General features: G+C 43.6%; 1 long non-coding RNA gene across 1 annotated transcript in view; it reads right to left on the reverse strand.

Moving 5' to 3' along the window:
* Nucleotides 1–71,815: 71,815 nt before the first annotated feature.
* The window catches only part of LOC129060273 (uncharacterized), a 15,867-nt gene continuing 15,593 nt past the window's right edge, over nucleotides 71,816–72,089 (reverse strand). The window contains exon 3 of the long non-coding RNA XR_008526853.2: nucleotides 71,816–71,902. This is a non-coding gene — a long non-coding RNA (uncharacterized LOC129060273). The remainder of the gene's footprint in view (nucleotides 71,903–72,089) is intronic.

Raw genomic sequence — 72,089 nt, forward strand, 5'->3', positions numbered from 1 at the left:
CAGTTATGCCCTCCCTGCTTTGGAAGGACAAGTGCTCGTTATCTCTTGCAAATAAGGGGAAAACCTTCCACCTCCACTTTCTCCTGCTTCCTTCTCCATCCTGTCAGATTCTCCCATGGATTTTCCTCTTGAACCCAAGATTTTGTTTTTATTTTTTAATACAAATGGAAAAAATCACTTCCCTCAAGTGAATAGCCTCCACAATCCTTAGAAATACTGATAAATTCCCTGCATGGTTTTAAAACAACTCAGGACACTGCTTCTGTGGAAGGCTTCTTGGGTTCAGGAAGGTGGGATGGATGTGCTAGAGGTGGTTTGGGAGTGAGGAGAAGAGTGGGAGAGTCAGGTGAGGAGTTGGAGGAGGACTTATGAAAAGTAGAGAGTTGGGGTCATTGCATGAGGTGTGGGATTTGCGGGAGGGAGAGGAGTAAAGAGAATGGTTGGGGAGCCCTGCTTGCTCTTAATTGTAGAATGCAATCTCTTCACCTCCTTACGGCACATTCAGACAAGACATTTATTCCAAAGCTTTCTGTGGGAGAAACTGCTTCTTTTGAATACAGCCATACACTAGACATACCTTAAATAAAATAGCCCAGCTAAATTCAGGTGCTGGGAATAGTCATTATTCGTTTAATACACTGGACACTGGTGGAACACTTCACTTTCATTTGCTCACTTAAACTTTGCAACAGTCTTACATTTCTCTCCATTTCAGAGAGGAAGAAAGCAAGGCTTAGCAGGGGCTTGGTAATGTGTAAAATCCCTGGCTGTGCAGTGGTGAAGCCAGTGGTGGGTAAAAGCCCGGGTCTGCCTGGCTCCAGAGTCCAGGCTGTTGCTCATCTTCCTAAAACCCTCTTCCTCCTTTGTTACGGAGCATGCTGTGTATTTGGACAGCAGCTGTCCTCACTGCTATGCCACCAACTCTGTGTTCTGGCTTTGGGAGTCTCCCTAGCATCTCCCAAGCACCGAGCTTTCACATAGTGGGTGCTTGGTAATGTTTGTAGAGCAAGTGAGTTCCCTGAGTAGCACACATCACATTAAGCCACACAATGCACCTGTGCTAAGCGCAGGCTTTTAAATTCAGGAGGCTGCATAAGAGCATGCTCCTGTGTTCACAGTTACTCTCTCAAGTGAACAATTCATGGATTAATTATTTCTCAGGAGACTTTCACTGCCTCGGAGAAGTGCCCATTCCCTCAAAACTTGGCAAGATGAGCATGAGCAAAGAAAATCAGCAAATCTGAGACATGGTCAAGTGCGGAAACAGATGCATAATTTTTATTCAGGGGCAGCAGTAAAAGGATATCGGGTTCTTAGATTTAATATATACCCTGAGGTATGCTTCGGATATCTTTCTGATGGATTTACAAGAAGTCCACCTCACCCCATCAATAAAATCAGGACAAAGAGAACACAGAGTGGGAAGGATGGGTGCGGTCCATCAGGACACAACTTCTCTCATACTCCTGAAATCAGAGGGCAGAGTTGGGGAGAGATGAATCGTAGAAACTCAGCACTGGAAGGAGTTTTGAAAAGTCATCTAATCTGTCCCCCTAAATCATCTGAGGCAGGTTCATTTTTATTTTGAAAAGCCCCCAGAGAAAGACACTCAGCAACCTTTTTTGGTAGATCCATTGCAGGGTTAACAACTCTCACACGTCAGAAGGTGAATCCCCCTAATTCATCACCTGCCACAGCAAACACAAGCTGATGGAGTCTATCTATTTACTGAGGATTTATGTCTTCCATCCACTTTAAAGTGTATCCACTGAGGATACACTACCTGCTTCCAGAATGGTTGTGAGGCAATCTGCTGTTGGAGTGGGCTCAGAGTTTAGAGAAAAGAGAATGTAAAAAAGAAAAAAAAATCAACAAAAACAAAAAACTGAGTGGTGTGAAATATGCTGCCCTAAAGAAAGATAAAGGATGGCCTCAGGTTGTGAAACTCTGGGCTGCACTGGGTATAATTGGAATGAGGTAAGTAGCAGAGAGTAGAGAGACTGAGAGGTTGTGGCTGGCGCAGAATAAATGAACCACTGTGAGCTTGCTTTGCAACAGTCTAGACATAGAGAAAAAAACTGGTGATAGGTGAATTCTGACACAATAGAACATTTGAAGAAGGACTGGTAGTGCCTTATGTTGTAATCTGTGCCACAGAGAGTCACTAAGGAATATGTGAATCTATGTGGGGATGCTCTCGTGAAATCTACCATCATTACCAAGCTCGATGAATAAATGATATAGATGCGGCAGATGGTAGCAAGAGAAGGGACCTACCCAGGAAAGGAGAACTTATGTTTCTAGTGGTGGCAGAGGTTAGACAGGAAGTCAGCCACGAGCAAGGATGCTGGGTGAGCCAGGGTGGGGCGTGTGCTGCAAGAAAAAAAGGGCTCACTCTGAAGGATAGCACAACAGATTTGTCTTTTGAGAAAATAGTCTCATCAGTCTTTGTGACGGTACTACACTGACCTTTAAGGCATCACTACATAAGAGTTTTTCATGCTGACAGGCTGAAAGAAAATGCAAATATTGAAAGAAACTGAGTTAACTGGGGGAAAGTCATCTTAAATGGGTTAGAGGTGATCTAGACTGCGGAAACACAGTGCGGGTAATTTGGAAGGCTAGAAATATTCCTTCTCTTCATTAAAAGGGAGATTGTTTCAATCATAGTGTTACTATTATTGCTATTATTACGACTACTAACTCAACATAATTAAACTGGGATGTGAGGTGCTTTACCAAGACCAAATACCAGAATGCATATTCTTATACATACCTGAAACACATCCTGCACAATTTCTTCAGAGCCAGAAAACAAAAACCAGTAGAGAAGGGAAAGGAAAAGGAAACATGGAAGGAAAGAAGACTGAGGGCTCCTCCTTGTGCATTCTTGTGTGTCCTGAACCTTAGTGGGAAGTCTGGGACACGGATGGATGGATGGATGGATGGATGGATGGGAGGATGGGTGGATAGATGAATGGGTAGATGGATGGATGGGTGGATGGATGGGTGAGTAGATAGGTGGATGTTTATAGTAAAACATCTACCTAGAATAGTTATAAAACATGAAGGAGTTGGAAGGAAAATAGAAACAGTGTCATCATTAGCTATGTCTAATTGACACCTTCTGGGACAGTGACCAATGCACACGTCTACATGCAAGCCTTGGGTCAGTGTTGGTTTAAGCAGCTAAATCTCTCAGTGGCTTTGCCCAGCTGCCTACTCCATCTCTGTACTTGCTATGAGACAGCCTGCTTGCCCATTTTCCTTATCCCTCTCCAGCTAGTCTCTCTCAGAGTTCATGGTTGATTTTCCTCTACCTCAGCAATCAATGTGGGAGTCTCCAGCTCAATCCTAGTCTCTGTTCCCATTTCACTCTACACTTCTCCCATGATTTAAAAAAGACTCTATTTATCTTGATGGCCCTCAACTGTATCATTCTCAGCCAGATCGTGCTAGTTTTTTTTTTTTTTTTTTTTTTGAGACAGAGTCTGTCTGTATCATTCAGACTGGAGTGCAGTGACACAACCTCGGCTCACTATAACCTCCACTGCCCAGGTTGAAGTGATTCTCCTGCCTCAGCCTCCTGAGTAGCTGGGATTACAGGCACCTGCCACCACACTTGGCTAATTTTTGTTTTTTCAGTACAGACGGGGTGTTGGTCAGGCTGGTCTCAAACTCCTGACATCAGGTGATCCACCCACCTTGGCCTCCCAAAGTGCTGGGATTACAGGCGTGAGCCACCGCGCCCGGCCTGGAGTGCTAGATTCTTATATACAATTATCTGGTCTTCTATACTACTTTGATGTCTCAGAGGCAGCTGAAGCCTAATGCGTCCTGCTCCATCTACATCCGCTCCAGGGTTTCTCATCTCAGTGCTGTCACCTGCATCCACGCAGTTGCTCAGGGCCGAAACCTGGGGAACTGTGAACCTCAGATGACCATGGATTGGCCACTGCCATGACCTGTAGCTCTGGACTAAGAAGCCAGCATAGTTTCTTCTCTGTACTCCTGAAGTGGGCTCAGAACTGGTCTCCCTGCCTCCATGGTTGTTTCCCAGTTATATTGGTTCACACTGTAGACAGAATGATCCTTTAAAACAAATAAAATGATGCACCTGCTTAAAACCCTTTCATGGCTTCCCATGGCACTTTCAACAAAATCCCAAACCCTTAACCTGGCCTACGAGACCCAACATCTCTGGCCCTGGAGAACCTCTCCAGCTCATCCCAGTTCACCTTCTGCTCCATTTACCACACTCTGGCCACACGGGCATGTAATGTTATTAAGTAAGCTCAGCTCTTCCCCACCCCAGGGCTTTGGTCCTGTGGATCCCTGGCCCAGATTGTTATTTTTCCTTCTCATTGAACGGCTAATTCCTATTTTTTTTTTTTACATTTGGCTTAAATGTCACACTGCAATTCCTGGCACCCCCAATCTACATAATCACATCCCTGACGTCCACCATCACACCATCATTCTGTGGTTCTGTCCTGTAGCTGTCTGTACTTTTGCATACTACCTCCTCTTACATTGTGCTTTATCTATGTATGTGCCTATTTCTGGTGGTGTGTTTTTCTCTCTACTAAATTATTCCATGAAGACAGAAGGTGTATTGTTTTTCTTTTACACTGTTGGTGGGACTGTAAACTAGTTCAACCATTGTGGAAGTCAGTGTGACAATTCCTCAGGGATCTAGAACTAGAAATACCATTTGACCCAGCCATCCCATTACTGGGTATATACCCAAAGGATTATAAATCATGCTGCTATAAAGACACATGCACACGTATGTTTATTGCAGCCCTATTCACAATAGCAAAGACTTGGAACCAACCCAAATGTCCAACAATGATAGACTGGATTAAGAAAATGTGGCACATATACACCATGGAATACTACGCAGTCATCAAAAATGATGAGTTCGTGTCCTTTGTAGGGACATGGATGAAGCTGGAAACCATCATTCTCAGCAACCTATCGCAAGGACAAAAAACCAAACACCGCATGTTCTCACTCATAGGTGGGAATTGAACAATGAGAACACATGGACACAGGAAGGGGAACATCACACTCTGGGGCCTGTTGTGGGGTGGAGGGAGGGGGGAGGGATAGCATTAGGAGATATACCTAATGTTAATGAAGAGTTAATGGGTGCAGCACACCAACATGGCACATGTATACATATGTAACAAACCTGCACGTTGTGCACATGTACCCTAGAACTTAAAGTATAGTTAAAAAAAAAAATTCACTCCCCCCCAAAAAAAAGATGTGTTGTTTTTGTATACAAGCTTCTGTCTTCTAGGAATCTGGGATTGAGAATCAGAATGAATCAGCCTCAGCTCATCACAGTGCCATTGAAGACAAGTCCACGTGGAGCTGTGGGAATGAGTTTCCTGCATGACAGGAAGACATGGAGAAAGCAAGCTGAGAAACCCACACGGAGAGAGACACAGATCCAGAGATGGAGAGACAGAGCGAGAGGCACACACCTAGATGGAAACTCAGAGAGAGGCAGACATTCTCCTGCCTGCTCTGGGATTCTTCCTTATGAGGTCTCAGGATGCTCACACAAATCCCCTTTTAGCTCGGGCTAGGCTGAGGGCATTTCCATTACCTGAAATGGAAATCTGTCATTGGCCTGGTTGGAGATGGAGATAGACAATGGGAAGAAAGGCGCTCTAGCAATTCAGCAAAGAATATACACTTTGAATCAATGCTTGCAACTGACCCAGTGGCAAATTTCAGGAGCTGGGCCATGAATCTTCCCCATGACTTCATTTGCCTGTTAGCTGTATTTGGCTTTGGAAAGCACTTCCCTGGTCTAAGGTCTCTTGAACCATCTTCATCTTGGATTGTGGCTGTGGGTCAGAGCAAGGCCAAGGCTCCGACTGGCTCAGACACCTGTCATTTAACGGCAGAGTTAAATATAAGCCCTGGAACATGCTTTCTGTCTTTGCAGCTGCAGCACATGCAGAAACTGTCCAGGGCAATGATGAATTTCAAGTTTCTTCCTTTGAAGGACAGGGCCCGGCTAACGTGACACATCCTTCCTGAAAATGATGCGTTTCTAGGTTTCTGGCTTAAGTGTATATGATTTCTGAAGGGTAAACACGGCCTTAAAGGGGGAAAATTTGTTCCGCTTAACTATGCAGAAAATTCCCAGTAGTTTCTTTAATTTGGTTTTCTGAATAGGGCACATTTGCATTCACTGATTTGTGGCTTTTTAGACTAGCAAATGCATCTCTCTCTTCTCTGTGTTTTATTAAATGATTAGGTGGTCTCCAAGCTACACTAACATTAGTCAGTACCCTTGAGATTTGGAGGCAAGTCCATCTAGCCAGTTTGTTTCTTTTTCTTTATAGTTTCCCTCCCACATCTTTTTTCATTTTAAATCCTTTCTGTCAAGTAAGGACTGGGGCTCACAAATGTGTGTGTGCACGTGTGTGTGCATACAACATGCAATGCAACAGGGTGGGAATAGGAGAGGAGAAAGGGAAAAGTATATTAAATCTTGCTTAGGATAAAAAGATTGCCTTGGTCTCCAGCTGAAATTAGGAAAAGGGAAGGAGGTGAACATTTTTGTTATTTTACAACTAAATTTTTTATTCTTAGCACATCACATAATATCTGGTGTTAGTGACACATGTGACCAAATGGCTGCTCCCCCATCAGTGAGGAGAGGCAGTTCTGAGCAGGGAGTCTGGGCCCCATGGACCCCGCTCCTGGAAGAGTGAGGCTGAGACGGGTGCTGCTGGGGAATTCGCACTCAGACTGCTCAAGTGAGTGAACACAGGACAGGGAAATTCTCCATACTCCAGCAGCAAGCCGGGATATTTAGGTTCACCTAAAACACCCTCTGCGGTTGAACATTTTGTTTGTTTCAATAATTTCCAACTATAAGTACGGCAGGCCAGGAATCGTTGGTTGGGAATGAGTTATAAGTAAAGGGTTGAAGCTGCCTCCAAAGAACTCTGAAATTTGACAGAATTTCCCAAAAATGCAATAAAGGTTACAAAATAACCTCACAATGGGCTAAAATTACGAATGGGCAAGACAATAATTTTCAATCAAATGATGTTTGCATCCACATTGTCCTTTGGATCCATTTAGGTCAGTTTCTTAGAGGTAGAAATCCTGGCTTTGAAACAATTTTCCCACCCAGCTTGGGCAAGTTGCAACATTTCTAAGCCTCCCTTTTCTGAAATATCTACTTCACCTGGCTGGTAGAAGCATTTGATGATACAATACATATGAAAGTGTTTCACAAACTGTGAACTATGAAGATATTATTATTTCTCCTCTAAGCTACTAGCAACTATTTTCAGCAATGGCTCACACCTGTAATCCCAACAGTTTAGGAGGCTGAGGTGGGCGGATCATCTGAGGTCAGGAGTTTGAGACCAGCCTAGCCAACATGGTGAAACCCCATCTCTACTAAAAAAAATACAAAATTAGCCAGGCTAATTTTCTAGTGGTGGCAGAGGTTAGGAGGAAGGCAGCCATGAGCAAGGATGCTGGGTGAGCCAGGGTGGGGTGTGTGCTGCAAGAAAAAAAAGGCTCACTCAGAAGGACAGCACAACAGAGTGGTGGCGCATGCCTGTAATCCCAGCTACTCAGGAGGCTGAGGCAGGAGAATTGCTTGAACCCGGGAGGTGGAGGTTGCAGTGAGCTGAGATTGTGCCACTGCACTCCAGCCTGGATGACAGAGCGAGACTCCATCTCAAAAAACAAAAACAAAAACAAAAAACAATGAACAATAGAAAATGGTCTAAATACCAGCAATAAGGTTTGATAAGCAAATTATGCTACATCCATAGGATAGAATTATCTGCGGCATTAAAAAAAACAGCAATGTTTATCTATTGACATGGACAGTTCATCTAAGTACATTATGAAGTAAAAAAGTAAATTATAAATATATAATATATATAATATAAGTATAATACATTAAATTAAAAAGTTGATCTAAATACATTATTAAGTAAAAAGTACATTTTTCTAAAATAAAACAATATTAATTAACATTTGTATTAAAAGATGTCAAAACAATTTATATAAAACTGTGCTCTTTTCTAGCATAATATGTATCACTAATGAAATATATATTATATATATTTTACATAACATTTTATATATATATATATATATAAATATAAATGGGGAGAGTGTGGTTTGGAATTTAGATGCATCTATTGTTTAAAAAAAGAATGTAATTTTCTCTGCCCTAGAAAACTTGGTGGTCACAGAAGGATAGGAGGATACTGGCAGCTTGGAAGGCTGAAGGAAGAGGCTTCATGGGAGAATGAGACCTAAGGAATCTCTAGTCCCTAGGTGCCTGGAAATCCATACACATCCCCCTGACCAGCCGAAGTCCCATTTGGGAAAACGTGGATATTGCCTACAATATGCAGCCCCTAAACCCCTGCCCCCAGCCCCTTCTCCCTCTGCCAGGACCACAGACCGTTCCAGGTGTCCCAGAGCCACTTGGGACCACGTGAACTCAATGAACAAGTGAGTAGGTTCTTCTTGTGGGTTTCAAATGAACCTATGGCAGGACCATCTTCAGACCTGTTGAAATACCTCAACATCCTGCTAAGTTATGCTGCCAGGAAAGAGACTGGCCCAACTGGATGGCTGTGGCCCCTTTGGTAGAACTTTCTGTCACTTGTTCCAGGCTTGGCATGAAGCATAGCTGCAGTGTTTTGCCACTTCTCCTTGAACTTTGTTACCTTTTTGTTTAATGATTGCCAACCTCATGGGCACTCCACTGTGCGTGGAGTCGCGTATGGAGGAGTGAGGTGGGTGCAAAAATAAGTCAAAATATCTCTATCCTCAAGGACTTTATGGTCTAGCAGAGGAGACGAATATATAAGCAACGAATTATGAGTCAAGACAAGATGAAAAAAACGCTAAATGGGCTCTGAATCTGAAATGACACAGAGCAGGATCTTTGATCTCAGTCTCCTGACTAAATCCAGAAATACATCGGTCCCTCCATAATGATTCAATACTTATGTCAGTAGTTTGAGAAAGAAGTTTAAAATACCAACTGATGAAGAGACTCTTAATGTTTAACTCCCTGCAAATATTTTTCTGAACAGATATTATGACTCTTTTCTAGTAGACGTAATCAATACTCTTTTCAAATAGCTTTTGTGAAATTTGCTAGAACGATTCACCTGGAATGTTCCTAGCCCCTTCCTATCAGAGCTTAGGGAGCCCCTCTCCCTGCCCTCCACAGGATAGCCCTGGAGGGGATCTTAGGTTGAGCTTCTTGAAAACCGGTCATTTTTACGTAAAGAATTGGTGTGAATGGAGGCTGAGGCAGGAGAATCGCTTGAACCTTGGAGGCAGAGGTTGCAGTAAGCCGAGATCATGCCACTGCACTCCAGCCTGGGCCACAGAGTGGGACTCCATCTCAAAAAAAAAAAAAAAAAAAAAGATTTGGTGTGAATGGTCCCTTTCCTCTGATAGTGAGCCCCCTACTTTCCTATCTCCAATGCAGTTTCTTCTAAATGAAATAGTGTGATGATTTTAAAAATTCAGGCCTAGGAGGCCAAGGTGGGTAGATCACTTAAGCCAGGGAGTTTGAGACCAGCCTGGGCAACATGGTGAAACCCTGTCTCAAAAAAAAAAAAAAAAATGAAAATTAGCCAGGCCTGATGGCACGCACCTGTAGCCTCATCTACTTGGGAGCCCGAGACATGAGAATCACTTGAGCCCGGGAGGCAGAGGTTGCAGTGAGCAGAGATAGTGCCATTGCACCCAGCCTGGGTGACTGCAGTGAAACCCTATCTCAATAAATAATTAAATAATAAAAGAAATTTAGGTCTGTGTCTTTTTTTTTGTTTGTTTTTCACATCAGGGTCCAACCACAGAAACTTGGGGACAGTGCCAAAATGGGACTATCCAAATGGGCTTCCGTGTGCGACTCAAGTCTGCATTCTCTTTACCTCTCAGCAGTGAAAACCTCATGCCTCCTAGAATGCTGTCAAGGGGAGGTGCTGGTGGCAGGGAGTGCGACTGCCCAGGCTGGCTTCTCTGGAAGTGGAGGCTGAGATAAGAGTGTGGGGTTCAAATGTGTATTAGAGATCAACCTCCTTAAAAAGAAGGAGGGGGACTGGGCAGAGGAAGGAGCCGAACCTGGATGATGCTGGCCTCAGAAAACCCAGGCCACTCGGGAGAGCCATGGAGCTAGGGCTGCACCATGCTAGCTGGCCTTGTATCCTGGCCCTGCTCAGCCACCAGGCACAGCTGCCCTGGGAAGTTGTGACCTCCAGAGAGGGAGCAGCTTTCTACAGCTAAGGCTGACCTTGAAGTTGTGGACAGCTAGAGGCTGTCTGCTGGCTACCTTTCCCAAGGCTGGGCTACAAGTCCTTCCTTGACCTTGTGGCACATCTTTGTGTCGATCACAGGAATGAACATGGGGGGCCTCAGAGGTCTCTGCTCCCTGAGCTGCTGCCTCTTGCAGCGTACAGGTAGATGATATTCAAGATTTATGTGCTCGATGCTATAGCTGCTCTGTGGTTTCTCTGGATGCACCCTGAAGCCACTTGTTCCAGGGTGTGCTAGGACCAGGACCTTCCAGGGCTGCACAGCCCCACATAGATGGGAATACTTTTTCGGAATTGCCATGTTAAATTCAAATGATTTCCTTTCTTTCATCAATATGAATCTCTGCTGATCACCTTCAAACTCCCTCCCGCATGCTTAAATGAGGCTGTTAATTCAAGGACAATACATCAGTAAGATTTTGTTTATATCCAAACTCTAACATCACAAGAAACATTCTCAGGGTGCCCACCGCATGGGGGATTGTATAATCAACTCACATTCATTAATGTAGTATGTGCTGACTTAAAACCCAACGGCAATTTAATGTAACTTATATTATGCACCTGTTGTGTATTGGGTAACTTACAGTGTTCAGTTCCCTGGAATGTAGAACGCATGTAATTACCCTCTTCCAAGTTAACAAACAACCCCAGGTAAAGGTAAATAATCAACAGAGTGAACCAAGGATTATGCATTAAAATAATTTTGGTGTTTTGCTGATCATATGCCCAGTGGGGTTTGGAAGGTTGCACAATGGCATATTGCTAAACATTCCAATGCCATATTACCACAAAAACACAAAAGCGTCACAAGGTCCAGAAAGACTCCTTGTGTGGGCATTGCTTCTTTATTTGCCAGGAAGCAGTTTAGCCTGAGCAGTTCTTTTCTGACTGCACGAAGTTGAGGGCAAAGTAAATCTGGCAGATAATGAGCCCTGGGCCCAGCTGCACTCTTAGGATAAGACAGGCTGTGAAGAGGGCCCTGTGGCCAACTTCCCAATGAAGCTGTTGGCACAGAAGACAAGGGGAGCAGGGATCCTGGCTGGCAGCTTTTGTGGGAGTGACTGAGCAGCTATCTTCTTTTTTTTTTTTTTCTTTAAGATGGAGTCTTGCTCTGTCCCCCAGGCTGGAGTGCAGTGGCACGATCTCACCTCACTGCAACCTCCGCCTCCCGAGTTCAAGTGATTTTCCTGCCTCAGCCTCCCAGGTAGCTGGTATTACAGGTGTGCACCACCACGCTGTGCTAATTTTTGTATTTTTTATAGAGATGAGGTTTTGCCATGTTGGCCAGACTGGTCTAGAGCTCCTGGCCTCAAGTGATCCACCTGCCTCAAGTCTCTCAAAGTGCTGGGATTACAGGTGTGAGCCACCACACCCAGCCCTGGGCAGCTAGCTATCTTGATAACATCTGCCATCTAAGAGGACATTCATTTTGCCAATTTTATTGTCACCAACAACATAATATTTACTCTTGGAAGTGATAAGACTAGGTGGATCTACTCTCTTCCTACATTAAACGGGCAGTTGATATAATCAGTGAAGCTGCTATAAGTTGATATAATCAGCGAAGCTGCTATAAGTTGATATAATCAGTGAAGCTGCTATAAGTTGATATAATCAGTGAAGCTGCTATAGGCTTCTTTGAATAGTAGAGTGTAGACCTGGTGAGACAGACCAAGGCCTTCAGATCTAAGCTTAACAGAGCCTGCATGTGATGACTAGTGACAGGTGCTTGCACACCATTTTCCACAGGCCCATTTGGACTGCACACACTCAACGGATGCCAATTACATAATGATCATACACAGCTGGGAATAGGCCCACTTGTACAAAATGGATCCAGTGGTGGTGGTGTCTCCCCATTCTCACCTTCATAGCGATGCTTTCAGAAATTCATTAAAGTTTGTTGAGTTTTGATAGTTGAAACTTAAGAAACAACAATGCATACAACACTTCATTTACAGTTTCAAGGTTTCCCAGAGTTTAAAAGAGTTCTGAATAACTTTAATTGCCAAAGTGTTACAACTCAAAAATAGACCTAGCAAGTTCCCTTGGCAGTAAGAATGCTGCTAATTTGACATATGCCTATACATTTTTGAGAGACAAATGTATTTTTAATCCATTTAGGTGCCAGGGGTACTCCAAGCCTGCACATGTCTAAAGTAAGGACAATCCCTATAGGTCAGTGTCCTCATTCTTCAGAGGACGGTGGTCCCACCCCAGCTGATTTGACTTTTTTTTTTTTTCCTGAGATGGAGTTGTGCTCTTGTTGCGCAGGCTGTAGTGCAATGGCGCAGTCTTGGCACACTGCAACCTCCGCCTCCCAGGTTCAAGCGATTCTCCTACCTCCCAGCTGGTTTGACTCTTCAGGCACACAGTTTGATGCTTAACTGTAACACCAAATACTTGTTCTTCAATGGTTATCAGGGTGTGTAAACTGACTTAATAGCTCTCAAAAACTTAGCTGAGAGAAAGACTATACTTATGGAAGTTTGCCCCTAGTGTATGCATCAGAGATAGCTCATTAAGTAGTCTAAATTTACCCCTGGCTTGAGGCAGATCAAAAAAGCCTCACATTTTGTCCCCATTATTTTGGACTATGGTTGGTGTTAGGGTTTTTCTGAACTCTGAGACATTGTGGAGAACAGGAGCCCCAGGAGACTGTATTTTGCCATAGAGGTGTGTACGGTGAAGAATTAACTTTATCCCAACGTAGATCCAGACTTAGTCCCAGCTCCTGGAAGGGAGCCTCTAAACCTTTGGAATTCCCGGAGTGATCTGAGTGTCTTAGTTATTCATGGTAGACCCCCAGGACCACACCTGATTGTTTATGCTAACCATTTGACTCTGGGAGAGTTAGCCTTGCCAGGAAGACCAACCATATGATTAACCAGGAATAAGACAGAGTCTTGATTGGAGGGCAAACTGGGTGGCACACTCAATTAAACGAAAAGGCGGCAGATTGTAAGGGGGCTTGTCAGGAAACTCCCCCAACAGCAAAGCTCAATGGGAACAACGTGGGATTTTAAAGCCAGACCTGGGTTCACAACTCTAGTTACGCTTCTTATGAGTGGTGTGATCTTGGGCGGGTCTCTGGAGCTTCCATCTTCTCACCTGTAAAATGGGGATGGTAATACTAGGGTCACTGTGGGATCAAATGAGATCAGGTGGGGATGGCTCCCAGTGCAGCCTGACACGTGGTAGGATGTTAGTTCTCTTGGAAACTAGAATAACATGCCACCACCATCTGGTGGCAAAATTTGGAATTGCAAACAAAAGTCTCCAGAAGAAAGCAGTTTTAAGATGGCTTGCCTTCTACATTCAACCTGATTAAATAACAGCAAGTAGGCTGGACGCGGTGGCTCACGCCTGTAATCCCAGCACTTTGGGAGCCTGAGGCGGGCGGATCACCAGGTCAGAAGTTCGAGACCAGCCTGGCCAATATAGTGAAACCCCATCTCTACTAAAAATACAAAAATTAGCCGGGCGTGGTGGCGGGTGCCTGTAGTCCCAGCTACTCGGGAGGCAGAGGCAGAAGAATCGCTTGAACCCAGGAGGCGGAGGTTGCAGTGAGCCTAGATCAGACCACTGCACTCCAGCCTGGGCGACAGAGTAAGACGCCATCTCAAAACAAAAAACAAAAAACAAAACAAAACAAAAAAACAGCAAGTATAAAGATGGATACAAACTGGGGAAATTGGATAAAGAGGCAAGGATGGGGAGGGATTCTACTCAGGGAGAGTAGTGTGATCAAAAACACAGAGATTGGAACTATTATGCTGAATTTCAGGTTGGGGGTGTACAGTAAGGAGACAAGAGGAGATTTGTTGTTTCTCACATTGTCATAAACTCTGCACAAGTAGACAATGTACAGGGACACTGCCTGACCCAAGGGTGTGGCCTTGTATGACATGACCCCTATATCTAGGCTTTAGAAATCCTTAGCTTTTCCAGTCACACAGAAAAGTGCTTTTTTTGTGGTTGCCCAAGGAGAATGCTATAGTCATTCTAGCAATGGTGGTCAAGGCCTCCACTAAGGGGGGTGTGCTGATGGTCTGTGGATTCTGCAGGAGCTGCACTGGGAATATAGATATCTCCAGTCTCGATAACTGAGCAACTATATTTGTCTACTCCTGTCTTCACTGGTTGGTCAGGGACCAACCAGGTGGTTCCTGATTCCCCTCACTGGAAACCCAAAGGGGTCACTGGGAAAATCTTGGGGTATACACGGTGGACATCCCATAACTTCAAACAGAATCATGAATTCATGCCGCTTGAGGGTTTGATTGATGGAAAGTGACTAATATCACCTACAGGGTAGTTCTGGGCTCTGCAGCATTCTCTGAGTAAAAGACAGCATGCACCGTACACCATGCACTAAAGGTCCTTGTGCATTGCTCACTGCTTTGCAAAGACTTCTGCTTCCCAGAAGCATTGGGCATGGCTAGGGTGGATGGTTTTCCTTTACTGACTCCCCTGTGCCAGCAGGCTAGCTGAGGCAATGTGACCTAAACAGTTATTGCTGTGTGATGCTTGCTGTTCATAACTGGAACTAACCCCAACCTTGGACTCATCACCCTGTGTTCTAAAGACATGAGATCACTCACTTAGAGGGAAATGTTAAATAAATGCACTCATGCATGCGTGCACCCACCTGTACACATGCACACAGAGAGACCTTGGAAAGCCACAGAGAAATGGACTAAGATAAGTAAAGTAGCTTTGTTTGAACTTAGCACAGCTGGCAGGTTCTAGGCACGGATAAGCAGGGACAGCCAGAAGGACTTGGCAATCTTCTTATCCCTCCTCCAAGGTGCAGCCCCTTCCTCTTATCTTTTTTCCACAGAAAGCCAAGAGGGCTTCAGAGGAGGTCCCTCCTGCCCAGAACATTTCAGACTTTTAAATGATGCCTTCTTGGTGAGCTAAAGAGGTGGCCACATGTGCTGCCAGCTGTCTCTGGTCCTAGTAAATCCAGTCTGAGCCTGGGGTGATCAAGGCCATGTGCAGCAAATCCTCAGCTAATATGTCATGACCTGGCATAGTCCTGGCAAACAGACCTTTGGGCCTGTGTGGGTCACTGGCAGAGGGTCTTGGTGAGCTGGGGCCTCTGCTGACCTTGGCCGCTGTTTGGTCTAAGAGAGCTGAGAGTCTCAGGCTTGTAGGTGTTTTTTCTTTATTGTGGTAAAATACATATAACATAAAATTCACTATTTTAGCCATTTTCAGCATACAATTTAGTAGCATTAGGTACATTCACAATGCTGTGCAGTTATCATCATTATCCATTTCCAGAGCTATTTTCATCTTCTCAACCTGAAACTCTGCTCCTATTAAGTAGAAACTCCCCTCATTCCTCCTTCCCCACAGCCCCGGGAAACTCCATTCTACTTTCTGTCTCTTAAGGGTTTGCCTGTTCTGAGGATGCCATATAATGGTATCATGCAATATTTGTCTGTTTGTGATTGGCTTATTTCATTCAGCATAACATCTTCAAGGTTCATCCACGTTGTAGCATGTGTCAGAATGTCATTACTTACTGAGGCTGAATCCTCTTCTGTTGTTTGTATATGTCACATTTTGTTTATCCATTCTTCTATAAATGGACATTTGGTTTTTTCCCACCTTTTAGCTAATGTGAATAACACTGTACAAGTATCTGTCTGATCCCCTGCTTTCAGTTCTTTGGGGTCCATACAGGACTGCTGGATCATATGGTAATTTTAGGTCTAACTTTTTTGAGAAATGGATACAGTGTTTTCCATCTGCAGAGGCTGCACCACTTTACATTCTCACAAGCAATATATGAGGATTTCAATTTCTCCACATCCTTGCCAACATTTATTTTGTGGTGTTGTTTTTCTAATAACTATCCTAAGTGTGTGAGGTTTGTGGGTTTTTATTCTTTCCCCCTTGTCTCTTTCTCAGTGTCTCAGATTTCAGGAGAACTGTGACCCATGCAGGGGGGTTGAGTCCTGGTGAAAGTGGAGACCCTGTTATCCTGAGAATCGTCCCTAGGGGGAAACCATCCTTTTCTAAGGCAGAATTTCTCAACGGTGGAACTACTGACATTTTGGACCAGGTACTTCTTTCTTGTCCTGTGCACTGTAGCAGCGGTCCCCAACATTTTTGGCACCAGGGATCAGTTTTGGGGAAGACAATGTTTCCGCGGACCAGCAGGGTGGGATGGTTTTGGGATGATTCAAGCGCACTACATTTATTGTACACTTTCTTTCTATTGTTATTACATTGTCATGTATAATGAAATAATTATACAACTCATCACAATGTGGAATCAGTGGGAGCCCTGAGGTTGTTTTCCTGCAACTAGACGGTCCCATCTGGGGGTGATTGGGAGATAGTGATAGGTCATCAGGCATTAGATTCTCATAAGGAGCATGCAGCCTAGACCCCCTGCATGTGCAGTTCATAATAGGGTTGATGCTCCTATGAGAATATGAGAATCTAATGCCGTGGCTGATCTGATAGGAGATGGAGCTCAGACAGTAATGCAAGTGATGGGGAGCGGCTGCAAATACAGATGAAGCTTCACAGCCTCGCCTGCTGCTCACCTCCTGCTATGTGGCCCAGTTCTGGTCCATAGCCTGTTAGGTACCATGGTACCTGAGGACCCCTGCACTGTAAGATGTTTAGCAGCATCACTGGCCTCTACACACCAGATGCACACCTGCCCAGTCATTATAATCAAACTTGTCTCCAGACATTGCCAAGTGCCATACCAGCCCCCAGCTGAGGACCACTGTTCTAAGTCCTGACTAGCTAGAGTCAGCTCAGCACATCAAGAGGTAGGGGCTGCCCCAGATCCCGGGAGCTAAGCTTTATGTGCTCCAGTTCCAATTTTCTCAGCGTCTCAGTTTAGTTTAGTGTCTTCCCTCCATCATCTAAAAGTTGAGTTCAAATAGAGCTAATTTGTTGCCAGGGCACAGAAGACTGCAGTAAATGTTTGTGCAGTACCAGTAGGGGGGCACTGTTGATCAAGAAAGGCTCAAGATGGAAGGGGTGTGTATGTGTATGTGTGTGTGTGTGTGTGTGTGTGTGTGTGTTTGTGGGCTTGAGAGGGGGAGCTTTAAATGAGCAGTTGGTGCTCAGAAAACTCAGGTTCTTATACCTTAAAACTTCTGATAATCCAACACCAGCCTCACCCCATCCATGGTCCCCATACTGGCATCAACCACACTCTTTTCATGGTACAGGTTGTCTTTCTGTGACATCTGCCTCCCTTCAAGGCTGATCTTGAAGCCCACAGTGAAATTTCACCAATGGAATAAAAATGCTCAATCTAAAATACCTCAGGAGCATTTTCCCTCAACCCTACCAAGTCTACAGACCTCCTAGATATCCAGCCCCGACCACACTGTCTGATTTCGAAGGATGGTAGCACCAGATGTTCCACATCTGCCTGCAGCCATGTGCTTTACTGACAATCAGGATCCATTTCCACCCCCTGCTGAGCCCCCCTCAACATTGCAAGAGAGGAGAGGCCCCAAACTGCCCTTCCATATTTCTTAGAGTTGGGATCCTGGTGCAGTTGAGATGGTGCCATTGAGCTGAATTTGCTGGAGCAATAGAGAAGCAGGCAGAGGCCATCTGCCTGCACTGTGGCTGTTGGAAGCAAGGTCAGTCAGAGATGAATGTTTGTGGTGGCTCAACTCCATGTCTGGGTGTCTGGTCCTCACTTCAGAGGTGTGAGGCAATTGCGTGGTGCCTCACACAATTGTGTGATGTAATAACAGCTCCCTGAGTTATAGATCACAGCTAGGGTAATTTGATCTAGAAACCAATCATCCAAAGGTGACCCCTTTGCTTCTGCTCGCCCAGTGATTATAGGGGTGTCTGATTCCCTATCTTTAATCCCTTTCAGCAAGAGTCCTTCTATTTTTTGCATCAGTCCCTGGCTGACACAATGCTGTTCGCTCACACACACATACACACATCCTAATATGGCCCAATCTCCCTTCTCATGGTGCTTATTCAAATTTGGGAATTAGTTATTGATCTGAGGGGTAGAATAGGCTAAGTGCTCTCGGGAGTTGACATCCAAAAGACTCTTCTATTGATCTTGTCTCAGGAAAATAGACTCTGACATTCAGGGACAACACCCACAGAACAATACAAAGTCAATAAGTGAATAAATAGTTGCTAAGTTGTGCACTGTTGAATACCACCAATGGCTCTAGGCAGTCAAAAGGTATGGGATCAATGGAGTTACTTCATTCATACAGGTTTGACCTAGTCTTGAAGGACAGGTCAACCCTGGGTAGGTGAGGAGAAAGGAAGTGGTAGGCAGGTATGAGAAGGGGCAGAGGCAGAGAGTGCTGTCTGTAAAGGTCAAAATCCTGGACTGATGTCCTCACTCTGCCACCTCTTCTAGTGGGGTCAATGATTTGACCTCCAAGAACCCAATTTACTGCATTTGAAAAACATGAAAATCCTGCGTGGTCGTTGTGAGGATCAAATGAGATTTAAAAAAATCTATCTGAACCTATACATCTGCATCTATCTCTACATATAGAGATAAATATCTATTCTCTAGATATCATGATATGCTGCACAGGTAGAGACTAGATCTTCTCTGTTTGCCCCTGGAGACCCAGTGCCTCACTTCTAGGTCCTGTTCTGACCCTGGGAAGCTGTTGTGAGCGAACAGCCTCCAGGGGTTCTCTTATCCTCTCACTTCTGGGTGGGTTCAGCCAGGGGGAGGTTTCTGCAGGAGAATGGAGAGTGAGAGGAAAGAGGTCAGGCTTATTTCCCTGGTTCATCCCTTCCTGCCATACCATGTTCCTCTACCCAAGACCACAGCTTCTGGCCAGAGCTGTCTGTCTCCTAGAGCTAGAGCTAGATCTCCATCTAGGTTTTGGGAACCGCTTCAGGTCTCAGGCAATAATGGCTCCCACCGTTGCTAGCTCTGAAGTCCCACTCCATCCCTTGCTGGCTCCCTATATTCTGCCCACATCACTGTACATAGTTGCTGTAATGAATTTTCTTTGAACATCCCTTTGGAATGTGTCTGTTTCTTGCCATGATTCTGGTTGATAGAAAATACAAGCTGCTGTGTTCAAATTGTCCTCTCTCCTAGGAATCTGTAATGGTCCTAGGAGACCAACAACAATGTTGTTGTTTAATAAGGCCAAGTCTAAATTCATTTTAATAGCATAAAAATGCAATTAAGAAAGTAAATCCAAATTACATGATTTATGGATTATCCTATTACTGCTCCAGGCAGCCATGTGCATAATGGAGATGTTAAGCCTGAGATTAGGCATGGGGGTCAGTGGGCGTGGCACACAGACATGCCTCCATTGGTTTCATTTCAGCTGTCTCCTTCTGAACCAGGTAAGCACTTCCAGAACACCTCTCCTTCCCTTTCTTTTCCTTTTTTCCTTTCCTTCATTTCTGTGCTCCACTTTTTCTTTTCCCTCCTGAAATCCAAAGGTAAACACAAGAGGAGAAGGCATGATCTTATGTGAAAGGCAAACATGGTGAACCATTGGAAAATTTCTTAGCCATTAAAGCCCAATGGTTCATTGGGCAGCTAACCTTCCAGAGGATGGCAGCAGCAGGTGACTCATGTGGACAACAGGAAGCCAAGACAGGGAGAAGGGTGGGAGATGGACAAGTTCCAGGGAGACTGTAGGTCTAATTCTGACTCAGTGCCCAACTGGCTTGACTGCACTCTCTCTCTTACGCCTAAGGTGAAGGGTCAGAGATTAAGACTCCATTTTCATGAACTAATGGCAACATCTTTTGCAAATATAGGTGTGCCACACCTATGGTGATTTGAAGTGATTTTAATAAATATTATTCATAGTGACATAGCACAAAAATGCTAATAGACTTTGAATAAGGAATGACAGCCAAGTCTGGCAGTAAAAGGTAGATTGAACATCCAGTCCAATAAGATGGGTTAGCCCAATGAGATGGGATATCCAGTCCCATTTTATTTCATGTCACAAGCTTGGCTGAGCCCTCACTCCTCTTAGGGAGCCTCTAGGACTCTGGTGGAGGTGTCAGCTTTACTACGCCAAGCCTGTACTTTGGCTATGGCTTGTTGCAGGCACTATTTCTTGCCAGGGCTTTTGCTAGATCTTTTACTTCAAAGACCAGCTGAAGTCTCAACTCTCCTGTGAAGTATTTCCCTTATCTCTGACTGGATGGGGTAGTAACCTTTTACATAGCATTTAAACATAGGAAGAAAGAGAGAGTCACTCCAGGTTGTCTTTTCTTCCCCACAAATTTGCCTTTGGACCGAAATCATGTTTTATGTTTAAAGAATTCCCAACAATGCCAAGCGTAGGATGTTGTAATTCTACATACCAGTAGAATTAGAAAAATGTGAGAGTTGGAAGGGATTTCACCAGTGGCCTGGCCCCAAACACCTCAGTTTCCGGGTGAGAATGCTGATCCAGAAAGAAATAGACACGACCAAGTTAATTATGAAACTTGCACTAGAACCCAGGTCGTTTGATGTCCAATTTTGTGTTCTTCCACGGCACTATAAAACCTTCTGATGGCTTGGAAGCTGACTGACCCTGAGATATTTGCCCCCACACATAAACTCAAAGGGTAAGTAGAGAGATGGGTGGGTCATGGAGGGATGAGTCACCATGAGCCAGTCTCCTTGGAAGATTCCAGAATGTTCTCGGATCTGATAGCTCAACCTTAGGAAAGATGACGAGGCAAGGTACAGAACTGATTCATATGTACTGGATAAACATCTGAAGACGTTTCCCTTTTGTATCTGGAAAGCAGGCATGGCAGATCTGAGATGTCAGCTCCCTGAACTTGGTTCCTTTTGCTTCCCAAGCTATGATGGGATTCTGGTCTCTATATTGTGGCTGGGCCCTTGAAAGCAGAAAGAATTCACTTCTTCTTGCAATGCTGATCCCTGACAATGGGAATTTCCTACCTGAAGTTAGCGTTTATATCTACTGTTTGAACTTAAGTGCTTGATGAGGGATGCATTTCCTTCCTCTCTCCATGTTTTCCTGCTGCTAACCAGAACCTTAAGCATTTGGCTTTGGCTTTCTTGCCATTTTTGCTGAGGTCTATTGTTTTCTAATCAGGAAAATTTTTTCAAGAAAATGGCAGCTCCTCATAGACCCACAATACCTCAGCTCTTCTGTGGTTCATGCAGACCTGAGCAGCAGACACATACTGTAAACATAGATTGCGTTCTGTTCACTCAACAAATATGTATTCCCTGTGTACCATACGCCAGACCTGCAAAAGGCACGGAGGATATAGTTAGGGTGACACAGTTCCTGCCCTCAAGGAGCTTAGTACCTAGGTGGAAGGCTGCCAATTACACTACAGTGTGATGAATGATAAGGTGGGCATTTCAGAATGCTATGGGGGCATTAGGAGGGGAAGGTGGCCCACTCTTGGGATGGGTGCAGTGCAGAGGTCATACTTGCCAAAATAAATCAGTCCAGGCAGGGGAAACTGCATGTACAAAGTCCTGGAGACCATCCTGAATACTCATTACACAATGCCAATAAAGTTGTGTGATGTTGCTAGGGCATGAAGTTCAAGGGCAGAATAGCAAACTATGAGGCAGAGTCAGTAAGACGAGGCAAGCTCACACATAGCCTTGAAAACCACATGAAGGAGATTTAACCTTATCTCAGTGACAGTGGGGGAAATCGGTGGAGGTGTTGGCATGGGTTTGATGTGATGTCACCAAGGTCCCAGGTGAGATGTCACATGAAGGTAATAACCATAATGATGATTATGATAATTATTATTATTGGTGGTAACTGTAATGTGTGGAAGGAAAATGTCCCTGATTGAGGAGGTGAACTGAGACAAAAAAGGCCAGCTTCCAGGTTTATAATAGTATGGGAGTCTATGATCATCTTCACTAGTAACCGTTCTAGGAATTGTCCTAAAGAGAAAAGGCAAACAGAACTTCAGGCACAAAGATATTAATGAAAGCATTATTTATATAAACAAAAATGTGGGAATATTCAAAATTTGCAATATGAAAAGGAAGAGTAAATCAATGATATTACATGCCTAAAATGAAATACTAAGTAGCCATTGACATAGAGTCATCAGAGACTTTTTTAAAGACAAGGCAAGATGTTAATGATATACATGAAAAAGGCATGATCTTACCAAGGGGGAAGTGTGTGTGTGTGTGTGTGTGTGTGTGTGTGTGTGTTTGAATTACATTCTAATTTTTATTTTACATTTTAAAATATTTCGTAATTTTATACTATGAAGATACAGTTCTTTTATCATAAAAAATATTAGATGGGTGTGATGGCACATGTCCTGGCTACTTGGGAGGCTGAGGTGGGAGTATCACTCAAGCCCAGGAGTTTGAGGCTGCAGTGAGCTATGATTGTGCCACTGTACTCCAACCTGGGTGAAAGAGCAAGACCTCATCTCTAAAATAAAATAAAAGTATATATTCATTGGAGTAAAAAATATTTTGATAACAATGACCATCATGAACTTCTTTACAATCACTCAGTTCTAAATCACATTGATGGGCTGAAGAGGAGGAGCAGATATTCAGTAGAAAAGGGCCGGTATAGTTGTCCATACTGTTTACTTCTGCTTCCCTTCTGATTGGTCAATACCCTGTCATACTGTGGCTAAATATTTTGAATATCACCCCTGGAGAAGAATTTGTATTACCAGAAGCTTCATTTCCAAAGCAGCATCTTCCTAAGAATGTGTATGTAGTTTCAGCAGGAAAGTCATGGATTCTAATGCCAGTCCTGCTTCTTACCTGCTGGGTGACCTTGGGCAGATGGTTTTAATTCTTCTGAGACTTATTTATAGAATGACAATAACCCCAGAACCAGTGTAGGGTGGTTGTGAGAATAAATGCATGTAGGTAAAAGCACTGGCCCTAATGAGCACTCGATGACCTCATCTTTCTTCACAGTGTATCAGAGGTACCACATATTTCATTGGTGGTTAGTCTTGTAGTCATGGGATCTCCAAGAAGCCCTTGCCCAACACTGAATTCACCAAGTATCTGTTATGTCTGCCTAGTCTTTCAGGCTACCAAAAAGCTGTTGAGTATTTCTCTAAGAATTGCTGGTTTCATCATTGCTTTCAATGGTTCTCCTGGGCTGGGCCATTGTTGACATGGAGCATTTATTGGTTGACTCAACTCAGGTGCAGAAACTTTCCATCAATACTCACCACCAGCACACCTACTGTGTGAACTTCGCAGGTGGTTTCTGATTGGGCATGTGAAACATGTAAATATCCATGAAAACAGAACTTTCCTGAGATTTTTCCATCAAAGTAAAACCAAAGCTACTTCTTAGTTTTCTTTCAGCCAGAGCAAGATTTTCTGGTGGGGTTGTGATACTGCAGGAGGCGATGTGTGCGTGAAGTGTTGTGATGACTGAATCCATCAAAACAGAGAATTCCAGTGTTCACTGATGATCTAACTCAAATTCCCCAAGATCTTGTATTACCAACAAGATTGGTTGTTCAGTTAGACAGAGCTCTTTTGTGTGTGTGCAACGGGAAGTTTTCTGTATTAACCTATATAATTAATTTGCAGACAAGAAAAACACTGCAAACATTTTTAAAAATGCATTTTATGTTCTTTCTTTAAATTTTTTAAATCGGGATTTGATCTTCAATGCTACCAAATCACCTCTAGTAAGACACAGGTCTGCAGTTAGTTTTTGAAGTGGATCCAGGATGGTGGTCTGAGGTTGCCTGTAAAGAATGAGGTTTTTCTGGCCATTGGCCAAAGCAAAGTTAACTAACAGAAGGGATAAAAATTGTCTTGTGTGGGCCAAGCTGATGTTGCTCAATAGGTATTTTTCTGAATTCTGAGGAAAAGAGTTGCCTTATTTTTTCCACTTCTGGAATCATGAAAACCAGGGCTGGGGGTGAAGTTGCATGAGTCACAGCAGTGCATACAATTTTCATGTTGACTTTCACATGTCAGAAATTCCTTTATCTGCATCATTTAACATTAACCAGGCACTGCCCAGACCTGCCCAAACCCTGTGTATGTAAGATGTTGCCCTTCTGCACCTGACAGCTTCCAACTCAGAGAGCTGAGGGAAAGGGGTCTCTGAGTCCTGGATATGTCCATCACAAAGCTGCTGAACAAAAGGCAGACACTAGGTGCCTTCGCACTTGGAGCCAAATCACTTCTGGGATGTGGGATTCCTAGCCTGCGGCAGATTCTAATCTGGGAACTGGAAAGGGTCTTGTAGTACGGAAAGGGCAGGCATTCGAGGCAGGTGTCATGGGAGCAGAAGAGCTGGCTAGCAGCCTGACAACTGAGGAGGAAGGCAGAAAATCTAAACTCAGCACAATCTGTAATCCTGCATGGTGCAATCACTGACATCCAGTCCTGCTGGTTTCTCTCTGGAAGAAAGCAGAGAATTTTATAATGTGTTTCAGAAAGGTGTCAACATTCTCATCAATATCAAGGAAAAATTATTTTTCTATTTTTAGATGACTGGCAATTATCAGATCCTGGGAGAAGGACAAGGCAAGATGCCTGCCTGGGGAAGCTGGGCTTTTGTAGGAAGAAAAAGGAATTAAAAATGCAAGTTGGCTTCTGATAAGTGCCAAATAAATGATTTAGGGGGTAATTGCCTTAGAATTGAAAGAAATGAAAATAATTAGGGCTCCCCTAACCACCCGCTCCCAACATTGTATGACCAACTTCCTAGGGAGGGAAAATATATTTATTGGAAACATGATAGAACTGTCAAAATCCCCAGAAATCAATTACATAAATTGTGAAGCATAAGTCACAATGCTATTTGTCCTACAAGAGTGTAGAATTTACAATTTTTCATTAAGATAGAAAATAAGAACGCACCACTGCTTCATCCAAGAGAATCATGCACCCTCCCCATCCCATGGTCCTCCTTGTTTCAATCATGCTATATCTGTGCAGGTGTTTTTGTTACTAACATTTGTCATTTGAGGTATATAAGAAGCCATTGGTCATCAGGTTAACTCAAGGGTGAATTCTATTTTTGCGTCTTCTGATAAGAACATTGGCTCTCATTTGTATTTAATGAGGCAATTAAACAGAGAAAATGGCCATGAGGAAAAGTAGATGATACGCCTCCATCAGGAGTCTACAATGTTGGCAGATCACTTTGTCAGAAATGTCAAGGACTGGCGTCATGAGTCTTGAAGGATTTAGGCAGGAAGAGAGACTAGGAAACTTTTCCAGGGACTGTTATGAAAGACATGGAGGTGTGCGTCAGGAAGCACCTAGGGAAATAGTGTGACTCAAGCAGAGGTTTCTCTGTAGGGACTCGGGGGAAATTGATTTAGGGTGGTGGGTGACATGGTGGGATACCAACGAGTTGTTATTGCTTGAGAAAACATGCCGTCTTGGGTTCAGCTCCCTCAAAAGCAAACCTTGAGTGAGGAATTAGGTCCAAGTAGTTTACTGGGGCTGGGGAATGGGCAGGAGCGGGGAGAGGTGATTCCAGGAAGGATGAGAAGCAAGTGGGAGAGTGAGACAGGAGGTGGGAAAGCCAAGGAAGGGTGAGTGGATACAAGGATTATTACCATGAGTAACCAGGACTCAGTCCCATCAGGTCCTTGGAGAGACTTGAGGAACACATCTCAGGATTGTCCCACTGAGGTATGAGGAAGCTGAGGTTTTCATTCCAACTCCATCTCTCATTGGCTTGAAGGTTGCTCTTGGGGCTTTAACTCCCTGGCTCTTCTAGTTGTCCCAGGAATGGATCCTGGTATGGGGCCAGAGGAAACCTGGTATGGGGCAGAGGGAAACAGGTGCTGGAGGTGACTACCATCACCCTCTATGGGAACTGTTGGCCAAGCTGCAGGTGACCTCCAGGTGGGCAGAGGAGATATGGGTGGGCCACCATCAAGCTTCCGCCATGCGTTCTTCCTGCATCCAAGGAAATGTCTAAGAAGAAGACATTGGTTCTGGTATCCCCAGTGGCCCCTTTCTCCCTGCTTCTGTGCTCATGTGTTTCCCTTCCCATTCCACCCACCAGAACCCCTCATCCCTGTATCTTTCCAGGTAATTGGGTCAGGGTGAGAGCTCAAAGGAAGCTTTTGCTGTATACCAGGGGACCAAGCAAGGGATGTTTAATTATGAAATTTCAGCTGATTGAGAAATAGGTTTTGGGGGAGACAGAGACCAACCCAGAAGTCTGGAATCACAGTTACCTTCCAGGATTCTGCCAGATGTCAGGTAACTCACTGCCCTGGGGAAACTGCAGGGTTTTGTTCATGAACACATAGGATCATTTTATCTTCTAAAAGCCTGAAATCCAGGAGACATTCTCCTGTCGACATTCAGAATTGCCACAACTGTAAGTGACAGTGACTTTAGATGGGTATCATCTCTATAAATTGAGGATAAGAAAATAATAAAGAAGCTTAGAAATATTAATTGGAAGAATTCCTTTCAACAGGAGATCTTTCTTGCTCTTACAAGAGCAGCAAAACAGCCCAAACTATCACAGAAACCATCAAGCAAGGATGGAGTAAGTCATCCTACACCTGAAATTATGAAATTCTCTATTCTTGACGCATGTACTTATCACCACGGCAACTGATTGTCATGGCCCAGAGCAGACAAGAATACAAACACAAAGAGAAGGGGCATGAGTGGATGAACTGAGATTCTATCTCTATGCAAATAGTCTAAGTCAGAAAAATGAAAAGAAGAAAATCTCTTAACACGAAAGTAGAATTATGTAGGAATTGATTTTTCCCCCTCAGCATTTCTTTTTACATAGATTATTTTTTAAGTTGATTTTTTTTTTGTTTTGGTCTGGGGGGATGACAAGCCTGTTAGGGACTGGAATAATAAAAATCATAAATCCAGAAGGAGCTCAAGGGGTCACCTTGCTCAGCTTCTGGTTTTCAGGCAGAAGCGATCAGTAGCAATGATGTTCTGAAAGAGCCTGCGGGAAGGATGGTTCCAGTCTTTTTCAATATCCCAGCTTGCATGTTTTCACCCCTCCAATAGGACAGTCCCTTCTTACATCAATTGTGTATCTCTGTCCTGAATTTTGAGTCCGTGTTTTATATTCTGTTCTCACTGACACACTGAGCACAGCTGGGTACCATGCATGCTACACTGCATTCTCGTTAATATATCTATCCTGGGTACTCTGGCTTTCTGGTATTCCTGAATCAGTAGCATTGGTCCTATGTGAAATTACTAAATAGAAGGGAGTGGGGAATAATTGGCTGGGGTGGAATTGCAGACTGCAAGTTGGCTCCCCAAATTCATGACAGTTACTAAATTCCTAAATTTCTGCAAGCTGGAATATGGGCATGGCAGCAACTCAACTTCAGCCATCCACACCCAATGCCCTAAGAAATCATGGCACAACAAGGTGGAAGGAACAGAGCTGCCCCTCCCACCTGGACAGCCCACCTTGGAACTGGTACTGAGAGAGAAACAAACTCTCCAGCTGAAGGCAGCTGCACATTCAGTTTCTTGTTGGAGTAGCCTCTGTTGTACCCGAACACAGCACTATGGCACTGGTGCTCAGCCCAGCCAAATAGGAGGGACTCCATGTCAAAGAGCCATTCCCAAGCCAATGATTCTCAATGTCTTTTTTTTTTTTCCCACCATAATAGACATGATGAATGACATTTACATATTCAACAGTCTCATGGGCAGACTCAAATTTTGAAGAAACTGCCCCAAATCCTTTGGTCAAGTGAAGCCCCAGGCTAGCCCTGGATGCCCACAAGTCTGATAGTCCCTTGCCAGGCTGCTCAGTGTAAATGGAGGCTGGGGAAGCTGGGCTGGGGTTACGCACAATTCCTGGCCCTCAGGCTGAAACATCCCCAGTTCTTTCCCCCTCTAGAAGTAACAGCAATGGCAAGAGACTGCACATTTGGATATTAAAATGTGTGAATCACTCACAAACTTTGGCAGGTCAAGACAGAGCCATGGGGAGCGCTTTCCCTTGGCAGGTTGCATTGGTGCAGGGACTTGAGCAGAGCCCTAGGAGAGAAAGGAGAAAGGGCCTGAGGCACTGCTCCTTCTTGACGCCTCATTTTTGTCCCATAGGAATATTTACACCACTTTCCAGACCCTGTTACACTTTATGTCATTGATTCTCACTGGTGGTTGTGTTTCTTAGAGAAGGAGAAGGAATTGGATCCCAAGTCCCCAAGGGCACCACCACTCTTGGGGCTCCCTTGCAGGGGTGCCTGCCTATGATACAGGCACTTGGCTGCTTTACTCCCCGACTCCACCCCTATGTGGTCTTTATCCCTGGCAAGCTGGCTGGGCCAGGACACCTGTCAATTATTTCATTTGTACCCTGAGCTTGTAAATCCCAAAAATAGGAGACAAGTCTCGTTTAATTTAGAAAGTTTATTTTGCCAAGGTTGAGGACGTGTGCCCATGACGCAGCCTCAGGAGGTCCTGGTGACATGTGCCCAAGGTGCTCAGAGCACAGTTTGGTTTTATACATTTTAGGGAGACATGAGACCTCAATCAATATATATAAGCTGAACACTGGTTCCATCTGGAAAAGGCGAGACAACTCGAAGCAAAGGCAGGACAACTCTAAGCGGGGAAGGGGCTTCCAGGTCATAGGTAGATAAGAGACAAATGGCTGCATTATTTTGAGTTTCTGATTAGCCTCTCCAAAGGAGGCAATCACATATGCATTTATCTCAGTGAGCAGAGGGGTGACTTTGAATAGAATGGGAGGCAGGTTAGCCTTAAGCAGTTCCCAGCTTCACTTTACCCTTTAGCTTAGTGAATTTGGTGCCCCAAGATTAATTTTCCTTTCACAAGCTGTAGGCCTTGTTTGGAGCCAAGGGAAGGGTGTCACCATCCCCTTTCCCTAAGGCACACAGCATGGTCTTGGCCATCTGAGTAGTAGCACTCAGAGCCTTTCTTCTGAGGGACCGAAGCAGATCTGGTCCCAGCTACACACTTGATGCATCTCCTCCATGGGGCACTGGCCTGGTCCTTGAAGGCTCCCAAAGGCAGGGTCCTTCCAGGAGGGGTAGCTCCAGATCTTATGGCACCAGGCATATGAAGAGGAGAAGAGAATAAAGCCATCTTAAAAAAGAAAACCCCTCAAAATCCAAGATAGGAATAGCTCTAAGACAAGACCACACTAAGGAGAAGTTACTCCACTTAGAAAACAGGAATTTAAATCTTTTTAATCCTCCTCCTAAGAACTTCTTCCTGTAAGTCAGGGTCCAGCTTTTGACCCAATCAGTTATTCTGCCCAAACAGTGGGTGGGGTGGGTGTTGGAAAGAAAAAACCTTGAGCACCCAATAGAGGTTGAATGGGACACACTCTTAACAGCCCTATGAGGCTGCAAGGACTGTTTACTATCTCCATTCTACTATGAGGAAACTAAAGTCCAGAGAGGGTAAATGATTTGCCCAGGATCACATGATAGCTTAGAGGCAAAGCCAAGAATAATTCAATCTACCTGACTTCCTCCCATTCATGCTTCTCCACTGCCTCAAGATGGCATACAGCTTCTGCATGCCCTTCTCAAATCTCCCACCCCAGAAACTCACCTGATTATTTACCCATACATACTGACATGTCCTGAAACATAAACCCACCTTCCTTGGTTAGAATTGCCCTGGAAGCAGAGCCTGGACGAGGACTTCAGTGTATATGGCCTTTTGGGAGGAAATCCCAGGAAGCAGGAGTGAGGGAGTGAAGAGAGAGTGAGATGCAGAGGCAGGAAAAGCAGTGGGATGTCATGGAGCTCATTATGGCTGTGGTAGCTGGGGCTCAGTCTCACCAGGCTCCTCTCTGAGGAACCTTGTAGGATGCTTCTTAGATTTCCTTGCCAGCTGGGCATTTATCCTCTAACTCCTGTCCCCCACTGGTTGAAGATCGCCCACATGAGCTTCAATACTGCCCCTCCCACACTTCCAGACTGAATGAGATCCAGGAGCTTCAGAAGTTGCCCCGAGGCAAGAAAGTGAAGCGATGGGGCGAGTGTCCAGTCAGTATGTATCAGAATGGCCCAGCACAGCTGCACTGAAATCAGAGGTGGGCTGAGGGCAGGGCAAGAGAACCGCTTCACCACCCTTAAGACAGTTGGGGTCAAAAATGACATGGAAAGTGGGAATGACAGTGAGCGACTGGATGAATGAGAGATGCATGAGGGTGGCTGGAGAGGACGGACTGTGATGAGTGGTAGGAATCTTTTGCCTCCACCTAGGTTTTCTTCCAAAAAAAGCCCAGAATCTTGAGTCAGAAGATTGGCTCAAGTCCCAGCACTGCAGGGATCCATCTGTTTTACCTAGGACAACTAATTCTGTTTCTCTCACATACGTCACATGATGTTGTGAAGACCAACTGAGCTAATGTACACAAAGGGCTTTGTAGTGTAACCCGCTACACACAGGTGAATTGCTGTTGTTGTTAGAGACTGTAGTTTAAGGGCTGCTTGGGCTGTAAAAATCTCATATCCTTTCCTTCAGTACAACCAATACATAACTTTTCCATTTCTAATACGTAATGCAATTTTAGCCTACAATGTATCAATGCTCCTTGTCCCTGGTTCTGCTAACTTTCATTATTTTTTCTTGTTTGTCTTCTGTTAAATTGCTTTAAACATGCTTGTTTCAAGCTCTTAGACTTCGCTGCTGGGAGCAGAATATGGTAGAATTCATATGAAGATCAAGTTGGCAATATTTATCATTATGATAAGTACATTTATCCTGTGGGCCAGCAAAATCACTTCTGACAATTTATTTTCCCTGATTATCTGCACACACATGAGATACTTAAGTATAAAATTATTTATTGCAGTATTGTTTGTAATAGTGGGAGACTGGAATGAGCCTGAGTGTTTACAATAGGGTATTTGTTAAATAAACCATGGTACATCCACACAGCAGAATCCCATGCAGTTGTTACAAAAAACACATCCCAAACCCCCGTATGTTCTAATACAGAAAGAGCTCTAGTTTATATTGCTAGATGATAAAGTAAGATGTAGACCACTATAAATCGTATGCTACCTTTTGTATATGGTAAGGAAAAAAACTGAATATAGCAGAAAATAATAAAAATGATTACCAGTAAGGGTTGAAAGCTGAGAAGTGGGGTGAGCAACGACAGAGATGAGAGTGTGCTTGTTCAATGCATGATTTTTTATTCATTTTGATATTTGAGCCAATGTATTGCCCACTCAATAGTAATAATAATAACAATAATAGAAAAAAACAAGAATAGTCCAGTTCCTGGGATTCTTTCACCAAATGAAAATGTGAAAACATAGCTGGGAGAGAGAAGCAGACTTGGTTTACCAGATGGCTGATGGCAGAACTAAAATTCTAGTAACAAAGGGTTTGGGGAAATTCACAATTGCCGGCTGTCTATATGCTCTAATGACTCTAGTGCTCTGCTGTTATTAGGAACTTTGAAACAAGGAATCAAAAAGTGCTCCAGTCAAGTTCACTAACTATGCAAAGAGGGTGGGGAGAGATATGAAGGTTTGTTAACATTATTACCCTGATTATTTATCAGGAGCTTTTGCATGCTTTTCTCATTTGATCTCCCCAACAACACTGTGGGATATTATTATTATCATCATTGCCTTTTTTTTATAGATGAGAAAACTAATCTCAGAGAGGTTAGAAAACTTGCCTGAGGCTACAAAGAAAGTTGGCAGTGCTTCCGGGATTCAAAAATCAGGCTTATTTTGATTATGAGAGAAAAAAATAATCAGATGTAAATCCAAATTATCCTACTCAGCTATTTGTTCGAAAACTGTTCAGTGAGCATCTAAGTGGCACGCACTATATGAGAACCTTGCTATGTATCTAGCAGATTGACTTTCCTTAAATATAGAATTGATGCCTTTTGTAGTGTGTTTCTGGGGTTCTCTATCTGTTTCCTGTTCTGTAGAGGGTATGGCAATCCTAGCCACTTGCAGTGCGAGAGGTGATCAAGGTTGACCCCTTTTATCCCAGATTTTCACTCTATTGATGGTTGTTTAAGCCCTCCAAGAATGAGGAGAGATAGTAGAGTCCAGGTTACCGGCTTAGGTGCAGGTATCCTAAATTCTGCTACTTTGTGGCTTAATGAATGTCCTATAGTCTGATCAATCAATCCTCGGGGAGGAGGAGCTAGTAAAAGTAGCAAAAAGAGAGCAGAGGTAGAAATGTGGTGGTTGGGGGGTAGAGATACTCCCCTGTTATCCCCCCATGTTTCCAATTTACACACTCATATCTGAGCAATGTTTCCCTTGGACTGTCAGAGAAGTATAAATAATGAAATTCCCCAAATCTCAGTGAGAGAATAGACATAATTTTATATTTGTGTTAACAACCTAAAAGAAAGATTTCCAGGGTAACTGAAAGCTTTTGGTAAAATGTGATGCTGATAAGTATTGAACCTAAATGATACTTTTCAGGGATCTTTCTCAGGCTGTGCCTGAAAAAAATGGTTATAGAAGCTCTTTCACTTGTGTGAAGCCCACAGGACCAGAGGGTGACTTTTCCTGACGGTCCTTCTGTTCTAAAAAGGAAAAAAAAATACTGAGAAATTTGGGAAATCCACCACATCATATGACATCCATTCACAAAGCAACTTACAGCACTCCAGAGTTTGTCAGTAAGAGGACCTAGAGCAGTGCCTGCCTATCTAGGACTTGTCTGAGAAACTTCCCATATAGTGCAGCTTTTTCAAGTCTGAAACACCAGATTTCCTTGGGTATGTTATTCCCAACATCCCTCTCACTCACGCTAGATCCAATCCCATCCGATCTGAACTGTTTCCCTAATTTTATTTTCCTTGCAAGGTACTGAGCTCAGAGAATTAAGAGTCACAGGGAAGGCAGGACATGGTGGCTCACGCCTGTAATCCCAGCACTTTGGGAGACTGAGGTGGGCGGATCACGAGGTCAGGAGTTTGAGACCTGCTTGACCAACATGGTGAAAAACACGTCTCTACTAAAAATACAAAAATTAGCTGGGCATGGTGGCGCGCACCTGTAATCCCAGCTACTCAGGATGCTGAGGCAGGAGAATCACTTGAATCCGGGAGGCAGATGTTGTAGTGAGCCGAGATCGTGCCACTGCACTCCAGCCTGGGCGACAGAGCTAGACTCTGTCTCAAAAAAAAAAAAAAAAAAAAAAAAAGAGTCACAGGGAAGACAATGGTCAAGATGGACATTTGTCCAAGCTGGGAGACTTAACAATAAGTGAAAGGCAGCTCATTTCAAATCCACCAAGACAAGAGCCATAATTAAGTAATTCTAATTCCCAATTCCTATTCATGTTATGAAAGGCCTTATAGTTCTCTCCACCCTCTACCCAGTAGGGCAGGTAATGCCCTTCAAAACTTTGCCACTTAAGCACCCAGTCCTCCTCTCTGTTAGGACACACGGGTGATGATGTTACCGGTGGAGGGTGTCTAGGTTCTTGGCATATTGAACAAAGAATTGGACAAAACGCACCAACAAAGCAAGGAAAGAATTAAGCAACAAAAGCCGAGATTTATTGAAAATGAAAGTACACTCCACCGTGTGGCAGCTAGCCGAGCATAGGGGCTCAAGGACCGCCATACAGGATCTTCTCGGGTCCAAATGCCCCCTAGAGGTTTCCCATTGGCCACCTGGTGTTCACCCCATGTAAATGAAGTGGTGGCCCGCAGTCAGTCTGATTGGTTGCAGAACCAATCAGAGGCTGAAGTGAAGTTACAAAGGTCACACTCCTATGCAAACATCTGATTGGTTGTGGGAAGCAACCAATCAGAGGCTAAAGTGAAGTTTCAAAGTTGTTCTTATACGCAAATGAAGACTTGCCTCTCAATCAGTCTGATTGGTTGTGGGCAGCCACCATCAGAGGGTGAAGTGAAGTTACAAAGTTACGCTCCTATCCAAACGTCTGATTGGTTGCTTTTTGCAACCAATCAGAGGTACTTTCAATTTTCCATCTGCCATGCAGAAAAGGTGGGGGTTTGCAAAGGTTGTAGCCTCTGATCCTTTTGTTACTTAGACATGGAAAGTTAGGGTTTTCCTTTCAATTTAGTTCTATGAAGTCAGTGTGAGATGGTCTTAGGTTCCCTGCCTCCAGACCCTATTCTCCTGCCTCAATGACACATCCCTGCTCACTTTGCAGTTAGGCAGATCATGTGATTAGTGCTGGCCAATGGAATATCAGGAATGACATAACAGGAATGACACTTCTGATATGTCACTGGGGTGAGAAGCTCCAACCCTCTCTTCTCTTGTCATAGTGATCATGGAAGCCTGTGTTGAGAGAGCCACAGAGCAAAGTATCTGGGACCACTGAGTCACCATATGGAGGAGAGCTACCTGGAACGTTCAGGGTGGACTTCGTATAAGTGAGAGGTAAATGTTTGCTGCTAAGCCTCTGAGTCACTCATGCTGTTACTGCAGCATCTTCTAGCTTATCCTAGTGGGTCCAGTGTGTGCTTTTAGTTGGCTATATCTACTGTCAATTCTAACAATAATCTAGAATCACACTAAATCACAGAAGTTAAAAGCTCAGCCATCGTCTTACAGCATTCTCAAGGAATAACCAAAGTATCTATTACCATCATTCGTAACTATTCAGACAAGGCAGAGAGGAAGACATGAATTCCCATTTGAATTAGTGGCATCTCTGTTGATGGAAATAAAAGAAAATACTGATTTCAGCAAATCTGAGGAATAAACAACCTCATTTCATTGTGCCATAAATTAAACATTTTGTGGCCGGGCATGCAGTGGCTCACGCCTGTAATCCCAACACTTTGGGAGGCCGAGGCGGGCAGATCACTTGAGGTCAGAAGTTTGAGACCAGCCTGGCCATCATGGAGAAACCGCGTCTCTACTAAAATTACAAAAATTAGCCAGGTGTGGTGGTGCCCGCCTGTACCCGGGAGGCACCACTGCACTGCAGCCTGGGTGATAGAGCGAGATTCTATCTCAAAAAAGAAAGAAAAGAACAAAACAAATGAAAAAAAAATTTTGTTTTGTTTAGCAATAGACTCATGAAATAAGATTTTAAAAGACTGTAAGTCTTAAGTGAAAGCATGCGGTAACTTTTGAATCATTCCTCCCCCTTCTGTTTCTTCCACCTTCTCAGTGTATAGCGTGTTACAAGGGTCTTCTATCCCCAACTCAAGAAGGTGGGACTGCGGATCAGTTGGGATGTATCGGCTGCAAGTAGCAAAACTCCACAACGCAAAGTAGTTTGAAAAATAAAATGGAATTATCTCACATTACTTAAAGTCTGGAGGGCCTGTGAGGCTCAAGGTTGGCTCATTGCGGATTATCTTCCAGGCTGATAGTGACATGGTGCAGCAGTTCCACATGTCACATCCAGACGGAATAAGGTCCAGAAGAAGAAGAGAGGCTGTCTCATCTTCTGTTTCTCACTTAAGGAAAGGAAGCCTTTCTCAGAAGCATTTGTCATGGCCAGAAAGGGTCACCTGCCCAATCCCAAAGTGATCTGTGATGAGAAAGATGAAATGGCTGTGATTGGTTCAGAACCATTAGTACAGGTGTAAGATGATGAGCATTTGGGTGGCATGGATGCTGTGGAGTCTATCCTGGACTTTATTCCTATTTCCATTGTCCGTAGTCAAGCTCCTCACACATTTATTCCTAGATTTTGTAAAAACTTCTCATCTGCCCGCTCTGGTTCTTTCTGTCTTTCTCCAGTCCACTGTGTAAACCTTTCTAGACAAAGGTTCTTAAAACCCTCTTCTCATGTTGTCACATCCCTATCCAATTATCTTAAATATGTCTTTTTTTTTTCTCTTTTTGAGATAGAGTCTCACTTCGTCGCCCAGGCTGGAGTGCAGTGACATTATCTCTGCTCACTACAACTTCTGCCTCCTGGGTTCAAGCGATTCTCGTGCCAGCCTCCCAAGTAGCTGGGATTACAGGTGCCTGCCACCATGCCCAGCTAATTTTTGTATTTTTAGTAGAGACGGTGTTTTGCCATGTTGGCCAGTCTGGTCTTGAACTCTTGGCCTCAAGTGATCCCCCAACCTTGGCCTCCCAAAGTGCTGGGATTATGGGCATGAGCCAACACGGCTGAAATTAAATATGTCCCTCTTAACTTTGACTTTAGGTTCTGCACGTTTTTCTAGATGCAGTTTTTTCACATTGACCTGATCTTTCACCAATATGCAACCCACACTCTATAAATGGCTCGCCCCACTGCCTCCCTCACCCAACACATTAATTCCTGTTGTTTCTCTCATCTTGTGTCTCTTACTCCATCTTCTCTGCAGGCCAAACCCTTCCCTTTATTAGACATTCACCTCAAACACACTTTCTTCTTCTTCTGCTTTTTTTTTTTTTTTTGAGACAGGATCTCACTCTGTTGCCCAGGCTGGAGTGCATTGGTGTGATCTCAGCTCACTGCAGCCTCAACCTCCCAGGCTCAAGCCATCCTCCCACCTCAGCCTCCCAAGTAGCTGGGACTACAGGCACACACTACTACGCCCAGCTAACTTTCACTTTTTGTAGAGGTGGTGACTCACTATGGTGCCCAGGCTGGTCTCGAACTCCTGGATTCAAGTGATCCTCCCACCTTGGCCTCCAAAGTACTGGGGTTACAGGTGTGAACCACTGCGCATGGCCATACTTTCTTCATGAAGGCTTTCTATCTCCGGGCAACACTATCTCTCTCCTCTTGAATTCTTATTTCATGTCTAGCCAATACCATCACTGTGAACTCTAGCAGTGTCAGGTTGCTCTCCCCAAATGAATGGGATATGTCTTGATAGTAGAGGGTATGAATTATGCTTCATTTCCATCCCATACCAGTCTTTTTCTCCATACCATTCTTACACAATATTTGGCACATGCTAATGATCGACCAGTCAATCAGCAAACAATGACTGAGTCCCATGCCTCCTGTTCTCACTGTGACTTCAACACAGATGAAGTCAAACAGATGGAATCAAATGCTGACCCTATTGAAAAAATTTTGTATTAGTTGTGCACATTTTGATACTCATAAGAAAGAGAAAAGTCCCCTGTGAGTAAGTTCAGCTCAGAAACAGGACTCAGAGTTGAATTTGGTATCTGAATGTTCCTATTCCACTTCTAATAACTCAAATCTATACACCTGTTTAGAAGGCCATGCTTTGGGGATTGCACTCTAAAATAAATGCAGATGGTTGATAAGCATTTGGTTTAGCCTCTTAAACAACAGAGTTCCAGTCATGCATATGTTCTTATGAAGGTACCACCCTTTGTGTAGAAAAAAGACTTGACTCTCAATTATTTTTGTTTTTTAAATGGGCAAATGTTCATGGAGACATTCATGTCCACATGTCTGTTTCCCTTTTGTTCAGTAATATGCATTTGCTGGCTAGCCAGGCTGAACCAGAAGCACCGTTGCCCAGAGAGAAGGAAGGTAGCCCCTAGAGGAATCAGATTGCTATCCTGTGCTTTGTGCATGAACCGCTATAGGACCCTTGGATATTGGACTGCTTCTGTTGTGCGTGACCATATGATGAGAATTAACACATAATTCTGTGTCCCAGCTTTATTGCTGAGGTCCATAATGAGCCGGTATAATTAAGCACCATTCGCCTGGTTAGTTAGTTCAGGTGTCTAAATCTGTCACAATAAAGTATGTGATGTTAAACACGTTTGGATTAAAACCTTCTGGAGTCAATGCCAATGCAGACAGCTATATTAATCACATGGGAGGTTATCTTATTTGAGCTTTTCTTTGCACCTCTGAGTTACAGTGTTTCATCCATCAAGGGCTTGCTGAAGACATCTGTAAACTTTGATTTATTGCACTGTTTCTGGTACAGAATTAAATAGCATTATACTCAAATATATTGGCTTAATTGACAGGTAGAGATTTAATCCTGTTAATTATGTAGGCTGCTTGAAAGCTTCTATTAACCCCTTGCTGAATTGGCAGGATTCAGAAGAGGTATCTCAGCACCTATTTTGAGCTCAGGTAAATCCATCATTGTCCTTCTTCAAAAAGTTTATTCTCACTAGCACCAAATCATGAGTGAACATGAATACCCATGAGACAAGTGTGTCATCTAGAACTGTCTCCTGTCTGACTCCATACAGCCTACCTCTTGGGTAAATGGTATCAGAAGGTTTACAGTCAGGGTCTCTCCTGGTTTGGGGCTTTTTATGTGAGTATTTAATGTGCTAACAGGTGTGAAAGTTGTTCATTTACTTATTCAGCACACTTTTATTGAGCACTTACTATGTTCAGGAACTTTGCTGGGCTAGAAAAAACAAAAATATACGTACGGTTGAGACCTTCAAGGAACTTACATCATATAGGATACTCATTAATGACAATAATCTATGCCCTTATAGTAATGCATGTTAATAGGTTTCCCATACCAGAAAACATATGTGCAATTAAACTTTATCTTTCTAGAAAGAGTACAGGGGATGCTGATACAGCTTGTATGTTTGTACCTCCAAACTGCATGTTGAAATTTGATCCCCAATGTTGGAAGTGGGACCTAATGGGAGGTATTTCGGTCATGGGGGTGGATCCCTTGTAAATGGCTTAGTACTGTGCTGGCTCTAATGAGTGAGTTCTTGTTCCGTTAGTTCTCAGGAGATCTGCCTGCACCCCCTCCCCTCTCTCTTCATTCCTTCCTTACCACGTGATGCCTGCTCCCCTTGTCCTCCCACCATGAATGGAAGCTTCCTGAAGCCCTCACTAGGAGCAGATGCTGGCACCTGCTTCTTATACAGCCTGCAGAATCAGGAGCCAAATAATCCTCTTTTCTTTGTAAATCGCTCAGGCCTTCCTTTATAACAACACAAACAGACTAAGGCACTAATGCAGAAATTTCAAACATGGTGGCAAAAAAGTGTGGGAAACATTTGAGGGAGGCAGAGTCTCTCGGAGCTTTTCAACTCACCCCTCACAAAGCAGTCATAGTCTCTGTGAAAATGGCAGGACTCACCCCTGGCCCCCCCTGCCACCCACCCCACTATCTGATAGTTTTCTCTATTCCTCAGGTCAACAGATGTCCTCTCTGTTCCTGGTCACTGTGCTAGGTGTGCAGGACACAGAGAGGGAGAAGACCTCTCTGTCTTCTTGGAGCTCACAAGCCGGTAGAAAATTTCTAAGCAGGAAAGTAAAATGATCAGGGTTTTAAAACTCAATCCATCTAATGATCAATCTGGTGGCACAGTGAAGGATTTATTGGTGTGTCTCACTTGAATCACTTTTAAATAAATTTAAAAATCCACCTTTTCCACACTCTAAGAATACTTTGTGGGCTGAGGTCCTGAAAGTCATGTCATTAAAAAATTTTTTTATTTTGTTGTGATTTCACATTTACAAAAAAGTTACAAGATATACAGATAACATCTATATAACCTTTTCTGAGATTTACCAATTGTTAACACAGTTGTTGATATTTTGTCTCATTTGCTCATCCATCAATCTTCTATCTATGTACACACACACTTATTCACTGAACCATCTGATAGTAGTTTGCAGACATCATGCCTTTATTCCTATTCACAAATATTCCAATGTCTATTTCCTAAAAACAAGAACTTTCTCTTCTATAATAACAATAAACATCAAAATCAGGAAATGCAATAATGTATCAAATACTATAATTTAACCCAATTTTGCTAATTATGCTAATAACTAATCAAGATATTTTTAAAAACTGACCTAAAAATGATATCTGATTCTATGCACAAAGCTTTCAACTATAAATCATCACTGTAGCAGAAATTAATCTTTACACAGGCACACCTCATTTCATTGTGCCTTGTTTTATTGTGTTCCACAGACACTGCATTGTTTATAAATTGAAGGTTTGTGCCTATGCTGTGTTAGGCAAGTCAGTCAGCGCCAGTTTTCCAGCAGCATGTGTTCACTTTGGGTCTCTGTAAAACATTTTAATAATTCTCAAAATATTTCAAAGTTTTTCCATTATTATTAGATCTGTGAGGGTGATTTGTGATGAGTGATCTTTGGTGTCACTATGGTAATTGTTTTAGGGTGCCATGTTGTGCCCATGTAAGACAGCAAACTTAACTGATAAATGTGTGTGTTCTGACTGCTCCACTGACCGGCTGTTCCCTGACTCTCTCTCTCTCTCCTCAGGCCTTCCTATTCCCTGAGACACAACAATATTCAAATGAGGCCATTTAATAACCCCACAATAATGTCTAAGTGTTCAAGTGAAAGCAAGATCGCACATCTCTTACTTTAAGTTGAAAGTGACTAATGATTAAGCTTAGTGAGGAAGGCATGTCGAAAGACAAGATTGGCTAAAAGCTAGGCCTCTTGGCTGGGTGTGGTGGCTCACACCTGTAATCCCAGCACTTTGGGAGGCCGAGGCGGGTGGATCACGAGGTCAAGAGATTGAGACCATCCTGACCAACATGGTGAAACCCTGTCTCTACTAAAAATACAAAAATTAGCTGGGCGTGGTAGCGTGTGCCTGTAATCCCAGTTATTTGGGAGGCTGAGGTAGGAGAATCACTTGAACAAGGGCGTCGAAGGTTGCAGTGAGCCGAGATCATGCCACTGCACTCCAGCCTGGGCGACAGAGCGAGACTCTGTCTCAAAAAAGAAAAGAAAAAAGAGCTAGGCCTCTTGTACCAAATAACTAGCCAAATTATGAATGCAAAGGAAAATTTTTTGGAGGAATTTATAAGTGCTACTCCAGTAAACACACAAATAGTAAGAAAGTGAAACAGCCTTATTGTTGAGATGGAGAAAGTTTGAGTGGTTTGCATAGACAATCAAACCAGCCACAACATTTCTTTAAGCCAAAACCGAATCCAGAGCAAGGCCCTAACTCTTTTCAATTCTATGAAGGCTGATAGAGGTGAGGAAGCTGCAGAAGAAAATTTTCAAGATAACAGAGGTTGGTTCATGAGGTTTGAGAAAAGAAGCCATCTCCATAACATAAAAGTGCAAGGTGAAACAGCAAGTGCTGACTTAGAAGCTACAGCAAGTGATCCAGGAGATCTAGCTAAGATCAATAAGGGAGGTGACTACACTAAACAACAGAGTTTCAATTCAGGTGAAACAGCCTTCTATTGGAAGAAGATGTCATCTAGGACTTTCATGGCTAGAGAGAAGGAGTCAATCCCTACCTTCAGACTTACAGAAAAACAGGCTGGCTCTTTCGTCGGGCACTAATTCAGGTGCTGACTTTAGCTGAAGTTGAAGCCAGTGCTCACTGACCATTCTGAAAATCCTAGGACCCTTAAGAATTATGCTAAATCTACTCTGCCTGTGCTCTATAAGTGAAGCAACAAGGTCTGGATGACATTATGTATGTTTATAGCATGGTTCACTGAATATTTTAAGCCCACTGTTGAGACCTACTGCTCAGAAAAAAAAAGATTCTTTTCAATATTACTGCTCATTGACAATGCAGCTGGTCACCCGAGAGCTCCGATAAAAATGCAGAAGGAGATTAATGTTGTTTTCATGCCTGCTAACACAACAGGCATTCTGCAGCCCATGGATTGAGGAGTCATTTTGACTTTCAAATTTTATTCTTTAAGAAACACATTTCATAAGGCTGTAGTTGGCATAGATAGTATTTCTTTAATGGATCTAGGCAAAGTAAATTAAAAACCTTCTGGAAAGGATTCACCATTCTAGCTACCATTAAGAGCACTTGTAATTCACAGGAGGAGGTCAAAAAGGTCCACATAAACAAGAATTTGCAAGAATTTGATTCCAACTTCGAGAGATTCAAGACTTCAATGAAGGAAGTCACTGCAGATGTAGTGGAAATAGGAAATGAACTAGAATTAGAAGTGGAGCCTAAAAATGTGATTGAAAAGCTGCAATTTCATAATAAAATTTGAATGGATGAGGAGTTGCTTCTTATGAATGAGCAATGAAAGTAATTTCTTGAGATGGAATCTACTCCTGGTGAAGCATTAGGTTGGTCCAAAAGTAATTGCAGTTTTTGCCATTACTTTTATGGCAAAAACAGCAATTACTTTTGGACCAACCTAATGAAAACATTGTGAGCACTGTTGAAATGACAACAAAGGATATTCATAAACTTAGTTGATCAAACAATGGCAGGGCTTGAGAAGACTGACTTCAATTCTCAAAGAAGTTCTACTATTGGTAAAATGTTGTCAAACAGCACAACATGCTAGAGAGAAATCTTTCATGACAGAGCCAATCAATGCAGCAAACTTCATCGTTGGCTTGTTTTAAGAAATTGCTACAAACATCCCAATTTACAGCAACCACCACCCTTTTCAGTCAGCAGCCATCGACATCTAGGTAAGCCCTTCCAGAGCAAAAAGATTATGACTCACAGATGACTCAGATGATTCTTGACATTTTTTAGCAATAAAGTATTTTAATTAACGTATGTACAGTTTTTAGATATAATGTTATTGTGCACTTAATGGACTACAGTATAGTGCAAACATAACATTTATATGCATGCACAGGGAAGCCAAACAATTTGTGTGACTTGCTTTATTGTGATATTTGCTTTCTTATCGTAGTCTGGAATGGAACCTACAAAATCTCCAAGGTATGCCTGTTGCGATAAATTTTTTTAGATTATCCATAAAAATAAAAGAATAGAATTTAAAAATTCTTGTAGAACTCATGGACTTCTGAATTCACGTTTGAGACAAAATGTTGGAAACCAAGGTCGAGACAGGAGGAACTCTGTTCATCATGCATGTGTGGATTGTCTTTTACTGTTCACATTAGTCAGAGAATCAGAAAGTCAAGCAGTGGTGAAATCAAAGCTCCCATCTCTGTTCTGCAACATTAAATACAAAATTCCTGAAAAAACTAGGAATTAGGGTAGGGGTTATGCACATTAACTCACAAGCACAACACAGAGCTGAAAAGGGAATCTGACCAGCACCCAATTGGTTAAAAGGCTAAGGCCAAGGATACTCTCATGCCCTGTCTTTCCGCAGGCACAAATAATAAACAGAAAGAAAGAGAGAGAACAGGGGGAGCAAGAGGGACATAATGTCCGTGGCTTGGTGGCAGAGCAGCTTTCTGAAATCAGACGAAAATTTTGGAGGGTAATTTGACATTGTTGGTAGAATGTAAGAAGACAAGGCCTCTACTAAAAAACAGGGTAAAATAATGAGAGAAGAAACTGAGATGTAAAGGCAACAGATGAGATGAGAATGGAGATAGTGGAAATAAGAAGGGCTTGCATGGAAACTAAAAGGCAAAGAGATTTTCTAAAGACTGTGGTGGAAGGATCTCTTAAGCCCAGGAAGTTGAGGCTGCAGTGAGCCATGATCACAAAATTGCATTCCAGCTTGGCTGACAGAGTGAGATTCTGTCTTAAAAAAAATTACTTTGGAGGCAGTAAAGGATAATGAAGCTGTGAAAAATAAGTTCAATGATGTGACACATCTCTACTAAATATGAAAGGCTCATTTGTTTCAGACACAATCCAGAGAAACTGATAGAAACACAATCACTGAGACTCTCAGTCCATGATGAAGTTGGCAACAGAAATAAGGGCAAAGAGAATGTTAATGAATAGATCTACTTCGAAGTTGGTCACTGTAAACAGAGTTCTGAGCAAGCATCTACGGAGCATCACCAAAGCTGATCATAAATACTGGCCCAATGATAACCTCCATACATTCAAATGAGAGGAAATTATTCTGAGAACTGAAAAAAAAATGCAGAAGTTTAAAGGCCCATCTGTTTACCAACTGAAACTCAGTTTCTTAACCTGTAAAAGGTGAATATTTACCAATAGCTGCTGTCTATGCGGGCTGTCAGAAGTAAATGAGTATTTACAGAGCTTATCATAGTGGTTGGCACGTAGTAAGCAGTCAATACATTTTATCTACTGGTATTATTATTGTCAGTATTATTTTTTGGTCACGTTCTCTATCCTTCAAATAATAAAAGTTCAAAAATAATAAAACTCTCTTAAATAATAAAAATTCCAATTGATTAAGGTAAAATTCAGGCTGGGCACAGTGGCTCATGCCTGTAATCCCAGCACTTTGGGAGGCTGAGGCAAGTAGATCTCCTGAGATCAGGAGTTCGAGACCAGCTTGGTCAACATGACAAAACCTTGTCTCAACTAAAAATACAAAAATTAGCCGGGCATGGTGGTGGGTACCTGTAGTCTCAGCTACTCGAGAGACTGAGGCACAAGAATCGCTTGAATCTGGGATACAGAGGTTGCAGTGAGCCGACATTGCGCCACTGCACTCCAGCCTGGGCGACAGAGTAAGACTGTCTCAAAAATAAAAATAAAAATAAATAAAATAAAATTTACAAAAGTTCTCAGACTATCATTAAATCAAACAGAATATCACAACTATAATACAAAACAAGGAGAAAGTAAAACAAATCACTATATATGAAGTCTAATGGAAGGCAGCCAAAGCTCTGCTAATAGGCAAACTCACAGACTTCAACAGTTTTCTTATTTTGGAAGAGGAAAACAGTAAGAATAAAACAAATAAAAAAAAATAGAAGAAACAAAATGGCAGGAGTAAAAGCAGAAATCGCTTAAAATTAAAGCCAGCAGAAAAATAGCATAATTTGGGAGGTAAAACAGCAAAATACACTCACTACTTATAAATTTAAGTTTTAAAAATGTGGAGGCATAGGCTGTGTATAACAAAACTGAATGCTGTAAAAATGTCAGTTCTTCTAAACTTAGTTTATTCATTTTTCAAAATGCAATCAATATTCTGATGAGACTGGGTTTTTTTTTTGGAACCTGGCAATATAATTATAAGTTTTATCTGAAGAATAAGTGAGAATAGCTAAGAACATGTTGAAAACATTCTTACCATATTAAATTCATCTAAATAGTCTAGATTCAGAAGAAAAGTTATTTTGAGAGCAAACTGACATCAAAATAAAAAGAACCTTAGTCGACCTGGTACCTACTGAAATACTAATTGCCATCAATCTGGAATTCACACCTGCCCCTCCCCAGCTCTAAACATTTTTGCCTCTTTGGTGCACAGACCTTTAAATCAAATAATAGAAGTAAAGGTGGAGAATAAATTCCTTTTGTGGCCTCCAATATGAGCCCAGAAAACCAACGAAAATAAAAATTTGTTTGAATATTATGCAAGTATTAAAAACATTGTGTGTATTTATTGAGTTTTGATATTTATTTCAAAAATATCTCTTTTAATCAGAAAAGTAATTTGGCATGCATTAACCATTACAAATCCTTTTTATTATTTCAATCCACAGGTTTTTCTCATTTTCAGTTTTGGAAGTTTGGGAAAGTCATGTTCAAATTTTAACTTTGTTGGTCAAGGACAAACACTGCTACCATTTGCAAACAACTTTATAAAGTAACTGCTAGAATGATTCTAAGTATGGGTTTGTGCTATGCTTTGGGTCTAAAAACAAATCTAGTTCCTCTATCTGAATTCTGAAGAAAGGAATGGGAGTTTTGATGATGGGGAGATTGTTGACTGGGGCTGATTAGGCCCAGGACACCCGAGACTAGCAGGGTAAAGATGGAATAGAGTGCATAAGGGCTGTCCCTCCACCAAAACAAATTATTATTTAGAAGCATGGGCAGTCTAGTATTCTAAGAGGAGTAGTACAGGAATCAAATATTGGTGTCAGGACTGATTCCAAATACTCAGTCCCATAGCCAGGTCTTGGATGAAGAGAATGAGCTGACTTCTCAACAAGCTGACTCTTCAACAAGATCATGAATTAAGTCTCACCCCCCACCACTTACCAGCAAGATAATGCTAGGCAAGTTTCTTACACACTCTGTTTCCCAATTTTTTCATCTCAATATTAGAGATTACAAAGACCTAAACAAATGGTGGCCAGTATTGTTTGGTATAAAGAGAGTGTGGTCACTATAAATCCAAGGTCTTCATCACAGGATAGTAGAAAATGAAATAGGAAGTGGGTAACTGTGTAGGTAAAAAGGAATACTAACAATTGAAGTATTTGGGTAGAGATGTTTTTACCATGTGTGAGAAAAAGAGAAATAATATTAGAATAAAACGATTTAAAATTACAGGATGCACAGTGATTAGGCTGTTCTCTCATGCTGTAAAGAAATACCTGAGATTGGGTAATTTATAAAGAAAAGAGGTTTAACTGGCTCACAGTTCTGCAGGTTGTACAGGGAGCATGATGCTGGCATCTGCTCGGCTTCTGGGGGGCTCCTCAGGAAGCTTACAATCACAGCAGGAGGTGAAATGGGAGTGGCATGTCATGTGGTGCAAGCGGGAGCAAGGTGGGGAGGAAGTGCCACACTTTGAAACAACCAAATCTCATGAGAAGTCCTCACTATCACGAGAAGAGCACCAAGGGGAATGGTGCTAAACCATTCATGAGAAATCTACCCCCATGATCCAATCACCTCCCACAGGCCCCACCTCCAACACTGGGAGTTACAATTCATCATGAGATTGGGTGGGGACCACAGATCCAAACTATATCACATAGCATGAGGGAGAACTACAGATATTGGTGCTGGTTTAAAGTACTGAGGAACCCACAGCAGAGAGAATCTACCGAAGTTTGGAGAAGAGAAGGCAGGTGGAGTGGATAGTCCAGAAAAAGGCATTCCGCTTTGGGAGAAAGAAAAGATGCTGAGGTCAAAACACACAGCCTTTGAGAAGCTGATGAGAAACTCATTTCTGTGTGCTAGGGAGGAAGAAGCAGTTATGGGGCTGAGGAGGCAGACGGCATAAGGTCAGAGGACCTTCTGCATCTGGCTGCCTCTGGCTGGAGGTAATGCTTACACAACCCAGAGTCCTGGGAGAGAAAAAACAACCTAGAGTCCCATCATAGACAAAAGGGTCTCTATGGAAGCTACCAGTCCCCAAGAACTCAAGTATAAGAATTATCACCATTAACACAAACTTCCCTTTTCTCTTTATGCCTATTCCCATGCAGATCACTAGATAAAACAAAATAGTATTGACATCTAGTAAAGCTTTCAAGAGCACTGAACTCTCAACTCTCTTTCGGTATACCTCTCAACTCCCCCAATTTGTGGCTCATCTATTTACAACTTAAGGAGATTGGAAGGATATTGATGACAATACAATGAGTGCAGAGTAGATGGGAGAATGGGCTCTAGCTCACACATCGTAAAAATGATTAAACTATGTAGCAAGCTATAAAGCCACTGGCTCGCTCTGAGATTTATAGGAACAGGCCTTTTAACTTTACAAGATTGGATTCTAGCATGAGTTATCCGAAGGCACTGAGATCTTAGCTTACGTGTATTCACTGAGTTGCCTGGGAGGCCCGGAATATCTGGGAAAGGCCTGGGGGTTAAAGAAGCTGTTATGGAAAGGTGGGAGTATCTCTACCAGAGATGGAGCAGTCTCTGACCTTTCTTGGATCAGCAAAACACACCTGTGTAACATTGCCCCCATATCTGTGTCCCCCAGAGAGGACACGGAAAGGAAGACAGGAACGCACTAGAGAAGAGAAGGGAGGGCCAGGTTAGCCAAGCTGTCTTTTGTGCACACTTTGAAGTTATTATTAAATAATCTTGAGCAAGACAAGCCACACTGCTATGTGCTATGGAAGACAAACCGACAGAGCATCTTTCATTGTATGGAAAGATTTTCCATACAATGAAAATTTCTTTCCCAGTTGGCATAGAAATCTGATGCAGAGCCCCCCGTTAGGTCACCCAGCTATCACCTGCTCAGAATGTAGGGTAGTTAATCTTTTTCATACTCAAATTCCTTTCAGAGCATTCAAGGTGCCCCAGAGGTGAGGGTGTCTCATATGATTTCTATGCATTAGTTCTCTTGGCTATGCAGTGGCATCTGTAGTCTTCCTTTTCCTGTTCATTGGCTGATGCCAGATTGAGCCAACTCCAAAAGCATCATCTAGGCATGGACCCTTCACCTAGGTCACCAGCTGATGTCTGATTTGAAGGCCTAGATATCTGAGCCAAGAGTCATTATGTGCACTTCTGAAGCCTCTGGCACTAACACCCACCATTGCAAAGCTGCTGGGACCAATGTGATGGGTGCCTGTGTTCTCAGAGCCCTGCAGAGATAGCAATGAAAAATCTCTCTGAGATTTGACTTGCTCTTTTATTGCAGAACTCAGCCACAAGCACCTGGGGTCTGGACCAGGAGATGGTCTTTGTGACAGATGCCTTATTCTCAGCAGCAATTTCCAGGCACAATGAGATGAAAAAAAATTGCTGTCCCCTTAGTAGCTAGCATAAAACTTTATCTTAGGAAGAGACTTGCCTTTTGGAGGAAAATGCCTTGATAAGCTCACTTGTGTAGTCAATTCCTTTGAAGCATGGCTGTTCTCTGGTGCCAAGGTTTCTAAGACATAGTCAAAACTATTCTGTATAAGAAGAAAAGAAAATGAACTTTATTTATTTGTTTTTTTATTTTATCTTGGGGAAGGAAAAGGGAGAGTAAAAGAGAAGAATAAGCTAATGAGGTAGTGGGAGCTCATGTGTTGCCCAGTGTGATTCATCTTCACTAATATCATTAAAAACTATTCTTGGTTTGATTTGATTTCTTATGGAAAACAATAAGTGAGGTTGAATTTGTGTAGAAGCTGACTGTGGGCAAAACAGAGGCCACAGACATAGATAAAGAAGAGGAGACAGAGACCCTAATTGCCATCAGTACATTGGGACTAAGTCTCTTGTCTTTGAACCAGACCTGGGCAGCCTACTGGGTCTTCACTTATGCAAACTGATGCCAAGGGAATGTGCCCCATCAGGACCCAGGATGAGCTCAGACAAGTCTGCAGCCCGTGGTGGATGCTGCTTAGGAAATACAGAATTGTTCAGAAATTCCTAGGAATGGAAGCAAAACTGACCCCAACCACCACTTCCTCTGACATTTGAAATATCATTCCCTTCCTCTTTAAAGAGGGGCCTCTCCAGGATTGGAAGAACCTCGGCATGTGGCCAGCTGCCGGTAACCAAACCTGTGTAGTTTCCAGTGGGAACTCCACTTCTGTCCCAGTGTTCTCTTCCATTTCATTCCATTCTGTGCCATTCCATGCCACTCCCTTCCCTGCCACTGCATTCTGTCACATTCCACACCACTGCAACTCATTCTACATGCAATCACTGGGCACCTACTTCATCCCTAAAATACTGCGCCTGGCCCCAAGCATGCAGAGATCAACAACACATAGTTAATGGCAAAGGAATGTTAATTTCTCTGGGCCGCTGGTAGGCTGAGTTCCAAGGGAACTGTAAATTAAAACAATAGTGAGATACCACCACACACCTATTAGAATGGGTAAAATCCAGAACATTTACACCACCAAATGCTGGCAAATATATGAGGCAATAGGAACTCTCATGCATTGCTGATGGGAATGCAAAATGGTACAGCCACTTTGGAAGGCAGTTTGACAGTTTCTTACAAAACTTGCCATATTCTTACCATATAATTTACCAAACATGCTCCTTGGTATTTAACTAAACGAGTTTAAAACTCATGTCTACACAAAAACTTATAAATGAATGTTTATAACTACCCAAAATTAGGAGAAACCAAGGTATCCTTCAATAAATGAATGGATAAAGAAACTGTGGTGCATCTATACAATGGAATATTATTTAGCAATGAAAGAATTGAGCTATGAAGCCACAAAAAGACACAGAGGAACCTTAAATGCCTACTGCTAAATGAAAAATGCCAATTTGAAAAGGCTACATGTATGATTCCAACTATGTGACACTCTGGAAAAGGCAAAACTATAGCATTAATAAAAAGGTCAGTGGTTGCAAAGGATTGAGGAGGAGGAAGGAAGGATGGAAGGGCAGAGAGCCCAAGGATTATTAGGGCAGTGAATAATATTGTAATGGCAGATACATGACATTATGCATTTGTCAAAACCCATAGGACTATACAACACAATGAGTGAACTGGAATGTAAACTATGACTTTAGTTAATAATAACATATCAGGCTGGGCATGGTGGCTCATGCCTGTAATCCTAGCACTTTGGGAGGCTGAGGTGGGTGGATCACCTGAGGTCAGGAGTTCGAGACCAGACTGACCAATATGGCGAAACCCCAGCTCTACTAAAAATACAAAAATTAGCTGGGCATGGTGGCGAGTGCCTGTAATCCCAGCTACTTGGGAGGCTGAGGCAGGAGAATTGCTTGAACCCAGGAGGCGGAGGTTGCAGTGAGCCGACATCATGCCACTGCACTCCAGCCTGGGCGACAGAGCCAGACTCAGTCTAAAAAAAATAAAAATGTGTCAAATATTGGTTCATCAATTCTAACAATATACCACATAAATGCAAGATGTTAATAATAGGGAAGCTGTACATGTGTTGGACAATGGGCTATATGGGAACTCTGTACTTTCTGCCAATTTTTCTGTAAACCTAAAGTTGTTCTAAAAAATAAAGTCTATTGCTTTAAAAAATGTGTATTATGTCAGGTAGTAATGTGTGCTATGAAGAAAAATACAGCAGTATAACACTATGGAAAGTAATGGTGTGGTGTGTGTGTGTGTGAGCACGCACGTGCATAAACTATTTTACTCTTTAGGAGATTAGGGAGCTCTTACTGATGAGTTGATATTTGAGGAGAGTTTTAAAAGAAGTGACACAGCAAGTCCCATGAACATGTGGTGACAAAAACTCCCAGGCCAAGACATGGAAGTGCAAGGGCCCTGTGGTTGGCATGTGTTTAAAGAGACAGTGAGGGGTGTGGGAGCGGGAGGGTAAGTCATGGAACACCTTGTAGATCACCGGGAAGACTTGAAATTTTACCCCGAGTGAGATAGGGAGCCCCTGGGAGATCATAGGAGAGGAGTTACATCATCTGATTTATTGTTTAAAAGATTCATCTCACCATTGTGAGAAGAATAGGCTGTAGTGGGATTAAGAGTGGAACCGGGAGACCTGATCCAAGTCCTCTGGACTTGGTGGGGAAAACCTTCACAGCTGAGCCCAGAATCAAGATCATGTTTCATTTAACATTCTCAACTATTTAAAAGAAGAGATTGGCTCCCCGTGCAGCTGGGGGAGCTGAAACTGTAGGGAGCACACTGCACTTGTGAGAGGTGCTGGGAGTCAGGGAATATTTCAGTGAAGCCACTTTGACTACTTCTTCGTTTCCAGGCAAGGGTTTTCCACTTGCCCAGTCTTGTGACTTCTATAGTGATAATCGGCATATAACTATGAGTTTCCAAAGAAAATGTCAAATCTGTGCCCTTGTCGTGATTGAGGTTGATAACGTTGTGTTGTTGTGTTATTGAAGACCTACCTCAGAATTTTTAATTCAGGAGCTCCTGGGAATGGAAGCAAAACTGACCTCAACTCCCGCTTCCTCTGACCTGTGCAATATCATTCCTTCCCTCTTTAAAGAGGGGCCTCTCCAGGATTGAAAGAACCTCAGCACGCGGCCAGCTGCCAGTAACCAAATCTGTGTAGTTTCTAGCGGGAACTCCACTTCCGTCCCAGTGTTCTCTTCCATTCCATTCCATGCCGCTCCCTTCCCTGCCACTCCATGCTATTAGAATTGGAGACAGAGACCCCAATTACTTTTAATCCTCAGAATTATCCCATTCTTAGGCCCTATTGTTGTCCCTACTTGACAAATGAGGAGCTACAGACCCAGCAAGGTTACATAATGTCTCAGGGTCACTGGATAATGAAGGTGTCCAGGGCTGCTTGCCCCTGAAGCCTAGGCTCTTCCTGAGATGTGCTGAAGACAGACTAGCAAAAGAGACCTGAATCTTCCCACGGACCCCCTCACCACACAGCCATGCTGCTCAATTGCAGAGAGAAAATGTGGGAGGCAAAGAGGTCGATGGCAAACATCTTTATTTCCTTTGGCCATGTGATATCCTCTCTCTAACTAGGTTTGAAGGGAATGGTGGGGTAAGTGAAGAGAGGAGGATGATTAGCCGGGAGGGTTTAGGGAGCCAGACTGTGAGAGGTGCCCAGGAGAGGAGAACTTGTTTTTTTTTTGTTTGTTTGTTTTGTTTTGAGATGCAGTTTCATTCTTGTTGCCCAGGCTGGAGTGCAATGGCACCATCTTGACTCACTGCAACCTGTGCCTCTTGGGTTCAAGTGATTCTCCTGCCTCAGCCTCCCGAGTGGCTGAAACTACAGGGGTGTGCCACTACGCCCAGCGAATTTTTTTGTATTTTTAGCAGAGATGGGGTTTCACCATTTTGGCCAGGATGGTCTTGAACTCCTGACCTTAAGTGATCCACCTGCCTCAGCCTCCCAAAGTGCTGGGATTACAGGCACGAGCCACTGAGCCCAGCCAAGGTGAACTTCTTTACTTTTCACCTATTCTTTCTAAGTTGCTCCCAAGTGGGGGTGCTGATGGCTAATGAGGAAAAAGAGAAGTTACGTTTCTCTTAAAAGCTTTGGGGATGGAGTGGACCTTTCTTCTAGGTGGGAGGTGAAGCCAGGGAAAGAGTGAAGCCAGGTGGGTATTAGACCAGGTAGAGGTCAGTCCAGGTGGAGGTCAGTCCAAGTGGAGGTCAGTCCAGGTGGAGGCCCGGCCTGTTGGAGGTGTCAGGCGTGGTGTGGGGCTTCAGAACTCATCATGGGAGGAGGTCAGGCTGGCCTGGATGCTCAGGTCCCTGCTGTGGTCCCCAGCAGTTGCAGTCCCTAGCAGTCCTCGTCCCCAGCGACTCTCAGCCTTGTTCCAGGCTACTTCTCACCATGACTGAGTAGAAAATCCTTTGGTCACATAAGCTGAATGGATTTACTCAGGAAGGGGCCCCTATTTCAAGGTGCCATGGCCTCAGGGAGATTGGGGAACACGTCAAAGGGGCTCCAGCTGGCTGATGACTCTGGGGCTGGTAGTATTCATGTCCACAGACCAGATCATTAACCAGCTGAGTTATAAACTCCAAAAGCAGCAATAGGTTGACTCCAAACTGCATGCCCCATGGCAGGGAGAGGGTGGCCAGCTGGGAGGTGGTGTTTACTCTCTTGCTGTCCCCAAATCCTGAAGGTCATTTTAATTAACTTTCAAACAGCTTTTGTACTTTTTGGTCTTTGAGTTTGTACTTATGGCTACACACGCCCACCCACACATAATCCCATTTTAATGAAATCAGGGGAACATCAAAATCACTATACTGTATCACTGTCTCGTTAAAATGAACATCTCTCACCATAGCAGAGTAGAAGGGCTGCTTTGTGGCTTATTAGTGTTTTTAATTATTTAAAGCAAACTTTCCACACACTGTTGTGTTAGTAAATCAAGGTCAAGTTTTTTTTTTATTTTTACTTTTTATAAACAAGAAGGGATTTTTTTTTTGCAGCTTCCAAAGTAAGCCGCCAAAGAAGGAAAGGCTGGGACTAGCTTTGAATATGATATCAGATTCCTGGTAAAACTGGATGTGTTTTTCAAAACACACTGCTAATATCTGGAGTGGAGTTATACATATTTATGGGAGCAAGTGTTGGTGGGAACCACTGTGGGGAAGTAGTGGGGAAAATGAAAGGATATCCAATTAGCTCTGGGTGGAAATTAACTGTGTAGTGCTGCAGAAAGGGCCATAACGGTGAATCACTACATCTAAAATAAAAGTGATCATAGCAACCTAAATAACCAAAGTATTTTTCCATGTGTGTTTGAGGGCAGATGGGCAGGGGAGGCGCGATCTGGGAACTGAAGACTGGGTCTGAGCTGGCTTCCAAGGCGGTGGGCTGGCCAGTCCCCAGAAACAATGAGGCTCTGTGGACTGGGAAGGGCTGCTGGGGGTTGGCACAGAAAGAAGGAAATGAGTGATGCTATGGGCAAGGGGAAGGGCTCCCCCCACCCCCCAGCCACCAAGATGGTTATTAACTCAGGGGCACGGTCAAGGGCAAACTTGAGGGCTCTGAGTGAGTTCAGCACCCAGCTGGGGATGCCTTGGAAGGGGAGGTAGAGGGCGTTGGGGAGGCATTAGCTGCTTCCCAGAGAGCTGGAGAGCTGGGAACATGACAGTTTGGGGACTCAGGAAAACTGATACTGATGAGCACCTAAAGTATTCCAAATGGAATTCTTAGTGACTCTGTTTCATCCACCTAGTATGAATTCTCTGTTAAATTGCTTTATGTAGCGTCTGTATCACTTGGGGTCCCAATAGGAAACAGATGGCACTCTCGAGCTGGGTAACTGAGAAGAGTTCAATAAAGGGACTACTTGCAAAGTTGTGGGTACCATGTAATGTAAGGAAAACACAAGGGATGTGCAGAGGGCTGGCAAATAACATAGGGAGAGCATCATGACCCCATCACCTGGAGGGGAGGGGAGGAAGCAGTACGGGACCTGGGGAGTGAGAGGACCACCTTGATAGATGGGCCCAGAAGCCTGAGCCAACCACCAGGAAAGAGCCATGGGAAGAAATACCCCAACCTCTCTCTCCCTCCACCCTCCAATCACCTGCTGACTCCTGCTGACCTATCTCAACCTGAAGCCAAACAATAGTGGGGGCTAGTAAGTCCAAAATCTGTAGGGCAAATGGCAGGTATGAAAGATGCGGGGAAGAGTAGATGCTGCAGCCTTGAGTCCTCAGGCTGGAAACCCAGGCAGAATTTCTGTGTTACAGCCTGGAGGTAGAATTCTTTCTTCTTTGGGAAATCTGTATTCGTTCTGAAGAGCTTCAACTGATTGGATGAAGCCCACTTATATTATGGAGGGTAATCTGCTTTACTTAAACTAATTGTAAATATTAATATAATCTAGAAAATAACTTTACAGGAACATCTAGATGGTCTTTGACCAAACAAGTGGTCACCATAGTCTAGCCAAGCTGGCACATAAAATGAACCATGACAGTCCTTGTGGTGGGGCAAGATAGAAGCAGGGTTGTGCTGAGGTTCAATGAGGACCTTAAAGTTTAAACGTCACTCTCACTCATGTTGACTGATCTAATCCTCAAAACCGTATGGTGAAACAAGTATTACCATCCATAATTTATAGATGTTGCAACTGAGGCTCAGAGAAATACTTGCTTAAGGACAGAAAGCTGGAAAATTGTAGAGGCAAGACTCAAATTCAAGTCTTCTGACGTCAAGTCTAGATAGTTTCTAAGTGGGTAATACAATATTTTTAAGTCCCAGTAGGAAATCATGTGGGATCAGGAGGTTACTTAAAAATAACAATGGGGCTGGGTGCGGTGGCTCATGCCTGTAATCCGAGCACTTTGGGAGGCCGAGGTGGGAGGATCACTTGAGGTCAGGAGTTTGAGACCAGCCTGGCCAACGTGGTGAAACCCCCATCTCTACTAAAAATACAAAAATTAGCCCAGCATGGTGGTGCGTGCCTGTAATCCCAGTTACTTGGGAGGCTGAAGCATAAGAATCACTTGAACCTGAGAAGCAGAGATTGCAGTGAGCTGAGATTGTGCCACTGCACTCCAGCCTCGGTGACAGAGTGAGACTCTGTCTCAAAGAAGCCAAAACAAGACAACAACAAAAAACAAACAAAGACAAAATAGAGGAGTAAGCATGTGGATGAAAATGATTTGCCATGTGTTAATAATTGTTGGAGGTTCATTATATTTTTCTCTACACTCTGGAATATGATAATTTCCATAATAAAATATTAAATATAGTGTCATGGCTCTGTGTGCAGTTTGCTATTTTGTCAAGTTGAGCTCTCCACTTGAGCCCTATCGTTTGTAGCCACGTGAAACCGAGGCCTTTGAATCTCAGTTGGCTTTTCCCTATTTGCTTTTGAAGGGTAGTCTTTGCTGAGGGGTAAGGAAGGTTATGGAGGGCATTTTGCTGTCGGGTTACACTGAGCACCTTCTGATGACACCAACCCTGTAACTGTGTGAGCTGACATGCAGGTCTTGCCATGATGTGCTGGTTACAAGCACACTCTGCATCTAGGCTGCCTGCATTTGACTCTTGCCTTGGCCACTTACAGCTATATGGCCTTATCAAGCCACACCTCAGCTTCGACATCTGGAAATAGGATAATGACAGTGCCTACTCCTAGGGTTTTTATGAGGACAGGATGACTAGTGTCTGGGATATAGAAGGTACTATGTAAGTGTACATTAAATGAAGCCTACGAAACTCTTCTTACAAAAAAGAGAATCAACTTTTGGCTATATGTGAGTTTTTGGGGTTCTTTTGTCTTCCAATGCCCAAAAGAGAAAGCAATAGATAAATCATTCATTCATTCATTCAATAATTCATACCTATTTCACACTTTGTATGATGATAATCATAAAAATTAGATTCTTTGACAACAAGGAATGCAGCTTAGTTGGGAGAGCCAGACCACTAATTAGATCAATAATGTTTACTAAGACATAGAACTTTAGAGAATTGTACGAAGGTTATTAATTATCTCCACAAAATATTCAGATATGTAAATTATTGGGTATAAGTCCACCCTAGATAGCAAGTAAGAACCTTTAAAATGAATAATGATAAGTAGTCTGATAAATACTATAATAGAGATATGCATCCTGCTTCTCTCTCCAGTCCAATTTCTCAACATTGCCTTCTCCCACTCCCCAGTTCTGCCATGTTGATCTCCTTTCAGTTCCTGATACAATGGTTTCCATAGTTTGATTGCACACCTCAATGAGAAAACAACAGCAAATAAACAAGCTGAAAACTTGTAGGCTCCCATGTATGTATGCTAACATACAAACTCTAAGGTGTATATATTTACTTAAAAGCTGTCTGCCAGGTGCAGTTGCTCACGCCTGTAATCCCAACACTTTGAGAAGCCCAGGCAGGAGGACTGCTTGACCCCAGGAGTTCAAGACCAGCCTTGGCAACATGGTGAGACCCAGTTTCTACAAAAAATATTGTTTAAAATTAGTCAGGTGTAGCGGCATGCACCTGTAAGTCCCAGTTACTCAGGAGGATGGCTTGAGTAAGATGGAGGATGGATGACTTGAGGATGGCTTGAGCCTGGGAGGTTGAGGCTACAGTGAGCTATGATGGTGCCACCAGACTCCAGCCTGGGCGACAGAGCAAGACCCTATCTCAAAATAAATACATAAATAATAAAAAAGCTGTCTACATGTATTATCACCATTAACTAATATATTCAGATGAGGAAAGCCATGGTTAAGGCAAGGTTCAACATTAACAACAGAGGATGCAAAGCCATACTTCAAAGGAATTGGTGATAATTTTGCATTCTTTTGGCAGACTTCTGGTCAGTTCTGATTAAATCATTTTTAATCTCATCATGGGCTGACAAAGAGCTTGTCTAAGGCAGGAGCAGTGTGAGTTCAGAAAAAAATGTGTGTTCACTTATACTTCCATTAGTAGTATTACCATCAATCTGTGAATTCTTTGCAGGAGACTCTTTAAGCTGTGTGGCATTTAGTGAGGGCTGGTTCAGAGTAGGTAATAACTTCCGTGAGTTCAGGTGACAGACACACCTTGGCTGCACACTGGGGCATGGCCACTTTTCTTTCAGGAGACATCATGTATCTTGCATGGCACATGGCTCTGGGACACCTGCACTAAGGAAGCCTCTGGTTTTAGCCTGTTTCTTATATAGTAGCAGAGCTTACTTGCTTTCTTATTCAGTTAAGCTGAACATTTAGCATAAACATATCTATTTTTTTCTTCCTGCTTCTTAATGGACCATCTTGTATACCCACTGGGAAACATGCGTCCTATTTTCGAGACCTCTGCCTGAAAACTCTGGGCCTTCTAGCTCCAGAGTCTTCCCAACACTGTACCTGCTGCCTGGAACACTTTTGCTCCCCACCTTTGTTTCAGGGTCCCTGATTTACCACTTCCTCTGGGCAGCTCTGTCTAACCCCGCAGACCAGGTTGGGGACTTGCTGCTGTTCACTTCCCTACCACTGTTTCATATAGAAAATACCTGTGGAGTTTCTATTACACCAGCCCTATCCAGATGCGCCAACTGGACATGGCCAATCTAGAGGAGTTAGAAGTCATTAACCAAATAATGATACAAATAAATATAAAATTATAACTGTGTTAAATGCCTTGATGGAGAAGTACAAAATGTGACAAAAGTATAAAGGAGGGGAATTTGATCTAGCCTGGGGAACTAACTGAGTTTAAATGTGGAGTACCAGGAAAAAGAGAGAAAGAGTTTCAGAAGGAAGGATGCAGCAGATGCAAAGGCCCTGTGGCAGATGGGGGCATTTATTTTAACAAGTAGGATTTCACTACAGGATGAAGCCGGAAGAAGGGAGAGAAAGAAGGTGTGGAAGGCAATAGGAGTGATAACAACAGCTATCCGGATGCCAGGGTGTGGCTGGGTATGGTGGCTCATGCATGTAATTTCAGTACTTTGGGAGGCAGAGGCAGGAAGACCACTTGAGCTCAGGAGTTGGAGACCAGTCTGGGCAACAGAGCGAGACCTCATCTCTACTAAAAAAAGTAAAAAATAAAATTAGCTGGGCATGGTGGTGTGCACCTGTAGTTCCAGCTACTAGGGGGTGGGGAGGGGTAAGGAGGTTAAGGTGAGAGGGTCACTTGAGCCCAGAGGCTGAGGCTGCAGCGAGCCATGATTGCACCACTGCCCTCTAGCCTGGGCAACAGAACAAGACCCTGCCTCAAAAAAATATTTTTTAGAAAGATGCAGGGGCATGGGAAACCCTACACACACTGGCCATGATCTTCGAAGGATTTGATCGGGATCTGAAGATGTCATATGGGTGCAGCAGTGAGGCTCGGGGTAAGGCAGCTACTGTGGGGATGAAGAAACATGGGAACATCTGGGGTGAGGAATGCACAGAACTTGACCAACTGGACTGACCATGAGAAATTAGCTAGCAGGAGGCAGCCAAGCCCACTGCCAGGCGAGTGCATGGTGGGACCACTCAGCAAGAGGGGGTTGAGAAAGGGCAGCTGTGTGTGACAAGGGTGGGGACATTGGCCTCAGTGCAGGTAGATCACCTGAGGTCAGGAGTTCAAGACCAGCCTGGCCAACATGGTGAGATCCTGTCTCTACTAAAAGTACAAAAATTAGCTGGGCATGGTGGTGTGTGCCTGTAGTCCCAACAACTTGGGAGGCTGAGGCAGGAGAATCAGTTCAACTCAGGAAGCAGAGGCTGCAGTGAGCCAAGATCATGCCACTGCACTCCAGCCTAGGTGACAGAGTGAGATTCTGTCTCAAACAAAAAAAAAAAAAAAGAAAGAAAAAAGTACTCTCTCCATCTCTACAAGTAATAAATAAATTATCCAGGCATGGTGGCACATACCTGTAGTGCCAGCTACTCATGAGGCTGAGGAGGAAGGATCACTTGTGCCCAGGAGGTCAAGGCTGCAGTGGGCTATGATTGTGCCACTGTGTTCCAGCCTGTGCGAAAGAATGAGACCTTGTCTCAAAAAAAAAAAAAAAAAAAAAAAAAAAATCACTGAGTCTTCTCCAATTTAGAGTCATAGAATCCTAGTCATAGGTATTGTGTAGGGTACAAAAGTGGATATCACATTGCCCCTGTCCTGAGGTAGGTTCCAGGCTACTCCAGAGATAAGACATGCATAGACAATTACATATTGTGTAGAAAGCGGAACAAGTTGGAAATTAAGAAGGAAGAGAGAGGTCACTTCTTGAGGGGCAGGAGGAGATGAGAATCTGCTTAGAAATGGCCATGCAGGGCACAAGTCAACAGTCCTCCACAGCATGTGGCTCTGGCACCAAGAAAATGTAGGCGTCTTCATTGGCATTAACCTCAAAAACTAGTCCTTTAAAACCCAGATGCCACAGTGACTTTTAAAAATAGCCTTTGGTATGGAGCCTTTTTGAAAGTCTAAATAAATTACACTCATTGGTTCCTCCTTGTCCATGCATTAATCTTCTCAAAGGCTGCAGTGCATTAATCAGGGCTGCTTTCTCCCTCTGAAATTGCCTTTTCACTGGTAAGTTCTGTGAGTCTGAATGCCTCCTATCGATTTCATGCGCCTGCCTGCACCAGTGTGGGAAGGGATGTGCTTCATTTGTGGTTCCCAGGACTCCCTTCAGAGCCTTCCCTGTACTTGGGGTCCCACTGGTATTTTCTGGTCCCCAGATATTGGGGCTCTTTGTGTTGACAATTGATGCATTAGCTGAGAGTGGTACAATTTCACCCTTCTCCTCTGCAAGCCCTCCAAGAAGTCTTGGGTGAGCCTTATCCCTTCTCAGGGATTTAGTTACATTTAGCTTAACGGCTAGGTAGAGCACATGAAGTTTGATGCTATTTGGCTAGCTATCTTCAAACTACCTGCTTCGATAAATATTCCACAAGTGGCTCAACCACATTCTGCTTCCTTTCTTCCTCTGCCTGGGCATGGCTGTCACTGTTACCGTGTATGCCATGCACTTGCAGGTGCTTTGGTGCAAAGAACATCCCATCAAGGCTTTGGAACCCCTAGCAGGGCACCTCTTGAATTAGTTGTATCCCTGATGTTTCCATTTTGCCCCAAATCTGCCACACTTCATGGGCCTCCCAGAATTTCTTGGTCAGGCCTTCCCTACATCTGCAAAAAGCAGTAAGTTCATGTCCTCAGCTTTCCCTAATGTGTTTGGGCACCCAGCCTGGCAGGGTGTCCTATGGGCTAGCTTATATGAAAGGGTGCACTTTCAGAAAAATACCGACCAGGCTGGGGCAAGGACCCACAGTCAGCAGTGTAACTGGCTAAGGTGGAACCACAAGAAGTGCTCTAGGAGACGGGATGCTTTGCAAAGAAAATCCACAGCTTTGGTTGAAGGTGAGAGCCTATGTCTATGGCTTGTCTAGAGCTCCTTAGCTGACAATGTGATATGGTTTAGCTGTGTCCCCACCCAAATCTCATCTTGAATTGTAGCTCCCATAATTCCCATGTGTTGTGGGAGGGACCCAGTGGGAGATAATTGAATCATGGGGGCAGTTTCTCCCATACTGTTCTCATGGTAGTGAATAAGTCTCATGAGATCTGATGGTTTTATAAGGGGTTTCCCCTTTTGCTTGGCTCTCAATTTTCTCTTGCCAGGCACCATGTAAGACGTGCCTTTAGCCTTCTGCCATCATTTTGAGGCCTCCCCAGCCATGTGGCACTGTGAGTCCATTAAACCTTTTCCTTTATAAATTACCCAGACTCAGGTATGTCTTTATCAGCAGCGTGAGAATGGGCTAATACACCATGAGTCTAGGAAGGACATGTTTTGTCTTAAAGGGTCAGCTAGAATGGTTCAAATCCACAGACTATCAGATCACTCCAGAACTTGAAAAACTGAAACCCATAAAGATAGTCCTCTTTGCTTAGCCATGAGCCTTATGTATAATATCTGAGGGATGGCCTCACCAAAGGACTGAATCAGGAGGTAGGAGGCAGCTGGAGTCCATGCCCAGCCTCAGGGAGGCCGTCACTGTGAAGATCAGAGGTATGTGAGGTGCCCCCTCATCCTCTGCCACCTCTTTGCTGTCTGAAACGGGGCTCTGTGTGTTTGACATTAATAGTCAGGCTTCAGACTTATTAAAACCACCTCAAAAATAGCATTCCTGACACCTGTAATGCAGCCCTGGCCCTTAGCATCAGGAAGAATTCTTTGAAATGTTTAACTTTAAGCTGTTCTTATTTAACGTGAGAAAAGGAGGGCTCTGAATCAGAGGTGTTGTTTGATTGATTTGCATTTATTGTCAGGTGAGGCATGCTTCAATGGTTGGACTAGACAGTGTTTGAAGTCCCTTCCAGCCATGAATCCCATGTTTCTCATAGGTGGTCTAACAAGTGAGGAATGTGGCCAAAAGCCCACCTATCTTGACCTGGGAGCAGTTAGGATTCCAGAAGATCCGTGTCAAGGAGAAGGGCCAAGTCAGAAGCAAGTAGGCATCAGGGGAATATCTCACCAGGCGGAGCCACCAACTATCTTCAGAAATTTGAGTTAAAAAAATGTGACATCTATCCTCGGAGCAGGCAGGATAGGATGTTCTCCAGTTCTTGGACGTGCTGAAGTCCTTGGAACCAAGGCTAGGATCCAGCTGGACTGGGGCTCATGGCAAGGACTTGGCCAAATGGAATAAGGGAGGGCAAAATGATTGGAACCAAGGAGCCAAGATCAGACAGTGTCTCTTAGCCAAGGGGGATTGATATTAGCTATTGACTATAGGCTCTTAAATTTCTCCTGTCTGCTGAGTACAGGATGGAAAGGGTTGGATTTAAAATTCTGGTCTAGTGGCTTCAGCAGGCAAAAAAAAAAAAAAAGTGAAGGTTTCAATTGGTTATTAAGGTTAATTTTGTAGAATGAACTTCAAAAATACGGAAAGAATGATAGAATCTCTGAGAGCATCTGCACAGACAGCAAAGCCAGCAGAATGGCATTCAGGGATGGCTTTTATATCTGTATCTGAAATCGTCCTCTAAGAATGCTTAAGTGTGACTTTTCACACAGATAGGACAATGAAGAAAGTGCTTAGCTGGCCATTCCTGAGAGAGTTATCAGAAATTAACGAAAATGCCAAAGACGTGCCATCAACTAAATAGGAATGGAGGGACTCAGATCACACTCGGGCAATTCAGCAGCTGAAGACGTGCTCACTGAGGAGTATTTCTATGCTCCTCATTTTGCAGAACACACAGAGTGTTTCAAACAGTATTGCAAGAAATCAGAGAGATGCCTGCTCAGAATGTTAAAGCAACACAGGCACACTGCTGCCCTGCTGCCCTGTAGGACTCTCCATGGTTCCTTTCCTGGTTCCAGCCCTTACAGTCCCAGTCCCTAACTGGCCAACTTTCCCCCTCCCCACCCCACTCTGCTCCATTGCTGCTTCTTTTGGGGTCTTCAGGGAGAATTAAAGAAGAGTTTGTATCTCCAGGGGGCATCTGCTGGGTCAGCCACTCGTGAGCTCTGTTTCTCATTGCATTGTTCTTCTCATTAGGAAAATATCAGTTTTGGCATTCCTGCTTCGTTGTCATCCTCTTTGTCTTGCTTATTTGGCAAGAGTGCCACTTCACACAATGTGTGAATGTGTGTGCGTGTGTGTGTGTTTGCACAGCCTCATATATGCACTCTCTAGTTTTAGGGCCAAGTGCATAAGGAGGTAGGTAGGGAGATAATTGAAATAGCAGATGGTCAAATTGTTCTTTTCCCTTCTTTTTGATACATCCCTGGGTAAATCATGAAACCAAAATATAGGGCTTTGGAGAAGCATGGTTTGCAGAAGAACTGTACCTGAGGACTGTGCTTCAGGAGCCATGCCTGAGATGCCTCCCCCACACTCGGACCTGCCTTAGATGATTAGGTTCTTAATTGCACATTCATGCTGTAATGGGATGAGACCTTTGGAGACCTTGGGAGAGAATGACGATATTTTGTATGGGGGATGGATGTGACTCCTCGGGGCCAGAGGCTGGGCTGGGGGAGGCAGCCTCTGAGAAGGCCTCGAAAGAGCCTCGCCTCCTGGGATGTATACCCTGGTGTAGTTTCCTCTCATGTTGTACCAGATATGTGCTGTATAACCAAGGGACCGCACAGAATCCCCACCATTATTCCTGACCCACAGAAACTGAGATAACAAGTGTTTGTTTAAAGCCTCCAAAGTTTGGCATATTGTTAAATGCTGCAATAGAAGATGCATCCACTCAACACGTGGGTATCTTCTTGGTCATTAGCCTCCCATCCTTGTTCCAGGCAGGAAGATATGGAAGGGAACAACATGAAAACATTGAGATGCCTTTCTTAGAAGAGCAGCACATTTCTGCTTCTGTCCACTGGGCAAGAACTATATACATGGCTCTCCCTGGCTGCAGAGAAGGCTGTGAAATGGTTTTGTTTGTTTGTTTGTTTTGCTGGGAAAATTACTGCCTGGAAGCAAAAAAAAAAAAAAAAAAAAAAAAAAAATCAGGGATCCATTACTAAGAAAAAAGAGGGAATGGATATTGGAAAGATGACTATACTGTGTTAGAACGGATTTATTTCTGAGTGTGCCACACATTACCAACATTACACAGGTCCCTTTTCTCATCATGGCACATAGAAAATAACGCTTGTGTAGCATGCTGGGGTAGAGGGCGAATGATGCTTACAACTAAGGTAACTGGATTGGGGACATGGATTGACGCAGGATCCACCTAATTTCTCCAAAGGCTTAGTGGATCGATATCCCTACAGACCAGTAACCCATCCACAGACGCACTGTTTGGGAAGTGTCATAGATGAAGTTCCTCAGAGATCGGTATACAGTTTTATTAAACAGTGTTTGCAGGGACATTTGTGAAGGGCAAGGGACGTGGGACTGGGCAAACGGAGAAGTTGAGCAGCAATAAAATGGCATCAGAGAACTCAGCTGACCCTATGGGAAATCAGCCCTGCAGACTTGTCCCACCCTAGACAAGGGAGTCAGGTCTTGTTGCCTCCTTTCCCACCACTGACACACCATAGTCATTGGATATGGGACAGGGTGTGGCTTTGAGTAAGGGACTCTGAGGCTGAGGTTAGTGCCCTGATTAGGAGAACCATCAGCTGCCATCATTCCCAGGAGCAGGAGCAATGAGTCCCTCAGTTCCAAAGGGGCTACTGCAGGCTTTGTGTTCCACCATCACAGGGAACAGCCACATCCTCCTACAGAATGGCCCTTGGTGGAACAGTAAGAGCAGAAAACTTGGATCCATGAAGGAAAGGTCTGACCCAGAGTGGCATTTACAGTGTTCTTATGCCGTTCATCTACTGCATCTCAGCCAGTGGATGAATCCTGGGGCCTGAAGGAGAATTCTACCTGTCTTTAGCAGGGCTAGAGCACTGACAAATGTATTTCATGCTACTGTTTATTTGGATTCAGCCACACTCTTCTGCAGCATGTAATTGTCATGGACATGATGTAGCAAGAGGCTGCTGAGAGACTGAAATGAGCTCCCAATTTGTCTTTAGAAAATTTTCTCCATTATGAGACGAGAAAGATTAAAGGGCTAATAATACTTTACACCCATATCATCTTTCCTACCAGCAAAGAGCTTCCGTCCACACATTATCTTATTTGAGCCTCAGGAGAGTCCTGTGAGGTAGTTAGAATAGGAATTAGTATTCATCTTAGGTATGAACAAATTATAACTTTGGAAACTGATGCCTCCACCTTTTTTCATTTCTTGATTCTTTAAAATTGGTCAAGATCCTTTCCATTGTCTTGGAATTCAAGAAAACTAAAGCATGAAGGCAAGTGAGGAAAAGAATCCCCCTTCCCTGATGCCTATCTGGTTTATGACATTCTTCTCCCATCTCTGAAATTACAGTACAAGAGTTAGGACACAGGAATGAAACCACCTGATATGGTTTGGCTCTATGTCCCCATCCAAATCTCACATGAAGTTGTAGTCTCCTTGGGAGGCCAAGTCGGGTAGATCACCTAAAGTCAGGAGTTTGAGACCAGCCTGACCAACGTTGTGAAACCCTGTCTCTACCAAAAAATACAAAAATTAGCCTGGCGTGGTGGCAGGCACCTGTAATCCCAGCTACTCGGGAGGCTGAGACAGGAGGATCACTTGAACCTGGGAGGCAGAGGTTGCAGTGAGCAGAGATCACATCACTGCAGTCCAGCCTGGGAGACAAAGCGAGACTCCATTTATATATATATATTATATAATATATACATATTATAATATGTATATATAATATATAGAATATATATTATATAATATATAGAATATATATTATATAATATTATATATATTATTATATAATATATATAATATATAATATATAATATATATAATATATAATATATAATATATATTCTATATATTATATAGAATATATTATATGTTATATATATAATATAACATATAATATAATATATATTATAATATAATATAATATATATTATATATATTATAATATATATTATATATATATTATATTATAATATATATTTTATATATATTATTATATATATATAAAGAAATTGTAATCTGCACGTGTTGAAGGTGGGGCCTGGTGGGAGGTGATTGGATCATGGGGGTGGATCTCCCCCATGGTGTTCTTGTGATAGTGAGTGAGTTCTTACAAGATCTGATGGTTTAAAAGTGTGTGGCACGCCCCGCCTCCCCCAACCTGCCCCCATGCCGCCGCCCCGCCACCTCTCCTGCTCCACCATGGTAAAGACATGCTTGCTTCCCCTTATGCCATGATCGTAAGTTTTCTGAGTGCCCCCCAGCCATGAGGAACTGTAAGTCAATTAAACCTCTTTTCTTTTAAAATTACCCAGTCTCAGATAGTTCTTTATAGCAGAGTGAAAATGGACTAATACACCACCCAAACCAAAAACATATGGAAACTGTCAACTTCTGGGATCCTATCACTTACTTATAGTAACCCTTACTAGATGCAGGCCACTGCAGGGGCCATGCTGTGGGGGTAGAACCAAAGGTAAATAGAAATCATAGTTTTTATGGAGCTAACAATACAGTGAGGGACATCAGATGGTCAAAGGACTGAAAAACATGGAGGAAAAAAGTAAGGTTGATTTTGCAGGAGTTTAGAGAAGGCACGAATGCAAGGACGCGTTAACAGAAGAGGCAGCATGACAGCCGGTCCCTGAAGGATGAGGAGCATTTCCTCTAGCAGATGGTGAAACAGCAATGACGACCTCATGGCCTAGCATTAATCCTAAACTTTGTGCGTGCCAAGCATTGGGCTGAAATGAAGGCGATTGCATTCACCATGTTGCCGATGCATCCGGGTCAATGTTTAGCCCGTTGTACACTCATTACCACCAGTCAGCCAACCAAACAGCCCATGCCTGCTGAGTCTTCCATTGGTCTATTTCCTAACCATGTTGTGTGCTCTCGACAGTTTTTGTTGAATTTGATATTACTGGATTAAAAATTATATACTTGGCTACAGCTTTCCTTGCAGCAAGAGTCTCCTCCGGCTGGTATCTCATGGGGTCTTTGGGAATATTCAAAAGACATTTGAGCAGCAGATGTTCTCCTATCTGCACCAAGTGAGACGTCCTATTTGCACACAGGTGATATATAAGCTGTGCCCAGGGGAAACAGCAGGCCTTTGAATAAGGTGGGTTTTTTTTCACAGTTGCCTATTTGTCTTGCTTTTTTGTTCCACCTTTATTTGTCTCCTGGAGGCAATATTCCTAATAGGATTAATAAATGAAAAATGTAAATAATGTGACTACTGAAATATAGATTTTCCAGGAATGCAATATATTACTGGCCATCTGTTAAATGGCCACTTCACATGCTGCCAGGAGAAGAGGATTTCACAAATTATGAGCCAGAGCTTTCAGCTGCAGGCCTGGTTAGCCATTCACTGGGTCCCAGGGGTCGCTGACCTAGGGGGCACAGATGAGAGAAGAGGTGCTGACCTGGGAGTGGAAGTAAGCTTCCACCATAGCACTGATGGCACGTGGCACAGGACCCTCTGGCTGGCCTGGCCCATGCTATTTTCTCTGCAGTTTATTTTATTTTTTATTTTTTTTGGAGACAGAATCTCCCTCTGTTGCCCAGGCTGGAGTGCAGTGGTGTGATCTCGGCTCACTGCTACCTCTGCCTCTCGGGTTCAAGTGATTCTCACACTGCAGTCTCCTGAGTAGCTGGAATTACAGGTGTTTGCCACCACGCCTGGCTAATTTTTGTATTTTTAGTAGAGACAGGGTTTTGCCATGTTGTCCAGGCTGGTCTTGAACTCCTGACCTCAAGTGGTCCACCCACCTCAGCCTCCCAAAGTGCTGTGATCTGCCCACCTCAGCCTACCGAAGTGCTGGATTATAGGCAAGAGCTACTGTGCCTAGCCTTCTCTGCAGTTTAGAGCTGAGTTTTGAAGAAATGTTTGCTCCCCTATTGAAGAACTCACTGCTGATTTTTTTCATGAAATATCTTCCAATGAAGATAGAAAAAGGAAAGGAGATCTTTCTCCAGCCTTGGATTGGTACAGCTGAGGACCTGGATGTCTAAACTCTCAATAGTTATTGGATAGCTTGAGGGATTTGAGATTGGAAGAGTAGGGCAGAGGCAGGAAGGAGAGAGGAAGAGGATGATAATTTGGGGTAAATGAGGTGGACTTTAAGCAACAATTTTAGGCCAATGGGGTATGTTTGCATGTTCCACCATTTGGGGGAATTGTTGGCAAGGTTGGAGAAGCCCATGCGCGTTTTGGGAACTGGACTTCCTGCTGGAGAGAACTGGTCTCTGCAGCATCTTGTTGGTCCAGCAGAGCGGCTCAGGAGGCTTCAAGTCCTAGTTTAGTGCCTTACCAGTTCTGTGACCCTGGGCAAGTTACTTAGCATCTCTCTGTTTCCTCATCGATTAAATGAGAAGATAGGTGATCTGGTCTCTAGAGTTACTTTGTATTTTATGAATGATTCTATTTCAGAATCAAAAGCTTCATAAGAACCTCTTTGCTACATTTATTTAATGTCACGTTTGACATCACTAGAAGGAGGGAATAGAATCTGTGATGACCTTGCCTGCATCATAGACCTTCATCCTTTTCTAAAAAGGAGAACTTGGAGAAGCAGGGGATGGTGTCAGGAACCACCCACCTCCCCCCAGGGAGTAAGACGCGACTCTACCATCACTGCTGCAGAGTTAAGAAGTCCTAAGAGGCTGACAGGGACTGCCAACCTAGAGATGACTTCTCCCTGTTCCTTCCTTCCCTCCCCCACCTTTCCGTTCAAGCCTCTTCCTCCACGTTATCATCAGTTTCTGTTTAGAACAAGGCTGTCTAGGACAGAGGCATATTTGGGGGAGCTGGTCTTGACCTGACCAAATCCAGAAGTGCAAACGTGTAGAGCTGTTGAGCAGGGGAAGCCAGCTCACCTGGTCAGGATGGTAGATAGGGAGGAAGAGGAGGACGAGAACTGGGTGGAGGTGGGAAGATCAGCTGCAGGGACCAGGATTCTCAGGTAGCTCTGAAAGGTCTACTTTTAAGGTGGTTCTGAGGAGAGAAATGAGGTCATGAGCATGGATCTGCCACTGCAGCTGTATGGGTGAAGTATGGCTAGGCCTTTCAAAAAGGCTTCAATTTCTTTGGAACCCATTGTATTTCACGGAGAGAAACGAGCTTTCATTCAACAAGCAGTATGGACAACCTGCAGCCTGCCAGGCTCTGTGCGTCCTTATGAATCTATTGGTGGCCAAAAGATTATAAAAATCCCTGCTTTCAGGGGTTTCTAGTGGAAGAGACAGCACTCAATAAATAAGTGAAAAATTATAAAAGAATGTCAAGTTGTGAATGTGTTAGGAAGAAAAATAGAGCTGAGTGAAGTGATAGAGCATGCAGGGATGGCTGCTTCCATCGGGTGGTGAGAGAAGGCTGCTCAGAAGAGGGGACATTTCAGCTGAGACCTAAATAAAGGGAGGAATCAAGCCCTGGGAACTTCTGGGGTAAAATCTGTCCCCAGGTTGTGGGAACAAATCTGCACGAGACCTGAAGCAGGAGGGAGCCTCCTGTGTTCAGGAATAGTAACCATGTGGCTCCAGCAGAGTGAGAGAGAGGAAGAGTGGCAGGAAATGGAGCCCTGGGGGCAACCTGACCATCCCTCGGGCCACACTTGGGACCTCAGGTTTCATTCTAAATGACATGATGCCATCTGGACTTCAAAGCATCCCTCTGGTGGTGTCTGGAGAATAGACCACAGGCGGGAAGAACAGCTGGAGACGGTGAGGAGGTTATTTCAGTCCTCCAGGTTGGAGCTGACAGTAGCAAGGGGCAGGCTAGCAGTAACAGAGATGACAAAAAGTGGTGGCATCCCAGGAACATTCCGAATGTGGAGCCACCAGGACTTACTGTTGAATTAGATTTGGGTTGTGAGAGAAAGAGAGGAGTTGGCTATAACTCAAGTGTTGGGTCCAAGCAATTTGGGCAAATGGTGGAACCACTCAACCAAGAGAGAGAAGTCTGGAGAAGGAGCAAATTGGAGGGATGAGAACAGACTGTGGGACATGTGAGGCCCAAGATGCCACAAGACCACCTCCAGGTGGACAGGACAGGCAGGCAGATGGAAAAGTTATCTATCCCTTCTCTCCAGGAGCAAGAGTGTCCAGGATTGTCCAGAATGGATCATTGTTGATCCAGGTCAGGATGTAGAGATGATCGTCTTGAGGAAAAAAGGAGCGTTTCTATTTCTAGGCTTTCCAGGTACACACAGCTATATTCAGACGTCAAGTGAAGTGTCTGTAATCAGGGATGGCTGTGGATTGGGAGGCCTCACTTTGTGCCATGATGTGGTTGTGAATAGCTGCCTACATCACTGGGCTGGAGGCTCCTGTGGAACAGGCAGCCCGAGACTAGACCGATTCTGTGATGCAGGACTCCTCCTGTATCCTGAACCACTTTTCCCTGGACAGATGATGGCTCCCTCACTTAAAAGAACTTTCAGTCTAGTTCCTCCTGGTGTGGGAGAGCCCACCACACAGTCATGGCCCCTCATCGCAGGCCATCTGCCCTCCTGCCTGTGCACACCTCCAGCTTGCAGTGCCCCTGACTTGGCCTGCAGTTTCCCTCTAGCGTGATCTTGTAGCTCATCCTGCTGACAGGCTGACTCGAAGTGGAGGCCTGTGGGTTCTCCCTGCCACTGCTCTCCTCTACCCATGGTCATTCTTAAGCCATCTGCCCATCTCGCTCATGGCTTCAGCCTGTCACTCCTATGTTATCTCTGAGTTCTCCCAGACACCTGATTTCTTGCCTCCAAAGAGCTTAAATGATTGTCAGTGAAAGTACCTTTCACAGAATGATTTTCAGCTTCTCCCTGAGAAGGCAACACTCCCAAAGATACCCAGTGATGATCAATTAATTGATAATCAGCCACAAAATCCAGTCTCCTCTAGAGGTCTCTGCTGACTTACTAATGGCCAAAAGACAAAGACAGTGACTCTTTGGGGTGACTTTTAGTCTTTTTTTGAACTCCGTTTACAAGAAGAGACCATTTTCTTTATACGGACCCCAAACCCAAGCTACCTAACCACATCTGGAACTCAACTGGTCTTCTGCGAGCTCACGTCAATTTCATGTTGCGTCCAATTGTTCACAGAGGCTTTTCAGTCCTAGATGTCCTGCTCAGTTTGCCTATTCACTTTATTCACTTTCTTCCTTTTTTAAAGACCTGATTGTGTGTTCCTTCACGCCATCTTCAATTATTTAGACCCTGTGTTCACTTTGGATGCTGATGGCTCACAAAAATGCAGCAATGATCTGGGCTGAGGGTGAGAGATTGTGCAAGATTGAGTAGAAAAAACCAAAGCCTTGGTAGTAGAACAATCTGTTTCCTGTGCAAGATTGAGTAGAAAAAACCAAAGCCTTGGTAGTAGAACAATCTGTTTCCTCATGTGCAAAATGATCTCTGTGGCACCATAGTAATGTGTCTTTGGTACTCAACTACGGAAGCTATTGTAATAGCAGAAGCAAAAATTCTGCAAATCAGTTAAACAGAAGAGCCTCACCTCCTGGGACTCTGAAGAAGGAGTTAAAAAGTGGGGCATCGGTGGCAAAGCGGATCAACATTTCATCAAGTCAGTGGTTTGAAACTGCATGGCAGGGTCGTGTGATTTATGGGTTTCCATTTTATTCCATTTCTATCCTTTTCCTGTATACTCAGTTTCAGGCATGCAACATGTCCTTGAGCGGACAAGGCCTTGGAAGGCACCTTCATTGAGGTTGGCCTTCTTTACAGACCACTTACCCTTCTCCATACCTGAAATGAACTGAAGATCCAGCTCAGTGTTCTGATCCTTTTGTTCCCATCTTTCGCTGTGGTTAGGAGCCTGGATTTCCTCTGTACAAAACCTGTGGGCCCAAATCTTTCTTTAGCTAATTTTTCATGGTCAAGGCTGATTGACAGTTGATAACTTTTAGAGCCACATCCCCTCCTTTTTTTTTTTTTTACGTTTTTTCTTATTACACCAGGCACCCCTGAGGTGCCATATTTCCATACGGTCTATATCTGTTTGCTTGACCTGCAGATATAAAGTCA

Source organism: Pongo abelii, chromosome 6, assembly GCF_028885655.2.
Source record: "Pongo abelii isolate AG06213 chromosome 6, NHGRI_mPonAbe1-v2.0_pri, whole genome shotgun sequence".
Taxonomy (NCBI): domain Eukaryota; kingdom Metazoa; phylum Chordata; class Mammalia; order Primates; family Hominidae; genus Pongo; species Pongo abelii.